Below are 71,799 nucleotides of genomic sequence, written 5' to 3'. Positions count from 1 at the left end.
GAACTGAGTGCATTTTCTTGAGTTGGCTCAAGGCAAATATGCAAGAAAAAGAAAGCCAATAAAGTAATTTTAACTACGTCTAAAGAGGTCAGCAGTGAGTACTGCTTGTTTATTTGAGCTCTAGCCATGTCTCTCATCAGTTGGACTTGTACTTCAATAGTTGCATATAAAGAAAAAAATAGACAACTTTATGGAAATTAATCCTCAGCTAATATTTAGTGATTCTGACAGGCATACATTGCTGTCATAACAAAACTTCATATTTGAAATGGTAACTTTATTTGACAACACATGGAACAAAATGTAATTTACTTTAATGCATTTTAATGTAACCAGATGTTCTTCCAAGTATTTTGTTGTTAGTTCTATTTGTCCTATCATCATGATGTGTTTGCACAATGTAAAGGGCAGCTGTTTTTTTCAAATGATGAAATATAAAGAAAGGCAAAATAAAAACTCAGCTTTTGATACAACAGCGAGCATGCATGACAAAGAGTATTTCAAATCATGCACTTCAGTTAGCTCGATCTATACTGCGTGTAAAAACTAAATATATATACCACAGCTGCATGGTAGTTCCATCTTTGTTCTTGGGTACAAAACTGCACACTTGCATAGTCTCTAATGCGGCCTGTAGCAGATTGCTCAAAAGGTTGCAAATGTGGTTTACGCAGTCCCCAAGTTTCACAAAGATCTCTACTCAATTCAAAACAGGCCCTATTTCTGTGTGTACTGCAGGAATAGCCAAGTAAATGTGGAAGAGAAGAGGAAAGACGTTCCAGACTAATGGTAAAGCCGCCTTTCTCACGAAAAGATTCTAATTATTGGCAGAAACCAGGCAAGGTCTAGACCTATTAATAAAATGTAATGTGATTTTACAAAATGGGCAAATTCCGCAATTGCCTTTATGCAAATCAGCTGGCTCATCCTGAAACTGCTTTGATCGTTCTGTTGCTTCCCTCACCTCACACTCTTCCACTGTGCTCCCTCGGTCCAGCAGTAACACTGTCACAGGACGACCTTGAGTGTGATCTACACATACCTGAACCACACACTAATGTTACACAGAAGTATGTGAGCTTGTCCCTTTCACAGCATTGCTCTTGCTTTATGTCTCTTTCGTTGCCATCTTTCTCTCAGAAAATGTGAAAAGGTAATTAGAAAATACAACACAAAAAGTTGCTGCTAGAAACAATCTGATGATTACATTAAATAGCTTTTCCCTTAGTAAAGGGAAGAACGCACTTCGCCTTCTTCAGCTGCACAGCGTCCTCTCGAGCACAACAACAGGGAGAGAAAGAGTAAGAGAGAGAGAGAGAGAGAGAGAGAGAGAGAGAGAGAGAGAGAGACATAGTGGAGGGTTCAGTCGAATGACTGCAGCCCTAACGTGTTTCAACACGACAGCCGTCTTTAATCAAATAACGCTAGGGAGCATGGACAGATCCAGCGTGCTCTACTGTGCCTGTGTGGACACACCGCCATCCTGCATATCACGGGAATAGAGATTTTCCTTTCCTCTCACACTCCGTCTTTTAATCTCTCCCTCTCTTTCCCTCTCTCTCTCCCTCTCCCGCTGTCAGCTCGTGTTGGCTGCTCTGGTTTTGTGAGCGCTCTGCTGGGGGATTCCTGCTAATTGCTTGCACATTCCCGTCTCCCTATATTAAAGCCAGGCCACTATTCTCCCCTACCATCTACAGTACTGCCACATGAGACGGACCGATAGAGAAAGACAGACATACAGAGAGAGAGACGTGTAGAGATAGGGAGAAAGGAGACAGAGAGAGAGACAGAGAGAGAGAGAGAGAGAGAGAGAGAGAGAGAGAGAGAGAGAGAGAGAGAGAGAGAGCGAGACATGTATCTCTAGTCACTGTATTCAATCTGAGAAGTGGATATTGGTGAGCATACGCTCTCTGTAAACCGCAGATGTGCACATACAGTACTATGCACTTGCAGTCAGGGAGTGAGTATGATGGTTTTAAATGAATATGGACAATCAGTTTACTCTGAAGGGATGAGCTTGTTCTGCATGACAGGGCTTGTCAAACACTGCTGCAGGTGTGAGTTTGATTACGTGAGCGTATGTACACTCACATATATGTGCATGCAGGTTGAGCACCCAGTGTGAGGTTTCCTTTTCAAGCGTACGGGCAGTCTCGCAATCGAAGGTTGGAATTCAACAACACTGGCATCCTTGGACATCTTGAAGCAATCACGACTTTGCTGGGGGCTTATATGCCTCAGAGTGTGTTTGCATGTATATTTGTATGTGTGTGCATATGTGTATGCATATGAAAGGAGTTCCTGACATGATATCAGAGAATGAGAATAAAATGCTGATAATTCAGGGAAGCATGGTCTATTTGGACCATGTGCTATATTTGTTCCATTACAAAGAGGCAGTGGCATGTTTATCTGCTTTATCTTCTATGACGGGTGAGATGCTGGTACATTCCACAGTGTGTCTTACTCCAGCATAAACAACCCCCCTCCTCACACACACACACACAACCTCTACCAAAACTACTAGGGATGCAGGGGTATTGATCCGCTAATGCCGATACATAAACATTTGTACCATGTAGAAAGTGGGACTAGGTCCACCTGGATTAGCATTGCAGAGAAATTTTACATTTCTTTCTGTGGATTTACACATACAGTAAAATTAATACGACGCATGAAATGCGGTCATTTTAACCCAGCAGTCCAGCATCAGCTAAACATTCTGCTATACCAGAGTCCTGAGTCTACCACTCTAGCAAATTACAAACACATTGATGCTTCCTTCTCTGTATCTTTCTCATATTTTTTGATTCACTCTTGAACAAACAACGCATATGATGATGCTTTTTCTCTATATATCTCCCATAATTCTAGCCTAACATTGTTTCATCTCCCGCTTTTGAAGAAAACATATCCAAAAAGCTTCCTCTCTGTCTCTCTCATGCTTTGAGCTGCAGAGACTTTCAATAAACCGCAGTGAGGAAGATGAGGCTTCGCGTGATCCAAACGTTTGCTTGCAGACACTCGTTTCCATATAAGTGGATGTCTGCATGGACAATTTACAGCCCACCATAAAAACAGAGCACACATAGTGGAATGCATGTTTCTAATTTGCCCCTTTAGTGTATTATCTACACCACTGGACACCCTGTGATTGCTTCTAATGTCATGACTTCGAGGTCATGGATTTTGGTAATGCAGTTTACTACTTGACTTCATCAACAATTCAGTAATCACACATTCACACACACACACACACACACACACACACACACACACACACACACACACACACACACAAAATGATTAAGCCCTCCAGAACGATGACAGCTATTTATATTGCACCATCTGCGGTTGTAAAAGCGATATAGAAGTTTAGAGGGGAAACAGTAAATAAAGGAATCCGCAGGAAAGAATGTCGACCTTTCATACGTGCATAATGAGCATCAGGCAGGCAATCATATTGCTCATCAAGAAAGACAGTCATAAAGACAGAGGACATTCCTCATTACATGAGCCTTCACGCACACTAAAACATTAATCTCACTAATCCCATTCTCCTCAGCCACAGTCCTACTCCAAAAACTCACTTCCATCAGGCATCCATCCGCCTGTTCTCTCACCCATTCATCTACAGGCAGCCAAGGACAAAATGAAACTTGATTTTCTATAGCTGGGCCTGGAAATCAAGAGTGTGTGCTCACGCACAGCATGCGACATATGTGTTTGGTGCGTTACAAAGCAGAGATGGAATGAGCTCAAATGGGTGGACTCCCAGACCACCAAACCTTTTAGTTGTTTTAGTTGTGAAGATGAAACCTCAGCAGTAATTTGCCACATTTCGGCAATGCATCACACTGTCCCTCAATCAGACACAGAACTTTGTTCTCTTGGTCATAAACATGCAAAGGAAAGCGAAGGAGACATCAGCTGTTTCTTCAGTTTAACCTGAGGGTGATTACATGCAAAGTATGCCTGGGCCAATCTGTATGTGTGTGCGAATGAGAAAGGGACACAACGAGTGTTTTCTGAAACAGTGTGCACTATGTGTGTTTGTTTCTACGTTTTCTTAAAAGATTTCAAAGAGAGCAGCTAGATATGAGCACATTTCCGAGAAAAGAAAAGGTGACAGTAGAGAGAGTGTGTGCATTTCTTAGAATTAGAGACTGTACGTATAAGTGTTGCAGGCTGCATAAGAGGTACTCCTCACAATGGAATGAAAGAGAACAGCAGCATCACACCTACAAATAACATCTACTGTCCCAGAGCACCCCCCTGCTCTGCTCTACAGGTATTTAATGTGCGCTCTCACTCTCTTTTTACCCTTTAGTCCTAGTCCTCTGTTTCTGTTCCTCTGTGTGTGTGTTCCTGTGCGTGTATCTGTGTGTGTGTGTGTGTGTGTGTGTGTGTGTGTGTGTGTGTGTGTGTGTGTGTGTGTGTGTGTGTGTGTGTGTGTGTGTGCGCGCGAATGCATGCACATATACTTATGCCTGTGTGTGTTTATGTGAAAAGGTCCGATACTGTTTTCCCTTTTTTTCCACTGTTTACTTGACAAAGATTAACGGAGTACGAAGCGTTTACGACACATTCCAGAAGACCAGCCCCAAAAAAGCCTGTCTGCATTCCAGCATAACACACGCACCCCCCAAAAAACAGCACCAGCTTCGGAGACAAACACTCCGCAGACCTGCAGGATTCAGCCAGGAGAAAACTTAAAGCAACACACGCTCACACTTACAGATAAGCACACGCATACTCGCATACGTCTTGTTCGCGGCACATGTTCGGGCACAAGCGATGAGGGGTCCCAGGGATTGTCGTGACAGTGCATGAATGCAATGCTTGTATGTCTGTCTGAGCGTGTGTGTGTGTGCGTGTGATAGCATATGTGTTTGAGGGTGTCGGGAGTGGGGCTTTCCTTACCGGACGGCACGAAATGAAGAACTTTGTTTGGTTCCATGATTCCCTCCTCAACCCATCATTTTCCTGTAGTCCAGAGACTAATGAGGGCGAGATCACCTCTGCTCTGCTCTCCTCCTGTCTCTCTTGCTTTCTCTCCTCCTTTCTCCGCTTCTACCTCTCCCTTTCTCTCTCTCTCTCTCTCTCTCTCTCTCTCTCTATTCCCCGTCACTCTCTCTCTCTCTCTCTCTCTCTCTCTCTCTCTCTCTCTCTCTCTCTCTCTCTCTCTCTCTCTCTCTCTCGCTGTCTCACAGACAGATTCAGTGAGTCAGCCTTGCTCTGCCTCCCCGGAGCTCTGACTCTGGGTCCTAAAGCCTGCCTTGCTGTCTCTGTCTTTGCCTACCTGCTGCCTGCCTGCAGTCATAATTCAAAACTAGCCTCAAGAACAATACAGCATATTAGTGTGTGTGTGTGTGTGTGTGTGTGTGGTGTGTGTGTGTGTGCGCGTGTGTGTGTGTAACAGGGCACAGAAAACAATGCCGCATATTAGTGTGTATGTGCTTGAGTAGGCGGGGGAATTGAGGCATGTTTGCTTTGATCGCAGTCACATTATGTATATTAGTGTAGTGTGGTTAGGGTGGTAAGTTTTGGGCAGGTCTCACACTCAGGAGAAGTACAGCACGTGGTGTGCTGTGCCAAAAACAAAATAAATAAATAAATAACAAAACAACCCAGTTTTCTGAAATTATTCAAAAAATGGACACTAACATATATACAAAGTTATTTTCAGGCCTGTCACAATCATGAAGCAGATGATAAATTGCCAGATAAATAATTGCAATTAACAATTTAACTGTCTTTTTTTTATTTACTGTATGCAGCTATTAAAATAATGACCTAAAGTAGCCAAATAGGCTGATTAACTGTCTTGCTTCCTAGCTATTCAAGCTCTGTTGCTCCAAACTGATGACAGAAACAGCTCAAGCTCAAATAACAAAACATTACCCAACACAGCCCTCTAAACGTCTTACAACATAAAGTCAGACATTTTTGCTCAAATAATTGTAATCAGGCAATTATGTAATAATTGTGACAGGCCTACTTAATTTGAATTTCTCATTGTGGAGTGTTTGCCTTTTGAAAGAATAATTGCCATTGCTTTAATATTGTATTATAGTTTACATATTAAAGTGCTGCAATTACAGATATCATGTTTTTCTTAAAGTGTTGTTCATTATCACTGGGACATAGGTGCTCTAGTAGATAGATTATCTACGTTATACGCCCAAAAGTACCTAGACATTCCTTCTAATACCTGAATTCAGCTACTCGAATCAGTGAAACCACCATTGACACAGATGATCAAAGCGCACACACAGTCTGTATAATCTCAATAGGAAAGCATCGCCAATAGAACAGGACGATCTGAAGCAGCCACACACAAACTAGTATTGGGCTGTGGAGCAGTGAAATATGCATTCTCTGGAGTGATGGAGCAGCATCACCATCACCATCCCTCTAGAGAGACTTGTGATCTAGAACCAGTCATCTAACTGAATCCTCACAGCAATGCTTACACTAACACTTAGCGTGAAGCCTTCCTAGAAGAGTAACAGCTGTTACTACAGGAAAATTGGGACAACTTTGGAGAAGCAAATGTCTACAAACTTTTGGAACTAAAAAGCATATCTGCAGTTCGAGCATTGCACATCAGCTAATCTCATACTGATAAGTGAACTGCTAATGATTTGTTGAATTGATATTTCACATTGGCTTTAGTAGTGCAAGCACTGGGCAATCTGATCACTGGACACTAGATTATTAACTGACGGTTAATTGGCTGACAGTAGTGCTTCTTGTACAATTTCTTCAAAGGCAGAAGCATTAATAATTTCAAGCATGTTTGTGTGTGCAGGAAAAGCGGTGGAAATGGATGGTCTGGTTTTTATTTTTGCCCACACTATGAGCCATATAAAACGAGTAGAACACTGCTCTGCTCTCTCCTCTTAGTTGGCATCAAAGGATTTTTCCATAACACACACCTGTTGGCAGCATGTAAAAGAGTTTTTAGAAGCATGAACACGGATGTGAGCGAGCGTGATGTATGTGTTCATTGTTGATTGTTTTACACATGGTGTAAATGTCTAAGTGTTATGTGTAAGAATCAGATTTGGATTAACAATTCTTTATGGGGAAGGTGTTTCCCATAGGCTACAACCCATATGTTGTTATGTGTAAAAAAAGGCAGTACACCTACACTATAATGTTTAATTAACAAAATCACTCAAGCTGTGATCCCTGTTATTAAACAGAGGCTATATTAAATCCCACAGTCAGCGAGAAGAAAAATCTCCAACTCAGCCACCAACACAGGAACACGCATCCACCGTGACACCTACACTGCACCACCCAGTCAACTCTGCATCAGCAAATATATAATGTTATATAATCCGTATACCTGTCCGCCCACAACAAGGACTCATTAGTCTCAATCTCAGTGACCACAGGTTAACTACAGTGATGTTTGGAAGCACTGTAAATCTCTAAGGAATGCAGCAAGAGTGGAATCCATCTGGTTAAAGGAAACTCCTCCAATGTAAAATACTGACAAAACTCTGTCCTAATGTCCATCTTGACTTTAGTGTCATGACTGTAAATTCTCCATGAAGATCTCCCCAACCTTGTAGCATCCTACTAAGGCAACTCTCATGTTGTTGCAGTTATAATAAAATCTAGTATCTGCAAAATGGTACCACAAAAAAGTAAATTACAATCTAAACTAGATCTGTTATAATGATTACATAATCACCCGATCGCAGTTATCTGAGGTGATCACAATCATTTAAGCTTACCACAATTATTGTTAGCTTTCACATGAAAATGTTTACATTGCAAAACAAGTTTACATTCACGCAAATGTCATTTCATTGCCTGGGTTGAAGGAAAAGCTTACAAAAAAAAAACAGAAACCACATTCATTGAGATTGTCATACCAAACATTTAAAAAAAAATATTGTGTTAACTCAATATTAGGAGGACAATACTAAATCATTCTAATAAGAACAATGAAGAACTTCTGACTGGGGCTATAACATCTTTAGAGAGTAGTGGTGTCCAGTGTTTGTTTATTTGAGCTCGAGCTATTTCTGTTATTTGATTGTCCTTCAAAAAAGACAATCAAGTTGTTCATCACAATTTTATATATATATACATATGTATATATATACATATGTATATATATATATATATATATATATACATATACATATATACCAAAATCCATCGATCATAACCAATGAGTTATGAGTTATGAGTTTCTTGAGAAGGGTTGTTACAGTATGACTATAGATCATGCTGTCTAGATCACTGTCCAACCTAAACTGATACACATTTAGTTTGCATTCAAAATACATTCAGTGCTGTTTTAGAGCACATAAATGTGCTGTGTGTCCTGTGGTGTGGGCACAGGATACAGTTGGCACTTCACCCTCACTTCTGACCTCTCCATTGTCCTTTAGTCATACACAATTGTTCAGAGATGTCCAAAACACAGACATTTCACAAAGAAGCTAACACACACACAAATGTTTGTGCCAGATGAGCAGCGCTATGTGTAAAAAGTCCCCACACTCAGATAGGATAAGGATGATGCACTGCCCCCTAGTGATGTTTTCAGTACTCAGCAAGCCCATCAGCTCCAACAAGCAATACTGTTAAAGGGTTTTGACACAGCTATTTATTATTATTTATTACCCCTCACATAAAAACACACCACCACACATACACATGCACTGGTGTGTGTCACTTGTGTGTCCTCTGACCTCACTTCCTGCTGGTGTTAGACAGTGATAGTCCAATCGCAAGCTTAAGAGGAAATGTTTGTTGTCTTTCTATTCGCTCAGTGGATTTATGGCTAATGGATGCTGACTGTGGCACTTTGAGCCAAGCTCAGAAACAATGTCAGTCGCTCATCTACTTTCTCTTTTACTCTATTTCCTACTCAAAAGCCATAATACATGAAAGATTCTTTCTCTGTCTCTTTTTTCCTCTCTATCTCTTTCACTCACACACACACACACACACACACACACGCACACAGACACACACACACACACCGGGTTGTGCTACAGCTGCAGGAAGAGCCAAGAGTCAGAATTACTGAACAACAGAGGGTGGACCTTCCTTCCCCTGGACGCTCACCTCCAAGTTATATATCTGTGTGTCTTTACATGCAAGAGAGAGAAATGAGAGGGAGACAGAGCAACAGAGCAGAGAGCTCGCTTTGCTGTCTAAATAACTGAAAGTCTTACATGTCTGAAAGTCACACTGATGTTGCCATGAAGGAAAACATTTCATAAAAGAACTGTGGTACATGGTAATCAACAACATTTACAGACTGATTGAATATCAAAGCAGAATTTTGAGTGAATACATGCCGATTGAATAGACTGGAAGCCGCAGGCCAAACTTCAGCCCTGTTTATTGTGTTACATCACCCAGAGATCATCTAAAATCCTTTATCTAAAACTGCCCGCCACAACAAATCTCTAAAACTCCATCAAGGCCAGGACAGTGTGTGGGAGCAAAAGCAGCTCCTTTTATAGGACTTCCATGTTGTGTCTAGGTGCATATTTGGGGAATTTTCCACTTGGTACAAGAACGGTTTTGAGAATTGCACAGGTACATTGCAGCATTTATAAATGTATAATTACCTTGTTGTACGTGCCATGAAGGATTCCTAATTGAACAAGCCTAGAATGTTGACTTTAATCTATGTGTGTGTGTGAGATGTGGCTCAAACTCAGGGATTAGACTTTAGATGCTTCAGCACCCTGACAGCTGAGAGACGGATCAATTGAAAGATAGGATAGTCATCCTCCAGTCTCTCTTTCATTCCCCTTAAAACATGAGCCTGGGCAGCTTAAGCTCACCTCTTTTGTATAGCCCAGTGAGGTGAGAAGGATGCTCATCCTTTCCCTATTCACTCTGGTGGGTAATACAAATAGGGATTCCCAGCTGTGGCAAAGTGGGGCGTATTTCTTTCAAATCTAATTTAAGGTAACATTCAATCTACTGCAGGGCAATATGCAGTATATACACTGTATTTTTCTGTTTTAGTGCTGCTGATCAAGAGCATCATATTCCAAATAACTGCTGTTTCCTTACAATCAACCCAGTGCCCAATTTCCCAAAAGCTTTGTAATATTAAGCCTAACCCTGTGTAGTTTCTAGATTTTTATTTAAAACTAAAGAAAGCCTTTTTTTCTGTCAGGGTAATGTTTGCTATACTGTGTAAGCACCCATTGTGTGCAACTGTAATATAGAGGGAAAAACACAAAACAGTCCAATTAAACAGTACTGCTGAAAAAAGGCCATTAGAACCACTGGGCTAAAATCTGGTGTCGCTTTCAAACGGAAATTGGCTTAACGGTTACCATAAGAGACCACACGTTTCCTGTAGGACACCTTTAGACCCCATTAGGAAACCATCAAATGCATCTGCAATCAGTCTCAGAACACCTAGCTAATAAACCATTAGTCTATTACACTAAAATGTCAATTTATTAAGAAAACACAATATTACCCAATAACAAATACACCACCAGGAACCAATATAAACTTTTAACGGTTTCTATGATTTTTTCAAATGGGAAGCTACCGTTAGCACAGAGCACCAGCACTCAGAAAATAGGAGGTCATTAACGATACAACTGCAAATCCAAATCTTATTTAACCGCGATACCGTGGTTCACTTACAAAATATCGTGATACTGATTTGTAGTAATACCGTCCAGGACCAAAATCGGTTTATTATGAAAAATGCCTGCTAATGGAGAGCAGTTCATCTTGTTCGACTGTGACTACTACAGCGTTTGGCCTCCACACAGAAAGTTAACTGACTAGCCAATTTCACGGTTTAGCCTATATGACGGCGTTTATAAGCTCTCATAAAGCAAAAAAAATGCTACGTTACTTATCTTCATTCTCTTGAGTTCGCCAACTTTACCGTTTATAACAACGAACCGTTTTAACTCTCGTTAACTCACGTTACCTCGTCAGAACATGTGCTTACCTTCGGCGAAGCTGTTCACAGTCACTCCCCTCATGTCTCCAACGTCCCTGTCCGTTTTCATATTTTTCCAAAGTTTGGATTTGTTGAAGAAGAAAATTTAGGGACCCTTTTCCTCAAAATTCTCCTCACAACATCCTCCTTGTGGGTGTTTTCAGTCGAAACAGACGTGTCCACACGCAAAGTTCAGCGGAGAAAAGTCATTCAGCTTTTACGCAGCGCGTGAGCTGAAGGAGCGCGCGGGTGTTCCGCAGGTGCGCATGACAGCTCAGTGCTTCAGCCAATCCCACTGTGCTCAGCTCAGAGAGGAAAGGAAGGAGAGAGCGACAGACATGAAGAGAGCGAGAGAGAGAGAGAGAGAGAGAGAGAGAGAGAGAGAGAGAGAGAGATGAAGAGAGAGAGAGAGAGAAAGAGAGATGAAGAGAGAGAGAGAGAGAGAGAGATGAAGAGAGAGAGAGAGAGACAGAGAGCGAGAGAGATAGAGAGAGAGAGATGAAGAGAGAGAGAGCGATGAAGAGAGAGAGGGATGAAGAGAGAGAGAGAGAGAGAGAGAGAGATGAAGAGAGAGCGAGAGAGAGAGATATGAAGAGAGAGAGAGATGAAGAGAGAGAGTGACAGAGAGAGATATACAGAGAGAGAGACAGAGAGAGAGAGAGATGAAGAGAGAGAGGGATGAAGAAAGAGCGTGAGAGAGAGAGAGCTAACCTGCTACAGTGACAAATCATACATAGTGTTTAAAGCAACACTACGTAGGATTTGGGGCTTCGGAGACCTCTCTGGTGAAAATATGTAATTTCACATGTGCAACATGCAGAAGAATATTTTGGCATGTCTGAGTCTGACTTGAAAAATTATTGAAAATGAACTCATAACCTGGTGAAGAATAAGTCTTCTGAGGATGTGAGTGTCTTCTGTCATCATGATACCTTTGTCAATATTATGTTGATTTTGCACTTAGGATCTAAATATCAAGTTGGACTTTTTTTCTGAGCCTGAGAACATTACAGTATGACGTGGTCCACAAAACTCCCACCAAATTCATCACAGTACCTTTGACATTTAAATGATTACTTCAGGCTTTACAGAATGACTTGCAGCAGTACACAAATTCTAGTGTGTTTTTCCTCCATGTTCAGTAATGCTACTTCTTTTAGTTATAACAAAAATATTACAGTGCTGCTTTAAAAGAACAATCCTCCCTCTGGAAATAAAAGCTGTCTTGTACACTTATAAGAGTATGCTCTTCCAAAGACTCGCAGCATGCTGGTAACCAAAGAAATAGCTGACCTGCAGTGGACAACAGGGCAATTAGGCATTGAACTAGGTGTTGAACATTGAGCATCCTCCACAGCATCCTTGCCTGATACTGCTAGAGATCTCCAATGTGACTCAGTGGCTGTAGCCTCCCCTACACCGCCAGTGCATGTGCCTAGGTGTCCCTAGGGGGTTATGATGACATTAGGAACTGGCCGTCTCACCTGCAGCAGTTAGAGATAGTTGTGCCAGCAGCAAGGTGAGCAGACCAGCACTGGAAGTGCCAGCGCCCTGCAGGTAGTGTTTAGATCTCCCTGCCGAAGTCACGTAACTTGACACAACCTCACAGCCAGCCTAGGGAGGCAGTTTGGTGAGCAAGTGTGGCTGAGGCACATGAGATCCGAAGGGAATGCCTGCACTGAGAAAAGCTGGGTCCACTTGCTGCAGACCTAGAGAATATGCTTGGGCTCACCTGTGGGAAATTTGCAGCAGCAGCCCATGATAGCTTGGCTTGGATGCATTCCAAGGGGCAGTAAGGCCATTAAGACTCCAGCAACAGTTGCAGCTGGCCAAGCAAATTTGCCTGGGGAAAGCTTTACAATGGGCAAAATAAATGGAGACAATTTTAGGAAAGTATGCAGACTTCAGCAAGGTTTGAGGTCGGGGAAGACAGCGGTGACAATGAAAGTATGGGAAAAGAGGCCATGTCTGTAAGCAGCAGGGGAACCTGAAGACTCAGTGCCTGCAGACGTGGTGGTCAGCAGGCACCCAAGCTTCATGAAAATGGCAGCAGATGGGCATAGAAGAGGGTATGGCCGCCAGGAAGAGTTTCCACCAGTACCAGACAAGTTGGGCGAATGGGGCACACCCAACAGCTTATACTGCTATGCCAGCTGGTTTACAAGAAGTTAAAGGCCCTAGTTAACACCAGCTTCACAATCATCATAATCAAGACAGGGCCTCTGCCATGCAGTCTGTGGTCCTGGTACCCAACAAAGGTGAGAAAGGTGACCGTAACGGGGCATGACAAGCAATGGGTGACACTTAAGACTGGGGTCCCAGTGGGGCCAGAGAGCTGTGGCAGGTGGTGGCCCCTGCTTCTTGTCATCAGGAGCCATATGGCAGGCCACTTCAGCATCACTAAAACACAGAGGCTGGCAGTCCAGTTCTGCTGGGTGTGTATAGAGTGATTCTGCAAGAGATGTGACATCTGCACAGGTAAAAAGGGCTCACTGGGGCAGTCCCAAGTGCTCCTGCAGGAGAGGACAGAAGCAGTTCATCAGTCAGTCAGGGAGCACCTGGTCTAAGTGGGTGTTCCTGCAAAAGTGGAACTATTTCCTGGACTGTGAGTTAAATGCCAGGAGTTTTAGTCAGGGAAGAGAGTCTGGATGTTTAATCTGCACCACCAGAAAGGCAGCTCTCCCAAGCTGGACAGTGAATAGATGGGACCCTGCTTTGTGGTGGAAATGCTCCCAGATGTGGTGTATCGGGTGAGCACCAAAACCTGGTGCCACATGGTGTTGCACTGGGACTGCCTGGCTCCATATCTAAAGCATTGGGAGGGTCATCCTAGTCTTTGTGGCTCTTCAGAGCGATGCCCCAAAAGAAGCAACCAATGCTCCCCAGGCACACCAAGAGCCCCTCCAGGCTCTTTGACATCTCCAGAATGCCACCAATGCAACACAGCAGCCTTGAAGTCCCTTAATGCCAACAATTGATTTAAGAGGACCAAGACAACCTGATCGCGTCACCAGAGAACCCATAGGCTGATCCTGGGAGGATGCTAGGTACCTCTTCAGGCCAGGAACCTTTGAAGAGGGGGTGACAGACTCCTCGACAGTTTAAAGACTTTGTCTAGTGGGAGTGTTAAGCATGCCTCCTAATAATGCATATTGAAGGTGGAAGGGAGTTTTGAAAAAACTAGAACTGCTTTGGGGTGGATGTTTGAGAGCAGCATGTTTGAAAAAATCTGAATATCACTCTGTATTTATCAGCCTCTATATCAGTGGATATGCTAACAGTCAGGATTTCTTTATCACAGTGGGGTGAGGGTTCCCAGTGGTTGTATGACACATTTGTATTATGCATCCCAAATGTTGTAATGACAGAACATTGATGGTGGAAAACACAAAAACGACTATAAAAAATGTGAATTCTGTCAAACCATTGAGGCTACTACAAAATATTACATAATACTTAACATATTACATGCAATAGTTTGCTGTTTGTTCAAAGTGACATTTTGTCAAAAAAAAATCTACAGAAAGTCCCCTTGCTTTAAATCAGTCAAGACATATTTGGGGACTAAAGTTTGTTTCTGTAGTTTTCACTGAAGCGAAAATAGCTCACAAGTAATTGAAACTTGTGTACACCAAATGGCATTGTGCAAACTGCATGGTTAATCACACACTTGCTTGAGCTGTTAGGTAACCTCAAATACATTTTCTTTTTTCTTTCTGACACTGATGACATAACTGTTAACTATCAAATCAACATATGGACAAAATTCAGTGGCTGCTACTACTGTTTTTAGCTACACAACACACCGTATCTACAAAACGGATTAAAGTATGTCATGCAGTTAGAAACCAGCTGCAATGCCATTGATTTAAGGAACGCATTTTGCATGATGATAATTGCTTCTGTTGTTTTGATTTGCTGAATTATTGCTTGAAACATTGCTGTGAGGCAGTCAGGCTCAGTGGACATTTCAAAGGTATGTAGTCACTGCACAATTTTTGCATTTCACAGTAACTGCATTCCATTGAAGGGATCTCCTGAAGCTCCTGAGGTTTCAGAGAGGTGATTATGCAGGCCTATCACTAGAGAAAGCTCATTAAAAGAAAGAGATCTAAAGTTCTTAGCTGTTTAAAGATCATTATATGTTGGATACAAACATTACATTGTAACCTGTATGCTCTTGCACCTTCAATGAGCATAGTTTTAATGTTTCCAAAAAGGTGAATTGATACATTAACATGAAACATGAATATAAAACCCTGAAGGTTCCTAAGAAACATTAATTGTTAAGACCACATTTATAAATATGCAGATCCACACAGAGAGCTTCAAACCTGTCCAGCTGCCAAAAGGAGCACCACAAAGCACAAAAGTGCAGAAGGTGGTTCATATGAAACAGCAGGAGAGCCCAGCTTGTGTGTTTAATGCAAGCCAGAGGTGGGCGAACGCTGCGGCAAGAGTGGGAGGGGAAAGCTAAATAAATAAATACCTCACTGTGACTGGCCTTATGTTGGCAGGCAGCCGGTGGGTAATTGGTCAGTGGTAATTTGGGCTTTTAGAGTGTAGTATGTGAGAAGACCCTTGAGGACCCCAGGCAGGCTATCTGACACAGTGCCCGGGCCAATGAGGATGATTTTTGGGAGCAGGGGCTCTATGTATGGAAATAAGAGCTGCTGTGTTTTCTTGCACATAGCGACAGTATCCACCAAGGTCAGGACCATGTTTGCTAATTTATTTACAGAAGGACAGTAATCTGGAGAGTGGGGATAACTAGTTTAAGGCAGATCAGAAAACAATATGGCCCTAACAGTGTGTGTGCATTTATTCATGTACGTATATTTGCACTGTGCTTGGCGGCTTCTGTGCCTATATCCAGATATAATATATTGTGGTGCAAGACAAATACATACTGTGTTCATATGTTTGTATGGGGATTCTTCACACTCTTATCTGTAACCTCCCACCACTGTTGTCACCCTCTGTTCCAGCATCTACTCCCAACCCCCCTTTAGCTGATTGGTTGTCCAGTTGAGTCCAAATATATTTTTAGGCTGTTATCCCCTCTGAGGGGCGGATACGGCGAGTCAGAGAATAGATATATAAAGACCCCCACAATAGAAAACAAACGTCTCTTTCATATGTGCTCCTTGTCTATTTCTCTTATATTATCCTTCTGAAATGTTTAGCATTTGAGGACTGAAAGACCTGCCGACTAACCTGGGGACGGCCACTGTTTCAAAGTAAGATTTGTTTGGGAGTAATTGATCCATGTGTTTGTGTTGATGTGCATGTTTCTAAACAGCTTTGCATCATACAACATATTAAGTAAGGTTTTGTCCAGATGAGTACTTGTGCTTAGCTTAACTGACTTCAGGAACCGTGTCTTTGTACATGGAATCAGCAGGATGGCGGATGCCATGGTTCAGAAGTTCTCCTTCCCTTTTACCTGCTTGCCATGTGACGCCCAGCCCGATGAACAACCAATCATAGAGGAGAATCATCACCATGGCAACCAACTACAGGAGCCAGGAACTCAGGACCCAAGTGACAAACCAAACCAAGAAATGAAGACCAAGTCTGCACTCAAGGACAAAAAAGAGAACAAGAGCGCCATTAAAGCCTATCTGACGACTGACAAAGAGGGAGGGGCCTTACAGAAGAGGGGACAGTGTCATTCTAAGCCCCGCCCTACTGATTCAGCACTAAGGAATGTGTTTGAGAAATGGGCAAACCTGCAGAGTGAGGAGCAGCGGCCAAGCACAAAGCGCCAGCTCTCTGCAGAGAGCGAGGCTAAGTGTGTGAGCGTGAGGAAGAGGAGCATAGCAACGGGTGGCAGAGGAGAGCCGGTGAAGCCTCTCACCCACGCTGATCCTGGCACGCAGCCCAGGAAAGCCTGTCTGCCCATAAGCTCCTCCTCTCAGAGGAAGCCAAGAGGACAGCTGTTCAGCAGCACTGGGGTCTTCCACAAAGTGGACACACATGCAGTTAGTGCAGGGAAAGAGGTAACACTCAGTCAAGCATTCAAATACACACAGATGCAGAAGAACATCCCCAAAAACATGTTAAGATACCAGAAAACAATATCTAGCAGCAAACTGCCTTTAGCAAGGCTGCTGTATAAATGGTGAATCAATGCTGAACTGTAATGTTTTAAATGGAATCCTGACTGTAAAAGGGGAATTCCACTGATCTTTCAAAATTTCTGCAGGTTCAATTGCTGAGATGTAAGCAAAGCCATTCAGAGTGGTTTGACATAAAATGATACACTGTGGAGAAATTCACAGGCTTTGATTTCTTTATAATGGCGGTAAAAGGAACCAGGGGTCGCATTGTCTGTTCCACAAATGTAGCCATTATATTTACCTATCCAAAAAAAAGTCCACCTACGTGAGTCTTTTGAGTTTTTATGTGTTGATACTGGTAAAATAGTAGTACATCTGAAAAGAATGAAACAAGCCTGTTTCTAAAAAAGTTTGGATGCTATGCGAAAGCATACACTCACTGGCCACTTTATTAGGTACAACCTAACTTGTTAGTAAAAGGTTTGACCCCCTTTCCCCTTCAGAACTGCATTAATTCTTTGTGGCATACTTTCAACAAGGTGTTGGAAACATACTGGCATACTTTCAACTTTTGCCTTTCTATCATCTCAAACCAGTCTGCCCTTCTCCTCTGACCTCTCACATCAAGGCATTTTCTCCACACAACTGCCGCTCACTGGATATTTTCTCTTTTTCGGACCGTTCTCTGTAAACCCTAGAGATTGTTGTGCATGAAAATCCCAGTAGATCAGCAGTTTCTGAAATACTCAGACCAGCCCGTCTGGCACCAACAACCATGCCACGTTCAAAGTCACTTAAATCCCCTTTCTTCCCCATTCTGATGCTCGGTCTGCACTTCAGTTGTCTTGACCACCTCTACATGCCTAAATGCATTGAGTTGCGGCCATGTGATTGGCTGATTAGCTATTTGTGTTAACATGCCACTGTACCTAATAAAGTGGCTGGTGAGTGTATATGATTATTATTAATTTGATGCTAGCAATATGTTTCAAAAAAGTTGAGACAGGTATATGTTTACCACTGTGTTGTGTCACCTCTTCTTTTAACGACACTTTGTAAGCATTTAGGAACTGAAGAGACCAATTGCTGTAGTTTTGGAAGTGAAATGTTTTCCCATTCTTGTTTGATATAGGATTTTTTTTTCAGCTGCTCAATAGTTCAGGGTCATAGTTTTCATTTGATAATTTGCCAAATATTTTAAATAGGTGACTGCAAGCAGGCTAGCATGGCACCTGAGGTCTGTTACTATGGATCCATGTAAAACATGCAGAATGTGGTTTGGCATTGTTTTTCTGAAATAAGCATGGCCTTCCTTGAAAAAGACATAATTTGTATGGCACCATATGTTGCTCCAAAACATATTTATATCATTCAGCATCAAAGGTGCCTTCACAGATGTGCATGACACCCATACCATATGCACTAGTGCAGCCCCATACCATCATGGATGCTGGCTTTGGAACCATGTGATGATGACAATCCAGATGGTCATTCTCCTTTGTAGCCTGGAGGATGTGGCATTCATGATTTCTGAAAAGAATTTCAAATGTTGATTTGTTGGAACACAGGACAATTCTCCACTTCGTTCAGTGCATCTTAAATGAGCTCAGGCCAAGAGAAGGCGGCAGTGTTTCTGGATCTGGTCAATATGTAATTTCTTTGTTGCATGAAGTTGAAACATGCATTTATGAAAACAGTGAGTTACTGTCTTTACAGACAATTGTTTTCAGAAGTGTTTCTGAGCCCATGCCTTGATTTCCACTGCAGCATCATGGCCAGCCAACATTGTTTTTTAGCCTTGTTCTTTGCATACAAAATTTCCCTGAATTCTCTGGATCTTTTCATGATATTATGTATCTTCAATGATGAAATCTCCATGTTCCCAGGAGAAGCTGTTTGCCCACAGAGTCTTTCACAGAGTGGTGAACCCGTCCTCATCTTTACATCTGAAAGACTCATCCTCTCAGAGATGCGCTTTTTCATGATGAGATGTTCCACTAGGTGTTTTTAGTATACCACAACTTTGCCAGTGTTTTGTTGTCCCCGTCCCAACTTTTTTGAAATGCATTGCTGGTATCAAATTAATATGTTTGCCATATATTTTCCAAAAACAATAATATTTCAATATTTGATATGTTGACTTTGCATTATTTTCATTTAAATATAGGGTTATCATGATTTGCATATCATTACATTCTATTTTTATTTACACTCCCATCGTTTTGGAAACAGGGTTGCACGTATTTGGGAACTATGTTGCCTTACAACAACCTGCATGAATCTCTTGACCATATATGTATCATTCTCTTGAATATATGTAAATAATCAGCGTGGGTTTCCTCCGGGTTCTCCGGTTTCCTCCCACAGTCCAAAGACATGCAGTCAGGCCAATTGGACATGCTAAAATTGCCCCTAGGTGTGAGTGTGTGAGTGACTGTCTGTGTCTGTCTGTCTGCCCTGCGATGGACTGGCGACCTGTCCAGGGTGTATCCTGCCTTCCGCCCGAAGACTGCTGGGATAGGCTCCAGCACCCCCCCGCGACCCTGACGGAGAAGCGGCTTAGAAAATGGATGGATGGATGGATGGATATGTAAATAATGTCTTAGACCAAAACCATGTATAATAACTATTGTTAAACAATGTTTCAAGCATCAGGCAGCATATATGTAGAACCATTTCATGGAATAGTTTTGTGTGATGTAGCATTAAGGGGCATTAAACTCTTAGACTTCTAGTTTCTGTCACCACCACTATGAACAATTCTTAGTTGCTAAGCTTCTCTAGAACGGAGCATTTCATACCAAATCACTCTGAATGACTTTGTTTACGTTGCAGTTTTTTAAAGGGTTTTTAAAGGTAAATTTCACTTTAAGACTTATGCCTTACATAGTGTACATGTCAAATCCTTTTAAAGTAAAATCTCGAATAATATGTCGGCGTTGTCACACTGATGTCATGCGGTTATGGTGGAGTCAGAAAATAGGACAATCAAAAGTTTTTTCTCTGAATGATTTATTTGAGTTAAATCAGATCTTGCTGGATGAGAGAGAGCAATCATAACATAAACACAACATAAACCCCCAAACTATTACTAGAGGAATTTTGCCTATTTTACTTAGTTTATAGAACATATTTCAACAGTACTGGACATGTACACCATATTGAGGTATCCATGCCTCAGCAGTAAAGGTTCTCTCTGAAGCTATGACTTCATCATGAGTTCATCAAAAGCTGATTCATATAAACACACAACATCTGACAGAATTCATCTGCCACATTACATTTACTTTTTCTCTGTTTTTATGTTCAAATCTAGGCACATATTTTATACAGCGTAATCTATTGTTGGATACTGCTCATGGCCCATATGTGTGTGTTTCAGCTGAAGGAACAGGGAGTGTTCTCAGCTCAAAGCATTGCTCGCACAATCACACAAGGGGCTAGAAATGAGCTGGAGAAACTCAGGGCCATATGGGTTTGGCTCTGCCATAATATCGGTGAGCATATGCACACACATACATCTGTGAATCTGCGCCAAAGGGACAGTCCAACTGCTCAAATGATAAATCTTACATATCGTATGTAAAATTAATTACTGTTTACAATGATTAAATAGTGCAGTACCATAGTGACTAAAGTGAAATGTACATACATGTGTTATTTTAAGTTGATAGTTTTCTTTAGAGCAGGCATATCAAACTGGGTTCATTCCAGGCCACAGCTCTGCGGAGATTAGCATTCTCCTTTATTTAATGCTCTGAATTCAATTCTCGAAGCCCTTGCACGTGAGCTGACAAGTTGAATCAGGTGTAGTTAATGAAGGAATACACTGGAGTACTGGATACTCTAGAGTACAGTTATATGAAAAAGCTTTTTTTTTTTCTTAGTGAAAATAAGTACAAATCCTCTACAGAGAACACACTTCTGCACATTTCACAGCACAATTACTGCATATTTACTGATTTTAACATATTGGGGGGAAAATGTGAAATAGGGCCTGTGCAAAAGTTATGGCACATTTTATATTTAATTTTTTGCAATATATTAAACTATATTAAAAATAATACAAATTATACATTAAAATTAGCAGAAAATTCCATATTTAAATGTGTTGTTTATAGAGTCGACAAAAGATCAACAAAACATTATTTGGGTGGCCTTTTAATGTTGTAATGTTGTTATTGTATGTAACAAGCACACAAGTGTGTAGCAGGTAAATATTTACAGCACTGTGCTAATGTATGCGGCACCTGAGCACATTGCTTAAATCCATTAAACCAGGCAATAAATATGTTTTTGCTTGTGTCATTAGAATAGATGCAAATAAACATAAATACAGTAAAAAGTCCTCAATGAGAGGTTTGAAAATCTGTAAAAGAACCTTTTCATGCATAAATCCACTACTTAAGTATTACAACCCCAATTCCAATGAAGTTGGGACACTGTGTAAAACATAAATAAAAACAGAATATGATGATTTGCAAATCCTTTTCAACCTATATTCAATTGAATTTATGAGTGAATATTTGCAAAAAACAAAGTTTATCCGTTTGAACATTAAATATCTTGTCTTTGTAGTGTAGTCAAATGAATATAGGTTGAAAAGGACTTGAAAATCATTGTATTCTGTTTTTATTTATGTTTTACACAATGTCCCAACTTCATTGAAATATTAATGATGTAAATATTAATGATGGATGTAATTACTGTAAGTGTTTATCAAGCAAATAAACAGTTACAGCCCAATTAAATAGCTTTTTATTTGTAATTTAAATGTTTAAACTGGCTGAAAATTGTCCCTCGTACAGTATAAACACAGGTATGACATGACACCACATTTTCATTCAATACCAATGTGGAAACCTTAAGTATCGGCCAATGCTAATCCTGATACAATATTTCTTCTTTAAAACTATGAAGCTTTAACACAGTATATTATAATACAATGTCAGTCTGTGCTGTTCCAGATTCACTTTTTTCATCCAATATTTTCTGCTGCTATTGGCCCAATACTAGCACTTCAAATGAAATCAAATTTATTTGTATAGCGCTTTTTACAGCTGATGTTGTCACAACGCTGCTTCACAGAATTCCAGAAAAGACAAAGTTTTAACAAGAATGTAAAAACCCCCAGGTGAGCAAGCCAGGGGCGACGGTGGCAAGGAAAATCTCCCTCAGAGCTGAGGAAGAAACCTTGGGAGGAACCAATGCTCACAAGGGGGTACCCGTCCTCCTCTGGTCAAACTACTAATGTTAATAGCAGTAGTATTAGTAGTAGTAATAGCTAGGAGTCTATGAAAATGTCAATGTAGATTTCCGGGCAGCTATTCCAAGGCAGATGGCGGTAGCTGGGGCGTGGGTAGCTGGTCTGAAGTGGGTAGCAGTCAGTCAGTCGTCCTTCAGTGTCCGACCGGACATGTGGGCAGTCATGTACTCTGAAAAAAGGCAGGGAGATGGAATTGGTTTTATTCTGTCTGTTTTGAGTGTGGCTAATGACTCCGGCAGATCTGACTATGACAGCTTAACTAAAAGGAGAGAACCAGAAGGACACACAGACAGGAGAGCACTCTGAAACAGTTTGGCATCCCTCTGCTCCACTGTCCACAAACTTGAGTGACAGTGTACGAGCAGCGGGATGACAGCACCAGCATCTCAGTTTACTATAATTCCCTGTGTCCATAGACCCCTGGATCTGCTGCCTTTATCTAAGTGGTAACATTACCTACAAAAAGCTAAACTGAAGACGTGAGTTTTCAGCCTAGTTTTAAAGATCTGAGTCCTAAACATTTTCTGGAAGATCATTCCAGAGTTTGGGGGCTTTATAAGAAAAGGCTCTTCCCCTACAGCCTTATTAATTATAGGAACTATTAATAAGCCAGCAATCTGTGATCTGAGTAGTCATGATGGCTTGTAATAGGAAATAAGGTCTTGCAGGTACTCAGGAGCGAGCCCATGTAGGGCTTTATATGTCAATAAAAGAATTTTATAATCAACACAGAATTTAACAGGCAGCCAATGAAGTGATGATAGCACTGGTCTGATATGCTCAAATTTTCTGGTTTTAGTGACGACCCTGGCTGCAGCATTTTGGACTAGTTGAAGTTTGCTTAGATTCCTGCTCGTACGTCCTGACAGTAGTGCATTACAATAGTCTAGCCTAGAAGTAATAAAAGCATGTACTAGTGTTTCCGCAGGGATAGGGCATTTCTTATCTTGGCAATATTGTGAAGATGTAAGAAAGCTGTCCTAGTGATGCTGCCTATGTGTTGATCGAATGATAAATCTGAATCAATTATGATGCAAAGATTTTTTGCTGCTGAGCCAGGTGTAACTGTAAAGTCAGTGAGATTTAAAATTAAATCTAGTCAATTTTAGACCCAGAAGGAGAACCTCTGTTTTGTTACTGTTTAGTAGGAGGAAGTTACGTAACATCCAGCATTTCACATCTGTTTTTTTCTGATCAGAGACAAGAAGAAGATCATTAGTTATCTTAACTAGAGCTGTCTCAGTGCTGTGATGTGGCCTGAATCCAGATTGGAATTTTTCACATATATGGCTCTTATGTAGTAATGAACTAAGTTGTTGGGCCACAACTTTTTCAAAGATCTTGGATATAAATGGTAAGTTAGAAATAGGCCTGTAATTTGACAATACACTAACATCAAGATTTGGTTTCTTGATCAGAAGTTTGATAACTGCTAGTTTAAAAGCTTTGGGCACATAGCCCAGGCTAAGGGACAAGTTTACTATAGTTAAAAGAGGGTTTATAATAACTGGCAGTACTTCTTTGAGTAATTTTGAGGGAATTGCATCGAGCATGCAGGTTGTACAATTTGCAGAGGAGATAATCTTCTCTAGTTCTAGCAGTGGGAGTGGGTAAAAAGTTTCCAGCCTTTTTTCTACAACTGTGAAACTGAATCATTGCCATCTTTATTTAATACACATAAAACTGTGTAATCAATATGTGTTTGTGTGTATGTAGCATATGATTTGGAGGGGTACCTGGGTCTTTCTCCAAAGCTCTGCACACCTGAAGAAGTCATCATGGAGGGACGAGGAGTATGCAGTGGCTTTTCCAGTATATGTCTAGAGATGTGCAGGTGACAAAAAGCAAAAAAAAAACCCAACCCACAATACATATATACACATCACACAGTGTTTGCACAAGCATACAGAGCTTCTAGCAATGATCATGAACCACTTTTCACAACTCCATTGATCCTTCAGCTTTAGTTCCACTGAGAGTAATAAAATATACTGTATATTTGTTTCATACTCTGTAAATCATTCAGGGACCTCTTGTGCCCCATGGATGGGAGTGGGGGGGATCATTCTGTATTCAATCCCTTACTTTGACATTGTAACTCTAAAGTTATTTGAGTACTAACATTGTTTTAGTGGTTAGCTGCAGTGTGTTCTGACCTGACCTTGCTTCCTGTTTGTGCTCTGTAGGGAGGTTGGTATTCAGTGTGAGGAGGTGAGTGGCTATAGTAAAGGCATTGGGCACTGTCCTGGACGCAGCCTGTCGCAAAAGCCCTCGGACCACATGTGGAATGCTGTGTGGGTGAGGGAGCAGTGGGGGCTCTTGGATGCCTGTTGGGGGGCTGGCACAGTCAACATGGAAACCAAAACATTCGTCAAGAGGTTTGAATCCTGGCAGTTTTAATAATAGTCACACCAATACATATGCCTGTGATGAAGTACATGAGAAAAGCACAAACACAGTTGTTTTGTAATCAGTTTCCATCTAAAATTTAGATTTATAATCTATAGTTTTTAAATATCAAAGATCAGTTTGGTGTAAAGCATAACTCCATATCCATCTCTTAGGTTTGATGATTTCTACTTCCTGACTGATCCAAGTGAATTCATAAACTCCCACTTCCCTGACGACCAGCACTGGCAACTGCTGGACACTCCGATCTCAATGGAGCAGTTTGAGTTGAGGCCCCTAAAGACCTCAGCTTTCTACACTCTGGGATTAACCCTTCTACAGCCCATACAATACAAAATAACCACAGGTAACACCTGTGCAGGAGACAGTATTTCAGATAAAGTATTAGTAAATGTATATAATGTACATACATACAATTACAGATTGCAGTCAGTGAGGAACCCTCACAGCTGTGTAGTCCTTGAGCCAAGCTAGCTTCAGAGAAGGCCTCATTAATGTTTTCTGTGAAATCAAATGTGTGTGTAGTATTTTAAATAGCTTTTAGTTATTACAGTCATCATGTTTGTTGTATTTAAAGACCATGTACATGTCATCTACACTCATTTCTGTACATTTTAATTGAAAATACTGGAGAAAAAATATAACATAAAATGTGGCCTATGTTATGGCACATTTTATACATGGAAACTTCTTTACAATATGTTAAACTCAGATATACAAAAAATCTGTGCAGTATTTAAGTGTTAACTTATTTTCAACTTAGAAAAAAAACTAAATTTGACTGGGGATCTTTTGCATACAACTGCATATGCACAGTTGTGAGCATATATATGTACTTGCAGACGTGCCATGAAAACACAGAAGAACTGCCCAGTTGCACATGCAGGTCTGAAAAACACAGGCACACACACATACATTCTAGACTGAGGTAATATTTGGCTCCTGCCATTAGCTCATGCTCCATGGCTCTGGGACAACAGATCAGAAAGGCTCAAAATAACTTATTCTTATTCACTGTTTATGAAGTTATTGTGTGCTTGAGAGATTAGAGTGTCTCAGGGGAAAGAGGGGCCAGTGTGTTATTGTTACTGAGATTTCCTGAAACTGAGCAAGGGAATACCTTCTGCAGACAGCACTGCAGCTAACGGATATAAACACACAAACATGGAAAAGGAAAGATTAAAAGTGAAAACAGACAGTTCCCTAACAACACAATACAAAGCTGTAATTGCCCTGTAACTTTTTGTCAAATCTTTATGTAGAGGATGGGGAGGCGACCGTGTCCATGACCTCATCCAAACCATTGACCTTTACCTATGAGCTGAGGCAGCGGGACATCCAGACGGGAGTTCCAGGCCAGAGGGAGGTTGACAGTTCCTGTGGCCTGCTGTCAATGACCCGTCAGGGGATGAGTCTGCGCCTGCTGCCCCCGGACCCAGGAGACTTCGAACTAAAGCTGTTCGCGCGGGCAGAGGGCGACTCCGGGGCACTACGATGGGTCTGCTCTCTAGAGCTGGAGTGTCCAGCCATCCGGCAGAGCCAGCCGTTACCTGCCAACCCCTATGTGAGCTGGGGTTTAGGGACCAGGGCAGGGGAGCTGGGTGTGAAGGGCTGCAGCGTGCTGAATGAAGAGCCTGTAGAGGTGGGTGAGGGAGGCGAGTGCGAGGTGATTCTGCATACCTCTCGACCACTGATGATGGTCTGTGAGCTCACACACCCTGTGCTTGACCCTGCTCTAACCAAGCGTTGCCTAGCATTGCAAATAACATCAGAACGGCTGGTATGTCACGTGCTATGCCCTTACAAAGGCTTCTACCGTCTCTCCATGTTTGTGCGGGATTATAGCGACAGAAGTGGGTCTTTTCAGAATGCAGGTAACTTCTTGCTGCGCTGTAGGGGTCAAGGAGCTGATCTAAACCAGTTGTACCCCTCTGACCTTGGCCTGTGGTGTGGCCCAGGCATGCGCACCGAAGCAGCTGGATTGTCTCGCTTCAGCCACACAGGGGCGTTAGTGAACGCACCCCAGGGACGCTGCAATATCACCTTTCATTGTGCCTCAACAGAGCTGCAAATACATGTAGTCCTCAGTGCAGAGATGAACCAAGCTAATTCAAAACAGGCCCTCAGTGCAGAGCAGCACCAGAAGAACAAAGTTGATTCTAAGCATGGCCCCGGCTCAGAGATGAGTCAAAAGAATCAAGACAAGTCTAAGCAGGGCCTCAGTGCAGAGCTGCACAGAGAGGCCCTCTTCCCACTTTCACGGTACGTCCTGATCACATCCATGGACAGCAAGGTGACCGTGAGCGTTTCTGCTCCCAGGTTGGGAGTGTATCGCCTAGGCTTGTATGGACGCACACCACCTCAGCAAGATTACACCCCATTGTGTGACTACGTGCTGCGGAGCACTTGTGAGAGATGTGGAGATCCGTTCCCATGTGTATATTCGGCATGGGGGAAAGGGTGTGTGCTGCTAGAGCCGCGGTCAGGCCTGCTGGCCCCACGGAGTTGGGTGAGTTTCCGTGTGCGGGTGCCGGTGGCACGGAGAGTGAGCGTTCTGGCAGAGGACCGAGCAGAGCTGAAGATGAATAAGAGCAGGGTGTGGGAGGGCGATGCCTTCACAGGAGGTGCCACACAAGTGAAACTGATCGCTGCCATGTCAGAGGCCAGCGACATGGCTGTCCTCATGACCTTCAATGTCCTTGACCTGAAAAGTGAGCTGTGACAAGGAAGAGAAGCTGCACTGACAATCGTAAATGGCTATTGGACATATAAGCTGTGTCCCAATTCAGAGGCTGCCCCCTTCGAAGGACGTGGTCTACGGTGGCCTGTCCTTCAAAGGCTGTGTTAACGTTCTTTAAAGACAGAGGATGAAACTTTGATTTTTTTTAACATTTATTAGAGCTGAAGATGCTTCTCTCTGTCAAAAACGTAACATTGCATAAGTTTTGCTTTAGACCACCTTGTTTACTTATATTTAAAATGGTCTCTTCAGGTACCAGTTGCTCCTCTGCTGACGCCACCATGTTCATGAATCTTTGCTGGCATGCAATGAACCTCAGGATATGAAGGCTGGTGAAGGATCCGCCCATTGGATCCTTCGCTGGGAAAGAATGACAAACTTCTCAGCCTCATATGAATGGTCTTCGCAATAGGGCAGCCTAGTCGCGCTGCTGTGATGCAATCGGCCATCAAATGCAGCCTCTGAAGGAAGTAGCCCCTGAATTGGGACACAAGCATAGACTCCGTTTACACCAGGTCAGATCATGTGCCTTGAGTGTGTTTTTACACTTGGTAGTCAAATTTGTTAGTCCGACTGAAACATTGATTGCTTTATGACACGTAATATGCAAATCAGCTTAAATACAACGTGTCCCTTGTTCTCTGCATTCAAAAGATGGTTGTTGCCTTAAAAATCTGAATTTTATAGGGCATTATTAATTTCATTGCACCAGCTTATACACTTACATAGTAATGTAAAGAGCAAGGAGATGGATATTTATAATAATTAGCCACCTGTATTAATACAAAGAGGGAACAACAATGAGACAAAGTGAAGATTAACCAAACTAGTGCTTTATCTTAACTATCTTGATGGCTGCTAAACCAAACTCAGACCTGAGGGGTATAAGGAGGGGTGTTGGGCATTGATCATGGCTTGGAGAGACAGATGCATTTGCACTGGTATCTGGCTAAACTGCCTTTCAGGCAGCCTCCTTAAATGGTTTAAGCAATCAAATTGAATTATTTTATGTGTTCTGGGTAAATTTTCACATGCATTATTATGTAGATAAGCTCAATCCAAATATGATTCTGATATTCAAGATATGAATTGACCAGGTGTAAATGGAATCAGAGTGCATTAGAATATAGAAGCCATTATTTCATGAACTACATAGTGCACTACAAAGGTAATAGCAGGCCATTTGGGATTCAGACAGTTTAATGAAATATGGTCAAAACTGGATAAAAGAAGCTACATATAATTATTAGGTTTTTTTGGTTGTTGTTTTTTGTTTTGTGCATTGGATGTATATTTGCTAAATATTTTGTCTTGTTTTGCACTGGGTGAATATTATCAAGTAATGACAATGATAATGCAAGCACTTCTTAAATACAGCAACCTTTTAACATACTTGTCTAGGTCTCTATGTTTGCCTGGGTATCAGCTACGTGAGATGTGCATCATGTTCTTTGTGGCTGTAAAAAAAAAAAAAAAAGCTTATATAGATGTATAGTGTGCACAAAGCAGGACCGTAAAGGGCAGATGGGCCCTTAAGACTGGAAAGCAGCTGCAGGTCCAGAACACAGTTGAGTGAAGAATTACATATTACTTCAAAACTGTCAAAATGAAAATGTAGGTGTTGAATCTTAAAATGACAAATTACTGAACATCAATGATCAATTATATCCATCCATCCATCCATCCATTTTCTAGGCCGCTTCTCCGTCAGGGTCGCGCTTGGGGGGTGGGGGTAGGGGGAGGGGGTGCTGGAGCCTATCCCAGCAATCAATTATATCAATTAGCCCCAATTTTTGTTAACGACTAGTGTCATCCTGGCTTAATTAGACCTCAAATAAAAATTAGGTATTCAAACATCGCCTTTAAAAACATTTACAAAATGGGTATCGCTCAAGATTAATTTTTCTGAGTAGATGTAACTCAAGGACAGTGAGCAAGCCCTATTATTTTTTTCCAAATCAGAATCAGGCCTGGTATCCAACTGGCACTGAGCTGTACTGTAGAAAGCCAGAGGGGACACACAGAACAGAGTACGTTCACATGCTGCAGTCAAAACAAATAGGGCCTCGGAATGAGCTTGGACTGCAGCTCCCTGCTCAGCGAGGAGGAAACAATGGCTGCTATGTGTGTGTATGTTGGGTTGCTGCCTCTAGGGAGAGGTGAAGTGCTGCTAATATAAGGTGACGGTAATGCAGGGTGTTGTATCTGTGAGCAAAGAAGTGTTTTGGATTTGCGCATGAGGTGCTGATACTGTGTAATAATGTCTAGAGAATTGTTTGGCACGTGTGCATGGCTGTACACAAGGGGACGTCAAGTCTGCTTGCCTTTACATAAAAACAAGAAAAGCTTGGTTTGTGCACGTTTGGATGGAGCCCAAAAGTGCGGGCCAGGAAAAGGATGTGTACAGCAGGGTGAGTGAATATCAGATAAACACACAGCTCTATTACAGCCTACACACACGCAGTAATAAATAGCCTCAGTAATGGCAAGCTCTTGAGGTTCGTGTTGATGCAGGGTTTGGCATTTTCAAAGATGTTATCACCATGTGACAAATCCACTGCTGAGTGTATAAACACAAACATCACCCACACCAACAAACACCACTCACAGCGGTGCTCCTAATGGCAAGACTCTGCACAGAATGTTGGAAAACCGCATCAACCAACATCAGAAATCAAGGAGACACATTAGCAGAGAATGCTTATAAATAGTTTAATGAATTATTCCATCTCATAAATACAACGTATAGATTAGAAAAAGCATCAGTCACAGGAGAAAACGAGAGTTACAGTAGTTTTGTGCAAATACAATCAATTACTTGAATTTTCAAACGCTTTAGTGAACCCCTTAAAATAAGGAAAAAAAAACATTTTGGCACTTTTCAAGTAGAACTTTCTGAAATCATTTTCAGTTTAACATTGGATGTTTTAATTCTGAGGTAAAGTCTTGGGAATTCCTCACTTCTAACACATTATTCCCCTCTGGAACTAAAAGTTTTAGTGATACTCCACTCTCTCAAGAACTAGGACAGCTTTGTGCAAACAATACCATGTTGCGTATTTCTATTTTAGTCTTGGAATTCTTTACCTCATTCTTGTTCCCTACCAAACATCAGCAGCAATTAAAATCTATTAGCCCTTTAGCTTCTTTTTCCAAATGAGACCTCTCTCAGCGGCTACTGTACCCTGATTAGCCTAAAAAGCACGATCAGTATCTGGTGAGCGTTTTAATCAAAAAGTAGTTATAAAAACAGTAAGCAGGAGTAGCCTCTGAAAGACCCTTCAGGCTTTAATAATAAGCAACAGACTTTAAGGGGTAGTTAATGGACACGGGTGAGATGCTTTGGTTGGGAACAAGTTTTCAGTATCTACAGCAAGTTTGAGATATTGCTGTATATTATTATTATTATTATTATTCTATTTGAGGCCAAAGTGGAGACATTTCTGATTACAGTCTCAAAAGTGCTTCGGTTTGAAGGAATGGCCTTAGAACTCTGCTGCCAATCTTCAGCTTACAAAATAAAATAAAAGTCAACTTCAAAATATCCCTTTAATTCAAACAACAATGCAACCTCTAATCTAAGATTATTTTTCACATATAAAGGCAAATTCTTTCTTGACACGAAACTCTGTTTTAGTCCTCTAACCTCAGCTCCACAGGTACAATGGCCAGGGATGTATCCAGCAGGCAGAAATGGGGACAGCCTGGAGGGCCTCATTGAGGTCCTCTTTGCAATAAAGAGAACAAGGAGGACCCCATGGCCAAATCTGCATTCATCCATCTAAGTGTTAGATAAGTTTGACATGGTGCTGTCTTTTAAAGAACGCCTACCATGGCCACTTAATCCAAGCCCAGGCTTTGCCTTGACACTTCAATGTCTTTGTTTAAGGTTTTGCTCTGCTGCCCTCCAATGCCCTCCTGCCAGCCTGCACCCCCTGACCCTTCACATATAAGACAAAGACTGCTTATCCTTTCACCAACACTGGCGCTCGACTCTGCCTGGCGAAACGCCTGTTCCTCTCGGCCAAGGCACTGCTGTGGCAGCTTTCCCTGAAGCCTCTGACAAAACTTCTGTTCTTCATAGAGGAGCAGCAAACCCCCTTCATTTCATGTATTTTTTAAATTTTAAATTCAAAGCCTTATAAAAATACATTTTTTTCCATCTCAAGCTAATTCAATTCTCTTCAGATATGCAAAATAGACTGATTTTTCTCTTTGTAGTACCAGCTTGGTGAAAGGCATTTGTGTTGGTATAAATAGACCTTAGTAAGACATCTTAACACATGCAGATAGTATGTGCTAAAAATTACTGCTACTTTCAACTACAGATTATATAAGTGTTACATAGCCCTATACCCTTTAAGGACAGCTGCTGTGTTGAGCCTGTCTCTGACAATGATACCGCTCTGATAATGTGTGTCTGAGGTGCAACAGGGATTGTGTAACTCCACTCTGAGCAACTGTTCGGCATAAGGGCTCTGTCAGTCAACAGTGCGCGAGCTGGCTCGGCTTTGCCTTTTACTTTAGAGCAGACACACATCCTCACAGTGCATTGTCCTTTCAGAGTTCACCATAACAGGGCCTGTGCTATCTTGGGGCAAACTGCATTTGCTTGCTAAAAAGGTACAAAGTCACAAGTCTCCATGGTGATGGCAGCAAGTTTACCATATAGTGAATCTCCATAGCAACAGTGACAAGTGTGGACAGCGACAGCAACACATCTCTCTAGCATATCAATGACCACAGCAACTTTGACATACTCCTATACTGCATATGGCTTGGTGAGAGAGATGCTAGCCCACACATCGTGCTCACACGTGTATAGAATTCCATTACTATACTTTCAGCACAGAGAAGAGCAGCAGTGTCTGTTTCTTTGGAAGTGCAACCCTCCCTCCTTTTCATATCAAACACTTTAGCAGTGCGGTAAGCACTTTAGAAGCGTTAAATTTCGAGCTTCTTAATACTCATCTTACAGATGCAAGGTCAAATACAAAAGTGTACATGAGAGTGACACTGCTGCTCCCCTGCTATCTGTATTTAGTTAGAGTAAACATGCATAGAGAACAGAGACCCCAGGTAAAGAGCTAAATCTGCCTGCAAACAGCATGACACAGATTAGATCCACTCCTACAGGCTCTAATAAACACATATTAATCCCACTTCAGCGAGAGCTGGTTATTATATGACCCGCCCCAACCCATCAAAGCCTCAGCTAACCCAAGTCATAGCCTCAGGTAACAGAGGCTTCAACAACACACATTTCAAGCCACGTTTATGTAAGTTAGAAGATAAGCCAATCCATTCCTACCCTCACATGCCACCTCTACGATCACAGAGACTCGGTTTAAGCAATAACAAGGGGAAAACAACAAATCTGTTCTATCCCATTTACAACCCAGCCTCGCATTCAAACCCAGATTCCTGTAACACCGTGAGACTACCGTCCCTTACCCCAACCCCTGCCCCCGCCCCCCCATTCCCCACCCTGCATGGAATGACTTCTGTGCTTGTGGTCAAATCACCTGCTTTAATGATCACTTCAGAGTGACTTGATGTCACTGGATGACTCAGTGCTGCAGTAGATGAGAGATGATCACCTCAACTCCACAGCTGGAGTCTACAGATTGACAGAGTATCACATCTGTGCGCCCATCTGTACTCCTCTGGTTGTGGACTTCAGAGCCTTCTCCTGTTAAAGTAGTTTCAGCCCTGTTGACAAATTCCATTAGCATCCAGCTATGATCGTAGCAATAATTCTTTGGGTACATGGTACTGGAATTAGAGTGAAATGACTGCTGTCATCTCTCTAGTAGTAATAAAGACCATATGGCTTGCTGCAGGAACTCCTCAAGATTACATTAACACTATACACTGTAGTGAGAGACCATCTGAACCTACAACAAGAATGTTAAATAATCTTACTTTTTAAAAGCCAGTGCAAAGTTAATAAATGCAGCATGATGCTTTTTTTAAAGCCTCAGGAGACAAATGCAGGTGCTTTACACACAAGCTCCCGGATGCACTATTTACAGGTGGACTGTTTCTCAGGACTTATCTGCAGAGAGACAGTGCAAGTGAGCTGGGTGAAGATCTCATCATCTAGACTGCAGTGGTTGTCCCTGATTTCATGACGAAATGGCTAACCCTTCCCTCTCTTAGTGCTTTGATTTCTTTTTGTTTTTTTGACATCACTGCCAATCAAGTGAACAGCTGATTGGATGGCAGGTGTTAATGGTCTTAGAATGAACCCCCTCCCTTCCCGAACTGGACAGTGGAAGAATTTTATTCGAAGAGATCTGTGTGTGCATATAGGTCCACCTCTCTGTTGAAGCGATCTATCTCTTTATTGGCCTCCTGAATATACTCCTCTATGAACTGGTCCATCACTGAATATATACATGTAAGGAAACTACACATACCATTCAATTCTACAAACACAATATGTAGGTGAAAACAGAATAAACAGTGATACTTGTGGTGAAGGATACAAGGGTGGAAATTCTGTTTCTCTCCAAAGAAACTGACAAATTGATGGCCATTATAGAAGTAACCAGGAGGGAGTGGTTCCAGGTGCTTCTTCACCTATAAACAAAATAGGGCATAATATTACGAGAACATTTCTGTTGAACGAGAACGGAACATTTCTGTTTTCTGTTCCTTTTTTCATGTACATGTGTTTGTGTTACTCACATGAATGTTTCTGATCTCCTGTGGTGTAAGAGTTCTTTTGGTCTTCTTAACTTTCTTTGTCACTTTCTGTTAGAAAATGTGAAAAGGCAAATCCAGAAACTGGCATGTGTCTCAACCATAAGAGTGTCTGAACATACAGCATAGTTCCTAAGTAATGTGGCAGAGGCATTTTTTTTGTCTTGGCTGCATATTAGAGCACACTGGAGTTTATATAAAAAATTAACATGACATTAAAGAGCACAATGTGAGCTGGGTAAAGCATAAAGAAATCACAGCCCATTTTATACACAGTGTATACAAGAGTGTCTGCGAGAGTGACAGTGTTGCTCCCGTGCTGTCTGTATTTGGTTCAAGTAAACATGCATAAAGAACACAGACCCCAGTATAATATAAAATTGTCAAGTATAGCATTGCAAATAACTGACTGACTCCCTGAAATCTGTGACCCACACATCACCAGACAGTGCAATTATTTTCTAGTGATGCTCTGCTGCAAAGTGACCTGCTGTCCGAAGAGTTCTGAGGCACTTGGTTGGACCTGACCTTTGTTTTTGTACAGTTTAGCATTCATCAAATCATCAATAAAAAGCAGTTCTGCTGGCAACCATACATGCCCATTTCACCATGATGCCAGGGTATACTTTGATCATTATGGGCACATTTCTTTTTTCTCGCCACTCTTTTCATCACTCTGATACAGAGTAATATTTACATGTCTATTTGATTTGAACTGCCGTTTCCTTTATGTAATTTTCAGTCAAAATAGAAAAACTTTTTTTTTTCAGATCCGAAGAAAGAGTTGTGCTCTATTTTGTCTTCTCTCTCAAAGATGAAAGCTTTAAGTATTGTTTATCTGCTGGTCACAGTTTTGGTGGTCTACTAGGTATTACATGGTTGTTATGCATCATGGTTTATCTCTTAATTATTTTTGAACTTCTGATTCCTCTTTTTCTTTTGACTTTCCCCCTTCTGATGCAAGTGTTATACCTAATACCTTTATACCTAATCTCCTCTGAAATATCTCCTTTAGCCAGTTTAGACAAACCTGAGAAAGAAAACAGCTATACAGTTAAGATGTGCACAGGTAATTGCGTTTAGGTAGTTACTTGTATGAATGTTAGTTGTCTCTTTGAAGGGGAAGATGATGTTGGTGACACTTTTGGAAACAGCTTTTTTGAGCTGCTAGTTTCCAGATTGGAAGGAGGGAAGACAAAGTCATGGTAGAGTGCATACAATTAGGTTATATTTACTGTGTTGCAAATTTTGTGTAATTTTCTACTAAATATATGTTTTCTGCTTTTTTTCCTGACACTGAACAATGAATAACTTAATGGCCACTTTGACTGGACTTTCAGCTTCCTAATGCCATGCTTTAAACCACTGACACATCTTTGGTCTTCATGTTAAGGTATGACAGAAAAAGAGTCTATGTGCAAGTGAATCAACTCTAGACCTTTTGCTATCTTTTTCTGCATATACTGAAGATGTAAGAACACATAGCTGGCCAAGAAAAACATCATCCAATTGGTCAACTACTTATGGACCACTGAAATCTGGGAATCCATGTAATTGCTACACAGTTCCCCAAATACACAGGTTTACTTTTGAATTAAAACTGGAAGTCTGCACTTTAACATCCTAGTATTCATTCAAGTTTAAATCCAATGTGCTAAGGGATAAAGCCAAAGCAACTAACACTGTTACTGCCAACTTGTGCATGAATGAATGAAAATACCTGTTTAGCACACTGCCTGAGCCAGTCCTTTAGGCCTTCCTGGGTGATTCCCACTCCATGGAACAACAGGTAGCAGCTGTCTGTGGTCTTTCTACTATAAGTGGACCCCTGATCAGGGGAAAGATTCACACTGCCACTGACAGAGTTACAGCTCACCTCCATCAACCTGTTACTGTCTGCTTACAAGAATGTACACACCACACCCACACACACACACACACACACACACACACATACACAAATCACATTTATGCACTAAATTTGTATGTAACACAGTGACAATTTTTTAGAATCATCAAACAGGGACGTGCTGCACTGCCCAGCGTGCTTACAACCACACATTCCACTCTCACTACTCCTCTCGTTACAAAACGAACTCCCAACAGCACTGTACACACAAGCAGGAATTAAAACTAGGATCAAAATAACCAAAACAATGCATTATAATATAAATGAAATCATCACAGGGATCTGACAGACACTACAGTAAATCAAGAGATACCAAAAATCATAAGTGCTTAATACAAAACACAGATGATTTATGGTGATAACTGAGCATTACAGATGGCATTAGGATCTTATGAACTCCTGCCAGGTGGAAAAAATAAATGGACTACACTATCCAGAGTGCTTTTCATGGTGCTGAAACTCAAACAAACTACTAAAATCAACTCATAGTAAATCAACTTATCCCAACCACTCTAAACAGCCGTTCAAACCTCTGCATTCTACTCACTCTCTCCATGCAACTACACCACAGAAGGTCACAAGGACAAATAAAGGACAGGCTCGAAGAGCCTTCCAAAAACAACTGAGAAAAATGAGTGGAAACAGAGGAGAACTGAGATGAGTGGAGCAGGCCACACCACTGAGGATTTAGACGTGAAAGTCCTACCGTTCAGAAGTAGCCCAGAGGGCTCCTGTCTACCACTTCCCAAAGGCAAGTCTCATATTTACCACACACATAGATTTAAAACAGACAAAGCCATTGGAGGAGAAATCCTGCTGTTCGGTGATATATGTTAAGAAATGTCTGAAAGTTATATATAATTAATGTCTAAAGCACAGAATTAAAAGACAATTTAGGAGTAAAGAGAGAAGGAACTGTAGAACTTTACCAGAAAACAGCACTTTCCCACTGATGTGATAGATGTTTCCAGTGAAAGGGCTGCATCTGAGAGAAGACTTTAGTCCTGAGGATGGAGAGGAGGAAGGGGAGGAAAGGGAAAGCAGGGGTAGAGAGAGAGAGACAGAGATATAGAGAGTTACACCACATAGCAGGATCAGCTTTCATCACTCTACTTGGTATCTTCAGTGGATCTCTGAGCAGCATGTTCACACAGAACTCTGACATGCTGCTAACACCTTCAATTCGGATTACACCATCTTTATTTTCTATTACCAACCTAGATGAAAGAATTTCTCTCTCTTTCGCTCTCTCTTTCTCACTGACACACACACACACACACACACACACTCACCTTTGCAGTGTTGTAGGAACAAGGTTTTCTCTAGTGGACGGCTGAACTGCAAATAGTGTTGAGACATGGAGACAGATCCACAACCAGACACAAATCTGCCCTCCCACCTACACCACAATATGCATTACAATGTTATTGTAGCACATGTAGTTATACATTCATATACAGTCTCTCTCTCTCACACACACACACCCACACACACGCTCACCAGCCAGGGTACAGCAGGTATCGGGATCTGATCATCTGTGGCTGAGAGAAACCCCTATCGCTCAGAATCAGCCGCATATCTTCAGTTCTGTAATAGAGTAAAAGAAACATCATAAAGCATGGGTCACTACAACACATCTGCTGCTGTTCTGATGCTGGGGCCATATTACAGAAACTTCCTATCTTTAGTCCTAAGTTAACATTTGATAAGACCAAGACATGATTTTTCACAAACACAAACACACAAACACACACACACACATATTACAGAAGCAAATCTTATTAACTTGGGAATTGACATGAAAAAAGAAAACATGGAGGTCTGGAGAATACATTTGCTGCTTTTTTTGCTGTGTTAAAAAGCATAGATTTAATAGCAAGTCAGGTATATAATTTCACCTTCACTGCAAGTTCAGCCCTTTTCACTTGTGCAAAAAGTTAAATGTCATGTTATGTCACATCTCGTAAACTCATGTATCATCTAGAATAATGTTTCATTGTCAGTTCATAGTAAAAAGATCACAGAAAATGTAGATAAAAGTTAGAAGAAAACAAACATGCAATAAACTGAAAGTGAGAAACACTAATGTTATTCCTCTGGATAAACAAGCCACACATTCAATTCAGTCACCTTGTTATTTACTGCCATTGCTGCAATAATATATCTGGCAAGTTTTCATTGACATCAACATATATTGGTTATGATAAGGAATGAAGGATAATGTGACTGCAATATTTTGATATTGGGCTGATATTAGCAGAAAATGCTAAAAAGCTGTATTTCTTCCTATGAGCATGTAAGTAGTTTGTGCATAATAGCCTACTTTTGGCAGCCCATCTTAAGTTAAGTTCTTCAATAAAAAATGGATCATTTTAAGGCTATAGAGAAATATAGAATGGTTGCAAAATCATTATTTGTATCAGAAAAGATAAAATGATACTGCATTGTCTTTAGTTTCATGTGTACAAATGGACTTGCTGACCTGGTCACAGCTCCTCTCTCAGCTAGGATGAACGCTGCTTTGGGGTTGGCTGAACGGATCAGCTGCTGCATGTGTTTTAGCAGAGGGTGCTTCTGGTCCGTGGTCAAACCCGTAAATACCACATTATTCACCACCCCTGTACCACATAGAGAATTCAATACAAATGCTGCACAAAACTCTACACTTATACATGCGTGCACAACAAAAATGAAAATCCCTACCCTGACTGCACTGCTCCAAAAGTTTGGGGAAAAGAAGCCTGGGGACAAAGGGAAGGTTTGAAAGAAACTCAACCAGACATTTATTACTGTATGTAGCATTAAGAAGATGACAACAGTGCACAGCTTAGGGACAAAGTGATCATCTTACCTGTGTTCCATGAAGGAAGCTAGGGGGTTGACACAGGCTGTGACTGTACCCACACTTACTCTGCTCTGAACCCGTGGATCTGCATGAGACACGATAGCTTGGACCACATCCAACACATCAGTGCACCTATAATATACACATACATACATACTTTACAGAGCCTTGCAAAATTATTTAACTTCCTTAAATGTCATCAGATTCATGTGGATTACAAACATTTTATATTTTTGACTCTTGACTCACTTGACACTTTGATATTTCATGCTGTCACTTTCTTTTAAAACACTGACCCTCAAAAAGAAATCAACTTAAAGTGACATTGGTTTTATGTAAGCAAAAATGTAGCTTGTGTAATTATTCAACCCCTGTGCTACAGAAGCTCCACGTTTACACGGATGAAAGATATTCCTGTGGAATCATTAAAGAAGTTACCTTTTCTGGATAAAAAAACCTCCTTAGTTCAAGTACCATTGGTCATACTGTGAATCTGAAGGAACGCTATAAAAATGACCACAGAGCACTAATGCAATCAGAGATAAAATTACAGACATGCACAAGACATGAAAAAGCTATAAACTAATATCCAAGTATTTGAATACCCAGTGAGCAGTGCTAGATGAACTGTAAGGAAAGAGATGCTGCATCATACCACCCAGGCACGGACTAGACAATGCTATCTCTCCAAACTCAGCATCAGATTTAGAAGTGGACATGCGAGGGGAGCTGTCACTTTGAAGGAGCTACAGAGTTCAGTAGCTGAGACCGGAGTGAAGATGCACCAGTCAACAATATCAAAAGCTGGGCATAGAGCCAGCCTGTATGGGACAGTGGCTAGAAAGAAGCCACTACTGAAGAAAAAAACACATCAAAGCATGTCTGGAGTATGCCAGAAAGCAGAGCGACTCAGCTAAAACATGGAATTTGTTTTTGTGTTCAGATCAGACAAAAAGCTTTTTGCCTTATATTTAAAGCGTTGTGTGTGGCACAAACCCAACACTGCTCATTTTTCAACAAACGCTATCCTCACAGTGAAGTATGGGGGTGGCAGTATCATGCTGTGGTGATGTTTTTCCTTGGTGTGGACTGGGCTTCTGGTTAAAACTGAAGGACGAACAGATGGTGCAAAATACAGGGAGATACTGCAAGGCGTTCTCTGATGTTGGCCTCTTGGCAGTGCTTGCATTTAAATGTTCCAATTTTGAAGGCAGATCTTTTAGAGTTATGGCACCTATATTACAGAATGCTCTACCTTTATCTTTCTGCAACTGCTCTACCCTGTCCTCCTCCAAAAGACTTGCATGTTTGCAATATTAGTTTGCAATAAAAATATTGGAAAGCACAATCTGCATACATATCCAGATGAATCTCACGACTTAAGGAAGTTGAATATTTTTGCAGGGCTATGTATGAACATCAGTACCACATGACTGTATAAAAAAAAATAAATAAAACCTTCACACATCTTACCCTGGTGTGAGTAGTAACACTCTTGGAGTATTAAAATGCATCTCACTCTGTGTGTCAACAAGGCTGCTCAGGAATCGCTGGAGATGTGGTACACAGAGATCTTCCATGTCCATGGCAGGGGAGTATACTTCCCATCTGTCAATAAATCAACATACAGTTGAAAGTGGACATATATGTTTTGAATCATTTACTGTATATGCTGCCATGATAGCTAATGAACATTTGCACCCACCTGCCACATTCTTGATTTACATCCACCAAGAAATCACAGAGACTCTCTTTATAACTGCCTGGTAAGCCTGAAATGATGGAAAGGACCACCTACGAACAAACAAATACAAAAATTAATCAAAAACATAATGCTACCATGACCTTTAATATGCCTGCAAGAGTATGCATATCAGTGCATGTGATTTAGCTGGCTGACCTTTTGCTCTGACTCAGAAGGAGCTGGTTTATGATGGGCATTCGGGAAAAGAGCTGTTAGGTGGTCACTGCAAACAGACTCCTCACAAACACTACTGCTAACAGCAAAATGCTTCAGGAACCTGGAGATCACAACACAAACCCTCATCAATACTGACTGTTGAGATAAAAACTACCTCAACAGTGAACCCTGCAATTGGCCACTGAATAAACATGTGCTACCTGTCCAACTCCGGCAGCTCTGGATAAGCGGTCCTTTGAGCTGCTCTGGAGCTTGCTGTGGATGTACCATGTGGCTCATGGAGCTTCACTAATCTAGAGTACCTGACAGGATCAGCAGGTTAAAAAAAAAAAACACACACACACACACACACACACACACACACACACACACACACACACACACACACACACACACACACACAGAAAACTCTGTCAAAGCAATCAAAAGATAAGGATATAATGCAAAAATAAGGATATGATGCAGAGCTATTGCATTGTATTTCTGTATGTGGATGGCAGTCTCACATGTTTTTCTGGCCCAGACTCAGCTGGTCTTGGGCCACATGCTGCATCCGAAGCCCAGAATCAGGCTTGTTCCAAACCTGCAGGACCTGAAATGCACACACATTTAATTTAAAAACAAAAGCACAAGCCCAGAATGGTTAAGCCAAAGCCACTGCTGGGAAAAATAAATCAGGGTGATCATGTCTGTGTGTATATACCAGCGAGTAGAAGCTTTTATATCCCTTTGTTTTGGGCATCAGAGTGATGGCCAAGCAGTGATCAGGGCTGTGCAGATGAAAAGGAAGGTGTGGCAGCAGAGAGCTCTCATAATCTATGAACAGCACTGCTGCAGTAGAGAGAGAGTCCTGCAAAACATTCACATTCACATAGCATTTCTGATTACGACTCAGCAGCAATGAATACTTAATCCAACAGACAATGTCAAACTTTGGGGTTTGCAATGCTTTTTAGAAGAGTGTAGCTTTGTAAAAAATAACATAATTGCTCTGAAATTGAGTGTCTAATAAAGTAGTTTCATAATGATGATGGACACTGACCCCATCATAGACTTTGATGGTCTTGATGTGGTTTTTGGAGATGGTGATGGTGCCATAATGTGAACTTATGAACAGTAATCCCTCTGAGAAAAACACCAGCTTCCCTAGAACACAAAATCCCAAAACATAAGAACAAATCTTAAAAAAAGCACTGTACAAATGTAAACATATGGAAGGAAGCAATGAATACCTTCTTCAGGTGTGGAAAGCAGACTGCTGGAGAACACTTGGGATGAGTCTTTTGTTGTTAGAGGGGTGCCCAAACATGTCCCATTCTCCTCCTATTCCCTCACACACACGCACGCACAAGGTGGAAGAAAATAAAAGCCAGAGAGCACAGGATGAGTGTGTCAAGCATGTCTATTAATCAAGCAAAAACTTTGTGTTAAAATAAGTACTACAACATATTTCACCTTCAGCAAGTGCAGAGCCTGCTCAAATAATCTGACATCAGACTCCTCCACCTAAAACCCACAGAGCAGAAGCCAGCAGTCAGTAAAAAGAACAAATTCATCAGTGCTAAGTAGTGCACACTGTAAAGAAACAAACACACCTAGTTTAACTGTTAAACATGCAATTGCTATGTCTTTTTGTTGTTTTTACCACTGCTAATCGTCCCGAGCCGCACAGAAGTCTGAGGAAGGTCATACAACCCTTCGTCACACAACAGTAAAACTAGCATAATACAAAAACACAGCGTAGATAACAAGCACATGCAATATCAGAGAAATACTAAAAGTGGGTGTGCTTGAGTAGAAGAAACTCTCCTTCCCTGCTTTAGAGAGTGAGATTGTCATTCCTGGTCAAATATGTTCACTTAATAGAAAAACATAGCAAGGATGGTACTTTGGGGGTAACTGAAGGACTGAACACTAACATTTTCAGAAGGTTTTACAGATGCACTATTGATAGTATAGTAACTAGAGTTGTTACAGTTTGGCAATAACTGAACTAAAGCACTGCAGAGAATGTAACAAGCTTGTTACCATAACGCATTTTAGCAGATGATTAACTATCATTAAATTATTGAGAATAACTACTAAACTGTTTTTTTGTTCATTGTATGTAAGTAATAAAATACATGTTTAAATTGACCAAATTGATACATCAGCCATCTTGTTTTCTCAATTCTTAATAGCTCCCAACTGACCACTGACATTTAGAGAGTTCACCACTCTCTAAATGTGTTACAGCACCTATGATAAAAATGCACCCAATTCACATTCTGTCTGTTGTGACATAAACCTTTGACTGTAAATCTAAGGACCACAGAAAACAACTGCAATCAGCTTAAATAACTCAGGTCAAATAATTGCTTTTTGCAGATTATGTAGGCCTAGTGATAGACAAAAAATTCTCTTTAATAGAAGATATTTAGCATGCAGAAATCCACTGTTTTAAAGTTTTTTATATTTCCTTTTCTATCTGAGATCTCCACATTTGTATTCCAATGTAGGTATTTAAAACAATAAATGGCAATAAAGTACTTGAGCTTGGACTTCACACAAAACTAGGTTTCAAATACAGGGGGCCAGTGTATTGCAATATGGGTAACATAAGCAGTGTGATTTTACTATGCAAATGTTTATAATCAAGAAGAAAATGTGATAACAGTTTATCTGTCAATGGTCATATCACACATAAGCAATGTATGAGAGAAAAAAAACACCATACCAGCCAGCACATATGGCGTGGGACTGAAGAGGTAAGCACAGTGAAGCAGCTGTCTGTGGAAAGGGCGCCATCTGCAGAGCAAGATAAATATTACACATTTGACTTCATACTATGCAGCACATTTTTACTCTTCCCATGACTACTTTCACTCCGTTAGCTCACTTTGCTGTGCTTTAGCCTGGCCATTCCTGTTTCAGCATAAGGTCATCAATGTGATTATTATTTTCAAGTAGCCAAACATTGTTGCATGTTTCCAGCCTAGGGACATCTTTGTGTTTCATGGTCTAATCACATAACCTTATGTAAATAATAACCTTCACTGTTCTATCCACAAAACACATTTACAGGGACAGTAAAATGTAATCTCTCTGAACTTATGCTGAAACAAAACAGTACTCTGTTACTCCAAAATAACAATTATAGCAGTATTGTCTGGCAGAATACAGAGGGCAGAAGTATGTACATGAAAAACCACAGCACAAAATTTGGCTTGATGATGCCACAATATGTGCTTGCAATGGGTCTGAAATTAAGGCTGTAGCTAATCACAAACTGTCTGCATTGGACCGCCTACTACATGCACTGAAATAGTGGAACAGCACAATTTAGGAAACAATCTTACGCAAAGTCAATAACATACGAGACACCAGATGAACTCTGGCAGAGCAATGAGATCTGAAATAAGGCTATTACATTGTTAAATATTCTATCAGCACATCTTTGCTGTGAATTGAAGCTTGTGCCTCCATCTAACCATTATAACTAAAAAACAGAAAAGCAAGAGATGTGGTTGCAATAGACAAATTTCACCCCTATCTTCAATGTAGATGCTGGACTCCAGAAAGGACTCAGAGAACACTACAGATCCAAGGTCGTCTCCCCCCCACTGGAGATCTGGAATATCATGTACCACCATAGACGCCTGAGGAAGGTCATACAACACCATTACACAGTGATACAGGCACAATTCGAAAACAGTCTATATAACATATACATGCAATATCAGAGAAAAACTGGAAAAAATCTGAGGATGTGACAAACAGCAATACTTACAGTTTTCACCAGAAAGCGACTGTGCTCATCACTGAGAGGCATGACTCTACAGTAGTAAAAAAGAGGTACCACAACACTAATATGTAATTTCACCTGTCAAACAAGGTGACAAGGTGAACAAACATACATATTTTTGTGCTGTGCATGAGTGTGTAAACTCACCTGCCCTCATTGTTCACAGCTTGAATGCTGAATACAGCTTTGGACCTGAATTACAACACAAAGCAAGTAAGCAAATATCATATACAACTAATTACCTGAAAACACACTGGAATTTAAGAAAGGAAACAAGTAATTTAAGTGTATGTGAGAGAGTAAGCGAGATTGAGAGTGAGACCTGAGAGCACTCCTGTACTGAAGCAAGCCAAGCGCATCCAAAGCCAGCTGAAACGTTTGCTCCGCGACATCTTTTGCCTGGGAAAACACAGTGCTGTGTAAGAAAAGCTCAGTGTATAACATTTTGTGCAGTTATTACTTAGCTTTCATAACATGCACTACTGTAAAACCCTGTAAAACTGGAGGTAATTTATTTTTTTATTTTTTGTTGTATTTTTTAAAATATTCTTTACATCCTGACAGCAATTGATAAATGCTCTGACAATAAAATATTTGCTATCTGTGAAGGCCACAGGTCTAAAAACCCTGTCCAATCAGACAGAAAGAAATGATTGGATGGTCTACCTGCCTGTTTACCTACCAACCTTTCAATCTCCAGCTCTTCTTTACATTTACTCTGATCTAAGAAATCGAAGTATACTGTTTACATGGCTATTTGAATAATCCGATAATTGCAGAAATATGACTGATCAGATCGTTGGGTGCATGTAAACGCACTTCTTGTACATATGTACACAGGCCATGTGCTGGCTATTATTGCGCTAATCACTGAATTCTGCTATTTACACAGGATTAAAAGTGCACCTTGCTAGCACTGGAATTGATGGAGAAGCATTTTATTCCTGCCAGCACAGCCTGAATTGCAGCTGAATAGATCTGTGACAGCAGCCTGCAAAAAAAAAAAAAATCAATCAGCTTTACTTCCAATGAAATCAGTGTAATTAAACTAAACTGCACATGCTAACATTGTCTAGCACTTACAGGAGTTCAGTCTTCATCTGCTGGGTGTTATCATGCGCTGGGGAAAGACAGTGAGAAAGAAGAGAAACATAGTCCACATATGTCCACAATACGTCACTCAAAACAATAAGACTAAGAAAAAGTCCTGTTTCACACATACCACCCCTACATGACATGAGCGACGCAGCAGCTATACATGCTACCATTTACACATACATTAGTTATTTTGCAGAACAGTGCAGCAAGCAAGTTCTACAGCCATCCTTCATCCAAATATACAGCCAAACCTGTTAGTATGCTCAATAAAAATCACCATTTGAAAACGAGCACAATGAATTTGTTTACCCTCTGTACCATTTTGACTTGGGAAATGGTTTCAAGCCTGGCTCAGTTTCAATACCCATGTCCTTAAATGTTAGTGGTTTCCAGCATGCTGCTATTTAAGAATCGTGTTTGTGCTAATTTGCTATCATGAAATGTTAACAAGTTTTTTTTTTTTTTTTTTTTTACATTTTTATAGTTTCTATGTTTACATTTACATTTATGGCATTTGGCTGACGCTCTTATCCAGAGCGACTTACAATTTGATTCTATATACTATCCTCACAAACGCATCTTGCGTGCTGTGTTTGTACTGCCATTTAAGAATCGCGTTTGAGCTAGGACGCATTTTTTTTTAGAAACGCAGCCCTAACTAACATAAGCACTGAAATGACAAGCAAGACGTTTAGCATCACTCATGCCACGCAGACGTAGTACATGTGCCCTGAGCCAAAAGCTTTACTGCAGAGATGGGGAACTCCAGTCCTGCAGTCTGGTGATTTTCCTGATTTAGCTCATAAGTTCACCGTGTGGCTTAGCATGTTAAAGCAGGAAAATCAACTAACTTTGCTCACCCCTGCTCTCTTTACTGATTACTGCTCATACCACAAACTTACCTAGGTATGGCACATGAGTGCTGCCAAAGAAATATGTTCTTGCACAGGCCAAGGGGCCCTTAGGTGCAACACACTGAAGGAGCTGAAAAGAAAGAATAGATATAAACAATACTTTTTATTTATGTAAGGTGCTTTTGCATTGTGCTTGACTGTTGACTTTGTACACTTCTTTCATCTTACCATGTGCTTGGCAGGGCCCCCATGAGGCCCTGTGTTACGAATCTGGTGGCCCTCAGAAGGGAAGGTAAAGCAGTGGCTGTCCAAATCCTCTTTAGAGGAGTGACTCCCAAACAACACGAATGGCTGTCGGCTTTTACTGACAGACACACATACATACAGGCCACATTTAATGTCTCTTTATACTTTTCACATATTATATATATATATATTTATATATATATATATATATATATATATATAATACAATACAATACAATATTGTAACAGAAAATGAGATCTAGTCCAATTATATTACCTGTTATCTGTGATGTTACTTGAAATGAGACCATGGGAGTAATATGTTCTGAATGGCTATGGGAAAAAGAAGAATATTACAACCGTTCCTTAGTTTAGAGATAATAATTGCATATTTCAGAATAAGAGCAACTGCGTACCTCTGCAGTCTGAGCCTCTGACAACTCTTGCATGGACAATGCACTTTCTATGCCCAAACTGGAGAACAAGCAGCTCCACTGCCTTTCAAACGACTCCAAATCCTGCAAGAGAGCATCACTTTTGTATCAGCTCTTGTTTGTTGGTATTTCTGTGCACTGGGTAATTAGGCAACACTGTCCATTTTACCTCATTGAGCAGACAGTCCAAAGACACTGGGTCCAGTCTTGCATATATCTGCCAAAGCTGTTCACTCACATCAATCAGCTAAAAAGAAATTACACTTTTAATTAGTAAAGACTGCAACAGGAAGGTTGTGTGTGTGTTTCTGTACAGATAGCAGTATTCAGCAATGTCCTCTTTATACTTTACCTTATATTTCATGGTGAAAAATCCTCCAGCGCCGATTCCCTCCAGAGCAAATGCTTGAACAATGGGCCACTTCTCCAACATGAACACATCAAACTTCTGCATATGGCCTGAAGACAACAGTATTCAAAACAACATCAATGGCAGAATGAGAAAAATAATCAGTTAATTTACATGCATGAGTTTTGGGCTTACTATGAGAGCTGTAGGGTATTCCAATACAAGTGCAGTCTTCAACCATGGACACAAAGCTGGAGATTTTGAACTCTTCTGCTGCTTCTTCATCCTCATACTGTGTGTGTGTGTGTGTGTGTGAGAGAGAGAGAGAGAGAGAGAGAGAGAGAGAGAAAGAGACAGAGAGAGGAATAAAAATGGTAAGAACATTTGTATAACTTGTGTATTGAATAAGAATCTTGTTGTTGTTTAAAGAAATTAACAGTACTACAAATAATAGTCAATTGGGGGTAATACAAGATTGTTGACTTCCCAAAACAGTGTACTATGTGGCAAATTGGCAACATGCTGAGAAACATTCTCAGTCTTTCCATAAGTTTGTAAAGAGCAATGTAGCAGATTATCACCTCTGTCTCAGTCATGCAGTGCAGGTGCAGATTCCTCCAGTGGGAAACATAGGGCAGCAGGTAGCTGTAATTCACTGGGTTACAGTACAGGTGCACACTCTCTGCCTTTATCAGAATGATCACATCTGCGGACAAACAAAGAGCGGTTCACGGTATAATAGCAGAGTATTAAAGCCACAACACAGCAGCTTTCCGGAGTCAAAGAAATAACTTCCTGAAGAGGGTCACTAAGAACTACCTGATAATCCTCTTCATATAATTACACATCCTTTATTTAAAGGAACATCAGCTATAAGTTTAAGGAATTTTGTTTGAATTTTTTTAAAGAACATCTTGGAGTGAATTATAGTGTCATTTATAGACTTTGCTGTAGTTTCAACAACAGCTCGGCAAATACTAAATTTATTAAAATACTGTGTCTAAATGTTTGCACAACATTTCCTCTAAAACCAAGGGTATCAATAAGTAGTCGGCCCCCCCACCGTTTGCTGCAGTAACAACCTCAACTTTCCTGGGAAAAGCTTTACACTTTGTTAATATTTAAATGTATTCATCAACAAGACATTAGTGAGGTCAGGCACTGATGTTAGATTATAAGATCTGGATCACAAATGTCACCCCGAGTCATTCCAAAGTCATTTAACGGTGCTCTATCACTCCAGAGAACACTATTCCACCGAGCTTTATACCCCTGTAGCATTCAGCATGGTAACCTTAGGCTCATGTGCAGCGTCTCCAGAGTGTCATATTCTATTGCCAATGCTTTTCTCAGGAAATGATATGAGCTGTTTCAGTACAAATTCACTGAAGGTTCACTGAACACAAGGGGTGTCCAGATACTTTAAGACATACACAAACTTATTAATAAACACATCCTCTACAGAGAAGACACTTCTGTATATTTAAGCACACAATTAATGTTTATTTGCTGAATTTAACATACTAGGAAAAAAACAAAAAAACTTGCCTGTGTAAAATTTATTTTATACCATTTTATATATTTTATTTTTTGGTTATTTTCCCCAACATTTTAAACTCAGCAAGTAAGTAGAAACTGTGTGTAGTATAAAGTCATATTTAAGTTTGCTGTCTGTACAGAATGTTACTGTATTTTTACTTAGAAAATCTACAAAACATGCAATTTGACCAGTGTTCAAACTTCTGCATTCATATAGTGTATGATGGATGTGCTTATGCATTTTTTTGTTGCGTATTTACCAACCATATTGTCTTTGCCTGACAATGTCAAAGACAGCTTCAACATGAGCACAATTAGTACAGTGAGGAAAAACAACGGGCTTTACACTCAGATGGTCACTGGAAAATAATAAAATATGAAACATATCTGTTTTAAACAAAAATAAACAAAGTCATACGGAAAAAATCATCCTATGTGTTTGTATATATGCTTATCAAACAATGAACTTAACTTGCAGAACATTAGCTGTTTATTTTTCTTAAGCAGGATGAGAAAAGTGATCCGCAGGGCCTATAATACTCTGGGGAAAACCCTGAAATGCATGAGTTCACTGACCAAACTGGAACATGTGATTATGCAAACTCAGAAACCTGGAAGAATCTCATGTCCTTTTGAGATTATTTTCTTTTTTCTCTTCTACAGCACACAATGGAACGGCTATTGGAAGAGAACACCAGAGCTGGGAATCATCATGTTCACATTTCAGTGGAGACAAGCAACCAGTGTTCACAACCCTGGGATTAAGCTAATAGTGGAGTGTGGCTCATTGAGTTGGGTCATACCATCCAGCACCTCCTCAGGGAAGTCTTCTGGGATCTGCTCCTGGTTATGCTTATATAAATCAAAGAAGAGGTAGCTGGCCAGCTCACTGCAGCCCTCATTATATCGGCTATCGATGCCTAAAAAATCCACAAAAAAACAAACATGAAACAAATGCAGGGTAATTAACTATAACTGGTTTTCTTGTACTAGCCGCCACAAAACATTCTGTACAAGGCAGATACCTGCCTGCAGTATTAGTAGCATGGTGAAACATAGGCATTAAAGACTTAATAAACATTCTCAGTCTGGCTAGTTAGAGATATTAAAGGGAATGGATGTCATCAGGTAAAAAGGACAAACTCACCTAGCGAGCAGAGGATGCCATCTGGAGCGGTGTTCCCTTCATCCCTCAGCAAAGCCTGGACTTGACGCAAGCGTAAGCAGCTGCAGGCACAGCATATTTTCATAATTCTTTCAAAACTTTTCTTTTACACTGTATAATACACAGACATAAACCAGTACACAACAGAGTCTAGCCTACTAAGTCTAGTAAGCAAAATCACCATCAGTCAAAGAAAAACACATTGAGAGTGGAGTAAAGGGTGCAGTGTAACTTGCATGTATATTTGCTTGCTGTAAATGTCCTGAACAGATTTCAGCTGTCAGTACTTTTTTTATTATGTATTTCTAACAAACTATTCAGAACGCTATGTATAGCAAGCTATTCAGAATGCTGCTGCAAGACTACTTACAAGGTCAAATTGAAGGTGCCACATAACCCCCTTACTAAAATCTCTTCATTGGCTTCCTGTTGCATATAGGATCCAGTTTAAAATTCTTACTCTCACTTACAAAGCACTGCATGGGCAAGCTCCTGCTTATGTGGCTGATTTACTCCACCCACATTTATCAGCTCGCTCTCTCAGGTCTAATAATCTAAGATAATTGTCTGTGCCACATACTCACTTAAAGACTTCTGTTGATTCTTTTAAAAAACAGCTGAAGACTTAACTTTTTAAACAGGCATTTGGGTAATTAGTCTGTATTAGGTTTCTATCCTATGTGTATGTTTTGTGTTTGTCTTTTGTTTAACATTATGTTTTTTGTTTTTGTAAAGCACTTTGTGACCTATGTCTGTGAAAAGTGCTGTATAAATAAATTTAACTTACTTACTTACTTAACATTTGCTGAAAGCTAGATTAAAGGTCTGAAATTAGGACACTCCCTAACTCCCTCAAAAGCCAAGCTGTTTTCATTACGTCAGTAAAGGTGTATGGCTTAAGAACATTTTAACTTATTTCTAAGTAGCCTGAAAATGCTGTAATCCTGTAGACTTGTTTCATCATTGTACCACTGGAATGAACAGCCATAATTGCACATCCCAAAAATGTATACTAAACAACAATTTCTTTTAGGGCAGCAGTTTCTAACTCTGCTCCAATAGTTGAGGCAGAGTTTGGCTCCAGCCTAATACACTATATCTCCTCCATTTACTGTCTTGCACAGGTCCTTGACTTGATGGATTGGATGGATCAGGTGTGTAAGAACTGGATATGAAATCTGCAGGAAGGGGGTTGATTTGAAAATGTCCCTCTTGGATAAATTCACTGAAAGAAGTGTTGCTTTGAATTTTCTTGATTCAAACGTGTACACCAGTTCCATATGAATAAAATACCCCACCACTCTTTCAAAGAGTAAGCAAAATGAACTACAGGTGATTGTGCTGAATCAAGTCAATTCAAAGCAACACATTTTTTCATTGTTTGTATTTTGGTTCTGCAATGTTAGCTACTAAATACTGATGAGATAATATTAATAAGCAAACAAATGGCTAAAATAAAAAAGACGTGTAATGAAAAAACTATCCAGAGGCAAAACCGGCCCCTTTCAGCAATGTTGAATAAATAACTTGCTAACGCTTACGGATGTTCACACCGTGCTAGCAGCTTAGCGGAATTAGCTGCCTCAGTATCTCGGTGATAAGCTCAGGTCATGTGGCCTAAATTATTCAGACTAGGTGCTCATCCATCAACAGTTCATTCAGGTAACGTAACGTAACCGAACATGGACATAAACGCGATGACGGTTACAGCCTGGTAGTTAACGTTTTACTCGACGCCCAACACACCCACACTGAGCATACTGAGATTTACGTAGGTTATTCCCGTTAGCCAATAGCTTAGATAAAACAGTGCAGCGTGTATTCACAAACAGACCCACAATTAATCTGAATAATTTTCGTATTAATGTCCAGTTAGCAGGCTGCTTAGCCAGCTAGGTTAAGTCGAAAGCTGGCCGTCCTTGGCTAACGTTTCAGCCGCGCTACCACAACAACCGTCACCTCACTCGAAACAAAACATGTCGCTCAAGTAAGAAGCAATTCAGACGAAGTAAAACGGCTTAATGTTGTAGTCACCTGACTGCCGGACCGAGAAAATAGGGCCTTCCGTTAGTTCTGTTTATACCAGCCATATTAACGATGCAGGCATTAAAAAGTCAGGTTTTGAACAGATACTATGCCGTTATTTTTCAGACGCACACGTCCTCATAGTCAACAGTCGCAGCTGGAGAAGACAAACGCAGCCAAGACAGCATAGTAACCGCCCGTACCATATCACCAAATAGGGGGATGTGTCGTTAACTATTGCAATTTTTGCTTTAAAAACACTTGTTTTATCTTGTAAGAAGGACAATACCATAATATTTCTACACGAGTTGATCATCCGAGAGGTGTTAAGAATGTGAATACATTCCTCTGGCAAAAATGAACTCGTAAGACTATCATTGCGTCCCCTCCACAGAGGTAGAAGTGAAATATTCTCTTACAGTGGCTAATGCAATACCCTAACAATGCCTCACTTCTCAGCTGTAACTGGAGACGTTTTCGTTTTTTGCAGCTATATGTCATTACATATGTCATTACATATCATTTTACAAATGTTCTTCATGGTGGCATATATGGTAATCACGTCCATAAAGATTTCGCGCTAAAATTTCAGAGGGTTTTGAAATTCAAAGCTAGCCTTACTGCCCCCATATCCCCACCCCCGTCCAGATTTATCCACATTCCACAGCTGCTGATGGCTTTCAGATACTTGCCGGCTTAAAAATGTTTCAAGAGATTCAAAGACAGTTCTGTCTTGATGAGCTCGGTTTTTTGTGAAGGATTCATCAACATCTACAGATTATGAAAAGAATCATGGTGTTTATTTTATGGAAAGGCTATTAATGTTTTAATATATCTTTAGAAACACAGTATGTAAATGGAGCTTCCCTAAATGTGAAGCTGGCCAGATGAGGAGATTTGTAGTTGTTTGGCGAAATTTGCTCAAACCAGTGTCAAAATCACACGCACAGCAAATCTGCAAAAGTTCCTGCACAGTTACTTTATTTGCTTAACTTAAAAGTTTAAGAAAACTGCAAGTCAAAGCAAGATTTCTGTTGATATTTTTCATAATAGTTTGCTTGCTTTATATTTATACACATTTTAAGATTATTCACAGAAGAGTCATCTCGCGCAGGACCCCCAAAAGTTCAGAAAGGCCACTGCTCAACTGCAGATTTCAGTATAAAATTGTTTACATTGAATAAAATGAAATTCATTTTGCTTGCTCATCATGGTGTCTCTATTATTAAGGCTGATTGTGGGACAGAGAGCCATCAAACAAGTGCTTTTTACCTGACAAACATTTTCTTAAAACCCCTGCTTTTTTCTTTGTGTTCTCCATAATTACAACCAGTAAAATACTGAAAAGCTGGTAAAATTGCTGGAGGAATACAGAAGAAAGGATCGAGAAAGGTTAGAGGTCAGAGTGGTTACAGCAAGAGTAAAGCCACAGCTGAGCTATTCTGAATTGTACTAAGTCCTATTCTTTATTTCTTTTTTGTCTTATCCTTTAAGCCCCTCACCAACACACCCATGCACACACACAGCCAGAGTTGGACAGTATAACAGTAAAGCTGCAGAACTAAATTGGTCACCAGCAGAACTTTGGCTGTACTGTCTGCCACAGTAGATACATAACTCATGTGGCAATGGATGCATTTTAATGTGAAAGTGACCAGGTTAACTCACTTTTTTAAAAGTCAGTGAGCCTCAGTGTACTCTTTAAAAAGAAAAGTAAAGAAAATCTTTCCATATGACGAAAGCCTATATACGTAGAACCTTTTGCATGATTAAAGTGTTCTTTGCATCTTGAAAGTGTTTTTCAGATTGGGAAAAAATGTACTATAGATTGTTCTATGTAGAACCTTTTTGAAAAGGGTTCTGTATAGCACTATTACCATGTCAAGCTTATACCAATAGCAGAATCCTTTTCTGTATGGAGCCATCTATAGCACATTCTCTGTCAATCTGAAGAACCTTTTATGAAGCAAAGGTTTCTTTGAGTGTTCATGGTTCTATATAGAACCATTTTCTTTTCTAAAGAACCCTTGAAGAACCATGTTTTTAAAGAATGTAGTTTGAATTCTTTTTTCAAACTTCATAACATCTGATCTTTGGAAATAACATTTTAAGCGCTTGAAGGCAGAAAAACATGGCATGGTTTCATGAGGTTTAACTATAGTATTTTAATGCTTATGATTTCCAGAAAACATACCAATACCACAGTAATGGTCACATTCCAAATGTTCTGAAAAATGTTTAAAATTCTGATGTTTACTAAGATTTATGAACAAGCCCATCTGAGTGTTTGAAATGTTTGTGTGTTTTAGTAATTAGATAAATTGTTTAGTTTTATGAAAATGCTTTCTTTTGTCACTATAGAAAATAGTGCCTTAAAAAATTCAGGTAACTTTTCAGTTAATATTTTTGCCCTAATGACCTATATACTAAAATACCTCACAAAGCATCTTTTTACTGACAGTAAGTGTAAAAAAACAGTAATAATGCCTGCCTCTCTGAGCTCTTCTGTTCAAATGTTCTTACTTTGTACCCTGTATGGATTCTCTCGCACCACCTTGAATCCACGAAAAAAGGGAGAATTCCACGAAATTTTCAAAATGTTTGTGCAGTTAAAACATTTAAATATAAACAAAGATATTCAGTGGGGTCTGATGTGAATGCTTTGAATTGCTCAGAATTGTTCAAGTGGTGGTGATAGGAACCAGACGTCTGAAGAGTTTAATGCCTCAAAAAACAGTAGTTTTTAAATACGGTTTTTAAATACCTAAAAACTTTACCCAGCATGCACCCATGATAGAGGGGTGCATGCTGGGTAAAAAAAAGAAAATTAAAAAAGAAATTAGTCGCCAAAGAATCTTTTTTTCAGGGTTTTTTTAATTGTATTACTATTCCCTGTAAACTTAAATTGCTTGACTTTACTAATAAAAATTGTGTCAACTTATTGCCTCAAAAGAATTTGTCACTTAACAGGTTGAAACTTAAATAACTTTATATTTAAGCTAAAGTTACTTCTTAACTTTTAGTGATTCACACTTCCTCAGCAAGTGAGGTTAAGCCCAGTCATTTTAAATTATTTCCATTGAGCTGCCTCTCCTTTTTTAAGTTCTACGTACTGTTGAATTTGTCAGGTTAACTTAGGTTAACATCCTTCCTTATGTAATGTATTGATATTAATTAAAGAACTACATTTACTTAATTTATTTCATACAATGAACAATTAACAGCTTAGTTCAGACTAGAATCAGCCATTTATAGGAGTCTAATAGCTTCAAGCATGTTGGCCATTCTGTTAGGATTCCCGGCTCCAGGCTGAACTGATAAACCTGAACACAAAACGTCATCATGGAGAGAGTCTCAAAACAATGTAAAATGCATCCAAACCTCACATTTAACGTGAGCGTACACTATATAAAAATAGCGTAAATAATAAAAAAAAAAAAAACAGAAATCAATAAAACTGCTAAGCATGCTGGGAAACATTTTGGGCCAAAGACTCTTCAGTCCAGATGAATTGATCTTAACTAAATTGACCTGAGGTTTGGATTATACAAGAAATAGAAAATGTTGGTAAAATGTACCAAGAGTACTTCTCTTATTAGAACCATCTCTTATTAAAGCACTCAGAATGACTGTTTACATCTTAAAAACCAAGTTATGCTGAATTTTTGAAAAAGCGGTGGAATTTCCCCTTAATACTCAACAATAGATTGATCAAGACTCACTAGCAAGTACGATCCTGTAGAGGGCAGTAGCTCAGTATCCTTGAAAGAGCCTTGTCTCTTCTGCAGCCCACATAGAGCTTTGGGAGGTGTTGTTCTGCAGAGCTCTGTTTAATAGTTTTTGCCAGACGTCAGAGCCAAAGGCAGATGCTGGTACTGTGCACTGATTATGGAATGTAAACAACACTAGCTACTCTGACTGATGTTAAGAGAGAAATATACAGTGCTAGAAAAGTAATAATGCTTGATTCAGACTGCACTGTTGAAGAGTTGTAGCTTCATTCATCAATAAATCTGTGGCCTGTGGAGCACATGTTGGTTGCATTGCACTGTAAATGGGCCCAAAATGTTAAGAGAACCAGACACCAGGAAAATGAAAGCTTTACTTGCCTCCCCAGCATACCCATTGGAGAAAATCTTTTTTTTTGTTTAGATAGCACTAATTTCTAAGAACGTATTTCAACTTGGAAGGGGTGTCTCAGTTCTGCAATAGTGCAAATGCACAAAAATCTACAGGCCGGACAAAAGGATAAAAATACAATTTGTCAAAGCAAGATCCAAACTGTCTAGCTAATCATATGAAATCCAAAACCTTTGATACTCTTAACTTTCCCCTTTTCATTCCACAATTATGTGTTTTTCCATTGTATCACATCACTGAATCATTAGCTAATTATAAAGCCTGTCATAAACAGAATCTGGTTTAAGAACATGAAACAGGTATGCTTGCATAGAAGTCACATCTGTAGTCTTGGATCTGTTCAACATCATTCATGACTCTCTGTTAAACTGGCAGACATAATATTTTATATGTTGCAACTCAAAGTGGAATGTCCTTAGAAAAGTGATTGCATGGAGAAGATATTGCACTCAGTATATCACTGGCACATGCACACATTTATTTGGATAGGAGCTGCATAGTGTTTCATAATTGCAAACATTAGGAAAACAAGAACAATTGCATAACACAGATTTGGCGAAATTCAGCAGTGAGACCATCTCTCATTATGACTGCATGAAGAAGATATGACACAATAAGGAACAGAATGTCTAAGCCAGGCATGATCTCTATGGCAATACATCAAGATCAATAAACAAGTACGATGCTAACAAAATTACTCGCTTTTTGATTCTGTGCTAGTTGGTCATAGTTTGGGTGATCCAGGCGTCGTAGCGAGATATGACAGTATAGAGCCCGGGTTTTTTGCTGTTGCCACAACTCTTTCCTCCATTTGAAGTTATCCCCACAGCAATGCCCTTGTAGAGCAGAGGACCACCAGAATCACCCTGGAAAACAAGGGGCAGGGAGGAATAGAGTAAATGTAATGTAAATCTGTGTACTATATGTACTTGTAACTTCTCTCTGTGAAGTTCTGCTGTAATCTTTGTGAGAAAAGACTGCAGTCATATCTCCATGGTCCTTGTTATGCCACATCTACATGCACAGGTTTTGAAATAAGGGATGTGGTTAGGAAGTACTGTAAACAACATGTGCGCTGATATATGATGGCATTAATTTGCTATGCATTTAAGGAACGTTTGTGCTTTTTTTACACTTATTCTCTACCTTAGACTTATCATACTGATGAACACAGTACAATATAATATTTTGGTAGAATTCTCTTTTAAGACGAAACTGCCACTTACATCACAGGTGTCCATGCGAGCTTTGGCAGCACAAACCATGTTGTCTGTGAAGGCTGCACCATAGGAGCTGCCACGGGAACAGATATATCTGGCCACAACAGGAACAGTCACCTCCTGCAGTTTGTCTAGTCGTTCGCCCAAATTGTTGGCGCCCCACCCAGCAGTGTCCACATTATCACCTGTAGAAAGGTCAGTGCCACCTGCCTTCTGGAACTTCACTGGTTTCACTGCAGCAGTCTCTCTGACTGGCTGACTTAGCTGTCAGTTATGGAAGAGATCAAGTGCCAATTGACATTTAACATAGTGTACAACATACAGTTTAAGAGACACCCTTTCCTCTCTTGCACACTTAGTTTGCATACCTTGATTAAAGCAATATCATTGTCATAGGTCTTGGACTTGAAGTCGGGGTGGGTATAGAAGGCAGCAATGCTGAAGGTCTGTTTTGTGTCCTCTGGCTGAGAAAGTGAATGAGCACCCAACACCATCTGAAAATCTGTGCTGTAGTAGCAAAGTAGATACACATACATGTACAAGTATTGACATGCAACTGGAGAGCGATTTATTGTTGCAAGTGAGGGACCCTTGAATAAAGGCCATATGAAGTTCAACCAGATAAAGCAGCTTAAAGGGGCATTCTGGCCTAAAACTATATTTTAATGTTTAATTATGCAATACAAATGATATTAAACATGCACATTTTACCCCTTCAGGAAATAGGAGCCAGATAGCCAGCTTCCTACAGCTACTTTACTAACTTTAACTTTTAGCCTGTCCTCCTCATCTGATGAGTTAGTGCTTCTATTTCAGTAATACATTATCTACACTGATAATGATCATTTGAAGGCTGTAACTACAGTTACATGACTGCAATAACATTCAGCTTCCTTCCTGCACCCATATCTAAATAAAGGTTTCTATTTTCCTAGTGGTTTGAACCAAAAAAACTCTCAGGGCCGTAGCTGTAGGATGTAAGTAAACATGTTTGTAGCAATGGTTAAACATTTAAACGTTTACATTTTAGCCAGAATGTCTCTTTAATAAAGTAAGGTGGACATGAGATCACAGCATGTAATCGGTTACAGTACATGTTTCACAATAGCAGAGTGCAACTATGACATATCAGGCAGTGAAAACAAAATTGGCACCTTATTGCACTGTAAGTTTGCAATACTTTACTGCAGTTTGCTCCTACTTTGATTCTTGCACTTACCTATCTTGGAAGCAGTGAGCAGCACTCATGACCCACTGACTGGAGATGAGAAATCCACCACACTGGTGTTTGCCTTGCAGCTGCAGCGAGACCATGTAGGGGCGAGAGTGTGGTGTAGCCTCGTTACCTCCTGTGATGCAGTCACCTGCTCAGAGGAATAAAGCAATATTAGTTCACATGTTAAACAAGAGAGAAATTAAATAAGTATAAAATATAAAGTGGGGTTCAGATAGAGAATTGTAACTATTATTTTGATGTATGTAGTTTGGAATCTGTTGAGGGAAAATACAGGAAAATGATTCTTGGGTCATATTATTTCATGAGTAAAGGACATATATATGGTGGATTCAATAAAAGAATTTGTTAATAGTAATAAGGATTCAGATGCCATACTGCACCACATGCATTACCGCAATACTGAGAAGGGAACATTTTTCTCTTGATTTTGCATATCATATTGGATGCTTATATGGTTGCATCACAGAATTGCATCCTTAACACGATTAAGCACTCAGCAAGTTACATGATTGGTAGTACTTAGTACTCTGCCATAGGAGGAATGTGCTTTCCTTGGCCATTCCAGATTGTTGGTAGAGTTGTGCAATAAACACAAAAAAACTGCTTAAGCATGATAGAAATATGTTTGGCCAGATTTTAAGTAGACATATAAATGTAAAAAAAGAAGTATGTCATATATTGTACTCACCAGGTAGCAGTGACGCACAGAAAAGAGCAGAGGCAAAGATCACTCGTAGATAATCCATGACGAACAGCTGATTTCTGTCTACTTTAGAAACCCAAGACGTTCGCTTTATACAGGCTGGGACTTGGGCTCGGCTGGGGCTGGACACGGAGGTCTGTACTTAGTAGGAATAGTTTATTTCTTGGAAATCATTCCTCTTCTCCACCCACATCGAGCAGCTGGTAAGCAGGAAGTTGCCACTTATCTCCCCTTCTATCAGCTTTCTCCTACCACTCCTACAGATGTTTTATTACTCTCAAGAACTGTTAGTTCATGCCAGTCAAAAGTTACAGCAAGTGTCCTATTAAGGAAATAAAAAGCCAAGAACTGATATGAACCCCTTGGATAATGATTCATATAACACATACACACATACACTCAAATGCACACATACATAAACAAACAGTCTTGTGAAAACTTTGGGGCCTGTATCAACATGTTCTTGTTGGGGCTGTGGAGAAAGACTTTGTTGACTGGATTAGCAAGTATTCTGGGGATTGGTTTCAACATGTTTATAACCTTTTGGCTTTTTTATACTCACTTTAATAATAACTGATGACTGAAACAGTGACAGTTACTGTTACTGGAAACCATGCATTGCATATGTAAGATCACCACATTCCAATGTTCCGAGGTGCAAACATTTGCTATATGAAAATTTTCCTGTGGTTTCTTTCTACTGACTGTCTAGTTTAATTCAAATAGAACTAACAGAATATCCTGGAATGGACTGATACTTGTATGCAGGGTGGGGTCTAATGGAATGCAAGTATTCAGAGTAAAAATTTAGCAGAGGGAACACACATCTGTAATTTTAAATTCATATCACTACTGAGTAAATTCATGCTTGTATTTAAGCGCCACAATTATTGCAGCACGTCTCTTGTTTCAGATTAGGTCAGGTCAGGTCAGGCTATGCCTGCCACTGGTAACCATGTAACCTGGTGCCACCTGCCTCATGCAGGGAAGGAAAACCTCCGCTGCCTTGCAGCCACATCTCTTTTAGGGAAAGGCTTCAGGAGTAAACCTTGAGGAAAAATCTGGAGCTGGAGTCCCATAGGCAGTTCGTTGACAACTGACAACTGGACTTGAAGATCCCCAGAACATTAGTGACGCAAGAAAGATGGTGGTCATCAACAATGAGCTACTGAGACTGAAGGTAGACATAGCCGCTCTGCAAGAAACACGCTTAGCTGAATCGGGATCTTTGAAGGAGAAAGACTACACCTTCGTCTGGCAAGGAAAGAGCACTGAGGACCGCAGAGAGCACGGAGTAGTCCGAATTGCAGTCAGAAACACATTGCTGAAGATGGTTGAACAAGATGACAAGGGATTAGATTGACTCTCCGACTCCATACCTCTGAGGGAGCAGTTACACTCATTAGTGCCTATGCCCCAACCTTGACCTCTACACCTGAGGCAAAAGACAAGTTCTACACCAACGTGAATGATGTAATCAGGAACATCCACAGCAGTGAACACCTCATCCTCCTTGGCGACCTCAATGCCAGAGTTGGTGGAGACCATGACTCTTGGCCTTCCTGCTTGGGTTCCTTTGGAGTTGGCAAGATCATTGAGAATGGTCAGCGCCTGTTGGAGCTCTGCTCTTATCATGGCCTCTGCTTGACCAATTCCTATTTCCAGACGAAGCCACAACACAGAGTGTCATGGCACCACCCTCGATCCAAGCACTGGCACCAGCTTGACATGGTCATTGTCAAACGTACAAGCCTTAAACACGTGCTTCTCACCTGCTCATACCACAGTGCCGACTGTGACTCTGACCACTCACTGGTATGCTGCAAGATCAAGCTGCTACCAAAGAAACTTCATCGCTCCAAACAAGAAGGGAAGCCATGCCCTTGACACAACCAAGATGCAACATCCAGGGAAGCTTGAGGAATTCACAAAGTCCTTTGAGGATGCTCTGACTACAGGCTACCCATGCAACACCACTTCCAAGTCATGGAACTAACTGTGTGAGGCAATTCAGAAATCAGCTCTTGCTACATTTGGGAGAAAGACCTCCAAGAACTGCGACTGGTTTGGTGCCAAGTCTGCGGAGTTCACCCCTGTTATTGAAACAAAGCGTGCTGCCCTTTCTGAATATAAGCTATCACCAAGTGAGAAGACCCTCCAAGCACTCATATCAGCCAGGAGAAAAGTACAGCAGATAGGAAGAAGATGCAACAACGAGTACTGGCAGGAGCTTAGTCACGACATCGAGAATGCAGCAGCAACAGGCAACATCAGGGGCATGTATGAGGGCATAAAGAAAGCTCTCAGACCAATGCAGAGCAAAACAGCACCCCCAAAAACCAGCAGCGGAAAAGTTATCACAGACAAAGCCAAGATGGAGAGATGGGTGGAACACTATTCAGAGCTCTACTCCAGAGAGAACATCATTGTCACTTCAGCACTGGACACCATCGATCCCCTGCCCATCATGGAAGAGCTAAATGCTGAACCAACACAGGAAGAACTCAGCAAGGCTATCAACAACTTAGCCTGCGGCAAAGCCCCTGGGAATGATGGCATCCCCCGAGACCTGATCAGACATTGCAAGACCACTCTTCTGCACATTTTTTGCCAGTGTTGGAGTGAAGGAGGTGTTCCACAAGACATGAGAGATGCCACAAACGTCACCTTGTACAAGAATAAAGGCGACAGGAATGACTGAAACAACTACAGAGGCATCTCCCTCTTGAGCATTGTGGGCAAACTGTATGCCCGACTCTTGTTAATGCATCTTCAACAGCTAGCAGAACGCATCTACCCATGTTGATGTAAGTCCCAAAGTGGCTTTCACGCAGAACGTTCTACCATGGAAATGATCTTCTCCCTTCGCCAACTACAGGAGAAGTGCAGGGAACAGCAGAAGCCCCTCTACGTCGCCTTCATAGACTTGACCAAGGCCTTCGATCTGGTTAGCCGGGATGGGGTCTTCAACATCCTCTTGAAGATTGGATGCCCCCGGAAGTTTTACAGCATGATCAGATCTTTTCATGACAGTATGAAGGCAACCATCCAGTACAAGGGCAGCATGCCTGAGCCATTTGATATTAAAAGCAGTGTGAAGCAAGGCTGCATCCTTGCTCCAACCCTCTTCAACATCTTCTTCTCTCTTCTTCTGAAACATGCTTTTGGGAATTCAACCGAAGGGGTGTACATGCACACAAGATCAGACAGCAGACTCTTCAACACTGCAAGACTCAGAGCAAAAACCAAGGTGGTGAGACCTTCATTAGAGACATGCTCTTTGCTGATGACGCAGCAGTCACCTCTCACACTGAACAAGATCTACAGTGTCTGATGGGCAGATTTTCCAAGGCCTGCAAAGACTTCGTTCTAACCATCAGCCTGAAGAAGACCAACATGCTGGGCCATCACCATCGCCAAATACAAACTTGAAGTGGTACACCAGTTCACTTACGTTCGCTCCACCATCAGCGACAACCTGTCCTTAGATGCCGAAATCAACAAATGCATAGGCAAGGCTGCAACCCTAGGACGACTGACCACGAGAACCCCAAGCTGACCACTCCAACCAAGATGGCAGTGTACAATGCCTGCATAGTCAGCACCCTCCTGTATAGGAGTGAATCCTGGACAGCCTATGCCAAACAAGAGCAGAAGCTGGTTTTCACATGCGATGTCTTCGCTGCATCCTTGGCATCAGTTGGAATGACAAAGTGCCCAGTGCTCAGGTTCTTGCCTGTGCTGACCTCCCCACCATGTACGCACTGCTCAGATAACACACACTGCGCTGGCTTGGCCACGTGCACCATATAGAAGACGGTTGGATCCCCAAGGACATCTTCTATTGTGAAAGAATCTTATCTGGCGAAAGACCCGAAGGTTTCCCCCAGCTGAGACATAAAGATGTCTGCAAGTGCGACATGAAAGCTCTGATCATCAAGACAGAGATCTGGGAGGACACCGCTGCAAACCACAGCAGCTGGCAATTCTTGCTCAAGAAACAGGTAAAGACAGGAGAAGATCTTGAACCTGGCAGAAGAGAGGAGAGCCAGGCGGAAGGCCCGCGCACACAGACACTCCTCTACAATCAACTACATTTGCATCTTGTGCAGCAGAGACTGCCACTCCCACATTGGACTTATCAGCCACTGAAGATGCTGTTCTAGTCGTAACACTACAAACTCTTAGGGTGTAGTATCCATGGTCGACTGAAGGAGGCCTACTACTTTTCTTGTTTCAGTGCTAAGTTTAGAATGGAAACAATAGGTTTAGATTCTTGAAATGGCCTCTGGAAAATTGGCAAATTTTTTTCTCAATGGTTTTTGTTGATTCAGCTAAGATTTAGATATTTATTAAGACTTCAAGAGCTGAGGAGAAAGCTTGTGGAGATAATTTTTTGTGCCAAAGGTTTCAAATAAAATATCAAAATCAACAAACAAAATGTTAAGTTTAAAATATCCATGTTACAAATATAAATACTGAAAGTTAAATCAATCTTACTTTTAAAAAATGTATTCCTGCTTATTCACTCACTGTGATACAAATGTGTCACTCATTTTGCCAGTTGTTGCATTCTTTTTTTTCCTTTGACAAACTACAAAGAGAAACACCCACCATCAAGCGGTCCTACTGACCATGCACACATTAGTACAGTGTAGTAACACGTTGTGTTTTTAATGTTAATTCAGTACTGACTCAGCTTAATGTTATACTTAAACTTTATCAAAAGCTGATTTCAAACTTCTGTGAAGCTGCTTTGTGACAACATTGTTGTAAAAAGCGCTATACAAATAAACTTGACTTGACTTGACTGATTTGGCTATTCAAATGTCCTAATTATTCTGATAATAATTGTAACATTTTCGAGGGCATTTGCCAGCTTCTTGTTCAAATTTTCCCTTTCCACATTAAATGAGCATGTTCAAATAAGAAAATTCAAATAAGAAGCTGGCAAATAAAAAGCTTCTTCAAAAAGCCCATGTTGGCCTCATGTTTAGCTTAGACCCAGAGTTCCAAACATGGGCATAATGCCAACTAAGGAACGATGCACTGAAGTCAGTGTTGTTATGACATGTCAACTCACTACAGCAGTAACTTGTAGCTGGCACTAATTAGTGGTGTTTTCCACTCTTTACTATATTTATTCCAATGCTATGTTATCCTTTAACCCACAGCACAGCAGATTCAGTGATTTCCTGGACCAACACGCCATCAGCTCATGAAGGAAGGGCTTAATATTCAGTTGATGAGCTGCTGTTTTAAGATAAGAAAAGGTTGAAACCATGCAGAGCTAAATTCCAGAAGACTAAGAAACAACTGGTTTAAATAGCTGCAAATGTCTAGTTAGCCTTTGTGGACACCACAAGGCTAGTCAGCACTAGCAGCCACAATCCCAAAGGGTGTTACAGGTTTATTCATCAGCTAAGTTTACCTAATATACTTACATTTCCAAAACATATGTTTTCCACAGTTGACACAGTACCCTGAGCATTACATTATTCAATATGACAAACATTGCTCATAATGTTGGACATGTCAGTGCAATCCTCTCTGGCAGTTCTACACTGCATATGTGCTTCAACATGTTTGAGGCAGATCACGGCACTCAGAGCTGGTGTGGCTACATGTTCAGAAGACCTGTGATTCCAAATCAGTTTACCGATCGAGAAAGCAGGTGAATGCCTTTTAGACCTTGGATTAACTATTAGCATAATTATAAACTGACCTAGGCCAGATCATGTTTTTTTATTTCAATGGGTGGGACTAATTTTGTGAGAAAAAGGTCTGCAGCTGAAGGGCAAGAAGTGATTTTCTTGCTACAAATCATTATCACAAGCTCTCAAAATGCCTATGGTTTGTGTTAACTGAAAAAAATGGGTTGCAAACCATTATCTGCAGTCAGACAGAGTATTTCATTTTGCACATTTCATCTCTGAGTGTTTACTGGTGATGGATTTAAAACAATAACTACAAGCAGCACCACTAACATTTAAATTAGGGTTAACAGTTACACAAAAGACAGGTGAACATAAATAATGTAGTAGCGTATATATTGGTACAGGGTCTGAGAGACTGTGGAGGCATGGCTATGCAGGCTGGTGGTGACTGCACTCACTCAAGCAATGAAGAGCACTCACTCAAGCAAAAGCATGGCCTAGTCTTTTATATCTTCTTCTGCTGCTGACTCTAAAGTGGTGTCAGAAGTGGGACAACACCCCTCCCAACTACCCCCACCCATATGGAAGATGGAGTTCAGCGACGAGGCCAGCACAGAGGGCCTGAAGGCCAGAGCAATGGCAGGAAGACCCAACAATGGTGGCCTGCATGAGGAGGCCTGACAGCAAGGCTGGAAGCTGGGGCCGGCTCAACATGGCTTTGAGACGGGTCTGGCGTGGGATGACTAGAAGCTGGCTGTGGCACAGCAAGGCACAACAGTAGTTATGTTCTTTAATGCTTTTTGGTTAATGTGGTTTGTTGTTGTGTGGATATTTGTGTTGGGGGTGTGTCACTACCAGGATAAAACCAGTGGCTGGTAGTGCCCCCTCCCCCCAGCTTCAGTGATCTGTATGTGCCTTTTTGCTGGAGTGGTAAATAAAAAGCACTTACTTGCAGCAGAAGCATGGCCTCCCCTGTGTTTCTTCTTCTGTTGATGCTACCTTATAATGCCAGCTTCTTGTTTGAGGTTACGTATTCCACTTTAAATGGTGCTGCAGTTACAGTTTAGTATAGAGGTCTGCACAAGGCATGTTCACCTGTGGGTCCTGCTAAATGTGATCTGGTAAATAATTTGTGGGCACAATTCATTTGGAAGCACCGCGGTCATTACAGTAAACAGCTAACAGGTTTTAGATGCGGGTGGATGTTATGCCAGGCTGAGTGGGGCAGACTTGGATAATTATTGGCTGCCTGTAGAAGTGAACAGGCAAGCAACAAATGAGCTGCAAGTGTGCTTCAGAGAAATATACATGTAGCTATAAATAACTTATGCATTGAATCTAAAAACTGTATTTTAATTTCTCTAATTTAATATTGGTTTAGGCTGACAGACATCTTACATAGAAATTAACTAATAATATAATGCTGATGCAGATGTTAAATGTAGTGAATCCAAGCTGCTGCACTGCTTTTTTTTTGTTATTTTTTTGGATGTGGTGATGGATACCGATGTTAGGGGATGTGATGTTCAATGGGTGTCGTCCACCACCTGTTTTAAGCAATTTCTTCTTAAAACTGAAGATTCTGACATTCACCAATGTTTTCTTATTTGGGATTCGTTCTTAGGTAAGAACATAATCTACTGATAATCAAGAGCACAAAGGTGCAAAAAATTCTGAAATATAAGAACACGTGACGAATCCGACGCAAGTTTTTCCTTGGACCTTTCCCAAGAACAAATTCAAGAAATACCTTATGAAAACATTAGTGAACGATGCCCATTGTTTTCTGTCATGTGCAAGTTCACATGAGTTGAATTAGCCTAAAAATACGCAAAGCATTTACTTTTATTGTGCAACACTTAAATGTATTTTTTGGTGCTGGGTATGTAGAGGTGCAATGGGTCTAGAGGCTATTCCATGTCATGAGTTTTGGCTGGATACATCCTACAATAGAGCAGTGAATTATAGCAAACACAGACAGGAACTGATGAGTTTAGCCAAAAGTAATGAGGTGTGGGTGGGCATGGTGTTTGCTTAAATCGGGTGGGTGCGGGTAAAAGTGGTGTTAGATTTTGCTTACTGGAGTGGGAAAAAAAATAACACTAGATTTTGCAGGCGCAGGCACACATGATTAGTGGTTAAGTTGGGTGTGGGTATTAAGAATCAGGCCCATGCAGACCTCTAGTGTGGGATCAGGCTGTAATGCGGAGTGAGGAGGCGGATGCACATTCTGAGATAAGTGACTTTTATTGAGGGCAAATCCAGGGTCATGGTCATGACAGTCCAGGTTCAGGTAGCCAATACGAAGTGCAGGAGGGACAGACATGACAAAGCATGCAGAAATCCAAATACTGAATGGAACAAGCAGAACAAACACATCAAACAAACAAAGATCAACACAGACCAGGGCAAACACATGGCTTATATATATCAGAGGCAAGACGAGGGACAGGTGGGAAACAGGTGATAACAATCAGGGGTGGTGTCAGACAACAAGGGGGCTGGACTGAACCAAAACAAATGCACATAGAAGATCAAAAGTAAACAAAAAGCATTTTGAGGAGTGCGAGGAGGCCAATGTAACCAATGGTTGTATAACGCCATGACACAGGCGTTATACAACCCCAATTCCAATGAAGTTGGGATGTTGTGTAAAACATAAATAAAAATCCTTTTCAACCTATATTCAGTTGAATACACTACAAAGCCAAGATATTTAATGTTCAAATGTATAAACTTTATTGTTTTTTGCAAATATTCACTCATTTTGAATTTGATGCCTGCAACACTGTGTTACATCACCTTTCCTTTTAACAACACTCAATAAGCTTTTGGGAACTGAGGACATTAATTGTTGAAGCTTTGTAGGTGGGATTCTTTCCCATTCTTGCTTGATCTCCACTGTTGTATTTTGCGCTTCATAATGCGCCACACATTTTCAATGGGAGACAGGTCTGGACTGCAGGCAGGCCAGTCTTGTACCCACACTCTTTTACTACGACGCCACGCCATTGTAACATGCAGAATGTGGCTTGGCATTGTCTTGCTGAAATAAGCAGGGGCGTCCCTGAAAAAGACGTTGCTTGGATGGCAGCATATGTTGCTCCAAAACCTGTATGTACCTTTCAGCATTATTGGTGCCTTCACAGATGAGCAAGTTACCCATGCTATGGGCACTAACACACCCCCATACCATCAGAGATGCTGGGTTTTGAATTTTCCACTGATAACAATCTGGACAGTGCTTTTCCTCTTAAATATCTCGTCTTTGTAGTGTATTCAATTGAATATAGGTTGAAAAGGATTTGCAAATTGTTGTATTCTGTTTTTATTTATGTTTTACACAACGTCCCAAATTCATTGGAATTGGGGTTGTAATAATAAGTGCTGCATCATTTAAGGTGGAACGGGAAAATTAGAATAAGAAGCCAACTTCAGCCTTATATGCATTCATTTGTTTTCTTGAGTAGAAGGATGTCTAAAGGACAAGGTAGTTGCTTGTATCTATTGCCTTGATTGCAGGCAAGTCTTTCAATTCAGTTGAAAAATCACTCCTCTTCATAACATAAGGATCATGTCCAACAAATGTTGTGATATCTTTTCTCTCGTTATTTCATCTAAACTAGCACGCAGGCTGTGCTTGGCTTCATCTAGACTGGTAAACTTCAACAAGGTCAAATATAATGCTTTTATGCCAGTCACAAGCTTCAACTGAAAAACCGAATGTCCTTTAGAAGCTTTAGATGTTTGATCTAGAAGTGCTAAAATAGTGCACAGCATACAGGAAACATGCTCAACAAGTTCCTGAATAGACTGATAAATCAATGTTATCGGTCAGTTATTCATCTCAATGTTATTAAACTCTATTGAGGGGATGTACGAACTGAACAGTCTCCTCAATAGTGGACATGTTTGTGAGTAATGAGCTGAGCTGTGTTACTGGACATCATGGTATGATTTTGCATACATGTCATTAACAAAACACTGTAAAGCTACTCAGTTTAAAGTCAGATTCTCCAGATTATGTTATTGGGATATGGTGAAATATTTGTTTATTTATTTATTCATTTTCATTTTAGATTTTGGAGAGTTTAGCAAAAAATGGGACATCAATGCAAAAATAAGCAAGACTGATGTGATTCAATTAGTTCTTGTCTTCAGAGAGTCTTCAAAAAAGATGACACGCCCCTACCCGCATCTTTCAGGGTTTTAGACAGTGGTGGACAGTAACTAAGTAAATTCATTACTGTACTTAAGTCATTTTTTGTGTATCTGTACTTTCCATTCTGGACCACTTTTTACTTTCACTCCACTACATTATGTGAAATCTGTCGTTGCTTTTGGTTTATGTATGTACAAAAATGTAACATGTCAAAACATAGGAAGCATGAAGCAAGAACACCAATCAGGGCACAGGGCGCACTTTGTTTTGAGCTTGTTTTGACCTGTTGAACATACTGACCCAGTGCAAACATACAGTTCAACATCAGTGCAGCAGCATAACATTTTGGGAGTGTCTATTCAACATAAATGATGGAACTAACCTAACTTTGTGTAAATAGAGCACAATATAGAACTATATAGATACATGCAGTCGTGACTGATGTGTCTTTTTCTGAATTTATACACATTTTCGTTTTATAGTAAATTAGTTTTTTCTAGTTTATGTTTATGACCTGAGACCTACAGATGCAATATAGTAAAGGAAAATTCATTTGTGAACCTTAAAGCAAGTTTTTTATTAAACTTAAAAGTTGCATTAACTTAATTAATCTTTTAGTACTTTTACTTTCAATACATAAGTACATTTGAAGGCAACATGGTTTGTGTACTTCATCCACCGCTGGTTTTATAAAATCCCAATTATTGTTTTACTTCCTGTCTTAGACCAGGCTGCTGTGAGGAAAACTACAGGGTATCCTGTGATCATGTTTGGATTATCTATGCTCCAGGAAGCAGAATTCTGCAAATAAAGGCTGGCACTCAAACTGGTTCAAGAGGTGGGGACAAAAACTAGCTCCAGAAAATGAGGCTTCGCCCAGCACACTTCATTCAGATCTCTTCCAAAGAATACATTCAGGGTTTTTCAAATGAAGTGTTGCAACCATGTAATCATACCTGGAGTTTGGAACCTCCTTGCTTGGATGAACAAAATCTCCTTTTCAGGTTTTGAAATCACGAGCATGAGAACCATGTGAAGTACTTTCAGAACCTGCATATAATTTGGAGAAAGTGTGTCCACAACTTTGGGGCAAACCTTCCCTAAGTGATATGTACATTAGACACTGAGCGTACTAGTAGAATAAAGTCACTGTTGAGGGAAAAAATACACAGGAAAAGTGTTATATAAGAGAGAGGGAGAAATAGTCTTACAGAGCCATTCTTGCTTTTACAACCAAACAATAGAAGTTTCTATTCCTGAACCCTTACTGAAACAGAAGTATAAACTAAAATCCAATGTTGTGAGTGATATAGTCTCAACAAGTCCCAGCCATGAGCTCTACAGTGAGGTCTGGATTCAGTACAGTTTCACTGAGAGCTAAGGACAGTTGGTCTGTTTGGTTTCAAACAGGAGAAAGAAGCCAATAAACTGTTAATCATCACATCACTGTGGTTATTTATCTTGCTAAAAGGAAATTATAAACTAACTAGCTAATCAGATGCTCAGTAGATCATGTGGGCAGAATCATGTAATAATTGCAATATAAAATGTTTAATGGTTCTATGACCTGTGTCCAAAGCCACATACTACTGAACACTATACTGTGTGTACCTTAATAATGAATGTACTGCACTGCTGTATGTTGGGTGCTTGGTGTTTGACGTTATTTAGTATGCAGTGTTGAATAGTCCCTGGTGTTGGAAGCAAAAAAAGAGGTTTCCGTGTCTCGTTCACAGATCAACATCACAGATCAAACTTCACCTTCCAAGGCTTCTGTTGCGCAACTGTCATATCGTTACTCCACCCAAAAATGCATTCTTGAACAGTTGCAAGGTAGGAAAACAGAATGTTGGCAAAAATCCAATTCAGCCTGATGGGAATTTAGCAGACAACTCAGTTTTGCCAAAAAACTGGTCAGATTAAACAGCGCTGTACAGTGCTCACATATCGCTGCTGTCAGAAGGCATTTTGATGTTTTTCAGTTTTTGACATAATTTGAAAATGCTTGTTACCCTTTACATTATGTGCAAATTTCATATGAGTGGACTAATAGAAATGACCTCAAATAACTTGGAAAAAAGTCTGCTTCCATTGACTTACATTGAAAACCTTCTCTTGTAAAGTTGCCAATTTGGAGATACAAGATTTTCTTCCAACAACAGCGATGTGAAATAAAAAACATTATGTATGAAGACACATTCTTATGCATACACACAAGTGTGCCATCCCCTGCAGTAGGGGAGAGCAGGGCACATCCTAACACATTTTGGTTTTAGCAAAATCATTTTAAACTTATTTAAGTTGAAATAATCATGTGTTTACACAAGCAACATATACATCTGTGCTACAAATAAACAACTGAG

The 71,799-nt window shown here is 40.5% G+C and overlaps 4 protein-coding genes across 11 annotated transcripts in view; 1 reads left to right on the top strand and 3 right to left on the bottom strand.

Annotated features, from left to right (window-relative positions):
- Positions 1-11,167, bottom strand: part of slc4a11 (solute carrier family 4 member 11) — a 72,282-nt gene extending 61,115 nt beyond the window's left edge. For 3 of the 6 annotated variants that reach the window (XM_017690434.2, XM_017690436.2, XM_017690437.2), the window contains exon 1: positions 10,973-11,166. In XM_017690434.2, coding sequence (XP_017545923.1) covers positions 10,973-11,033 — 61 coding nt within the window. In that variant the 5' untranslated portion in view covers positions 11,034-11,166. Of the gene's footprint in view, positions 1-4,923; positions 5,086-10,972 lie in introns of those variants that run through there. The other 3 variants (XM_017690431.2, XM_017690432.2, XM_037538656.1) reach the window with 2 other exon arrangements.
- Positions 11,168-16,097: 4,930 nt separating this feature from the next.
- On the top strand, positions 16,098-28,760 carry ky (kyphoscoliosis peptidase). Of its 2 annotated transcripts, none has more exons than XM_017690397.2 (7): positions 16,098-16,203; positions 16,368-16,965; positions 20,408-20,522; positions 24,008-24,125; positions 24,478-24,669; positions 24,856-25,046; positions 25,963-28,760. In XM_017690397.2, exons 2-7 carry the CDS (start codon positions 16,369-16,371, stop codon positions 27,420-27,422), a joined length of 2,673 nt encoding a protein of 890 aa, XP_017545886.1. In that variant the 5' UTR covers positions 16,098-16,203; position 16,368; the 3' UTR covers positions 27,423-28,760. The 2 variants fall into 2 exon arrangements, with proteins under 2 accessions (XP_017545886.1, XP_017545884.1); XM_017690395.2 differs by having other exon boundaries at positions 16,365-16,965.
- A 1,378-nt stretch (positions 28,761-30,138) lies between these two features.
- c5h20orf194 (chromosome 5 C20orf194 homolog) lies at positions 30,139-52,497 on the bottom strand. 2 transcript variants are annotated; one of them, XM_017690438.2, is made up of 37 exons: positions 52,327-52,497; positions 50,275-50,354; positions 49,931-50,047; positions 48,170-48,294; positions 47,784-47,880; positions 47,592-47,698; positions 47,409-47,486; positions 47,222-47,323; positions 47,083-47,138; positions 46,788-46,923; positions 46,608-46,689; positions 45,691-45,727; positions 45,514-45,598; positions 44,930-45,006; positions 44,755-44,799; positions 44,593-44,638; positions 44,350-44,461; positions 43,540-43,610; positions 42,279-42,329; positions 42,056-42,146; positions 41,866-41,969; positions 41,527-41,673; positions 41,330-41,415; positions 41,024-41,125; positions 40,803-40,923; positions 40,608-40,696; positions 40,376-40,510; positions 38,909-39,034; positions 38,761-38,798; positions 38,540-38,675; positions 37,558-37,644; positions 37,350-37,456; positions 36,987-37,061; positions 35,869-36,044; positions 34,134-34,199; positions 33,932-34,025; positions 30,139-33,829 (listed from the first exon to the last, which is right to left on the bottom strand). In XM_017690438.2, exons 1-37 carry the CDS (start codon positions 52,380-52,382, stop codon positions 33,726-33,728), a joined length of 3,444 nt encoding a protein of 1,147 aa, XP_017545927.1. In that variant the 5' UTR covers positions 52,383-52,497; the 3' UTR covers positions 30,139-33,725. The 2 variants fall into 2 exon arrangements, with proteins under 2 accessions (XP_017545927.1, XP_017545929.1); XM_017690440.2 differs by having other exon boundaries at positions 41,024-41,116.
- A 4,417-nt stretch (positions 52,498-56,914) lies between these two features.
- Positions 56,915-59,757, bottom strand: cfd (complement factor D (adipsin)). The gene is made up of 5 exons (XM_017690441.2): positions 59,603-59,757; positions 58,897-59,041; positions 58,046-58,184; positions 57,684-57,941; positions 56,915-57,323 (listed from the first exon to the last, which is right to left on the bottom strand). The coding sequence occupies exons 1-5, from the start codon at positions 59,658-59,660 to the stop codon at positions 57,174-57,176; spliced, it is 750 nt and encodes a 249-aa protein (XP_017545930.1). The 5' UTR covers positions 59,661-59,757; the 3' UTR covers positions 56,915-57,173.
- Between the last annotated feature and the right edge of the window lie 12,042 nt (positions 59,758-71,799).

This window comes from Pygocentrus nattereri, chromosome 5 (assembly GCF_015220715.1).
Source record: "Pygocentrus nattereri isolate fPygNat1 chromosome 5, fPygNat1.pri, whole genome shotgun sequence".
NCBI classification, from domain to species: domain Eukaryota; kingdom Metazoa; phylum Chordata; class Actinopteri; order Characiformes; family Serrasalmidae; genus Pygocentrus; species Pygocentrus nattereri.
The sequence above is the reverse complement of the archived record's forward strand: the minus strand, read 5'-3'. Positions and strand labels throughout refer to the sequence as shown.

Bases quoted from the DNA above. Each gene is read 5' to 3' on its own strand.
- ky (XM_017690397.2), top strand. From the start codon at position 16,369: ATGGCGGATGCCATGGTTCAGAAGTTCTCCTTCCCTTTTACCTGCTTG. The intron at 24,126-24,477 runs GTGACAAAAAGC...TGTGCTCTGTAG, and splicing joins ATATGTCTAGAGATGTGCAG to GGAGGTTGGTATTCAGTGTG. The intron at 25,047-25,962 runs GTAACACCTGTG...ATCTTTATGTAG, and splicing joins ACAATACAAAATAACCACAG to AGGATGGGGAGGCGACCGTG.
- c5h20orf194 (XM_017690438.2), bottom strand. From the start codon at position 52,382: ATGGCTGGTATAAACAGAACTAACGGAAGGCCCTATTTTCTCGGTCCG. The intron at 47,139-47,221 runs GTACGCAGTTGC...TTTTTCCCATAG, and splicing joins CAGAGGCTCAGACTGCAGAG to CCATTCAGAACATATTACTC. The intron at 34,026-34,133 runs GTGAGTAACACA...TTTTGTTTATAG, and splicing joins AGGAGATCAGAAACATTCAT to GTGAAGAAGCACCTGGAACC.
- cfd (XM_017690441.2), bottom strand. From the start codon at position 59,660: ATGGATTATCTACGAGTGATCTTTGCCTCTGCTCTTTTCTGTGCGTCA. The intron at 58,185-58,896 runs GTAAGTGCAAGA...TTGCTACTACAG, and splicing joins GCTCACTGCTTCCAAGATAG to CACAGATTTTCAGATGGTGT. The intron at 57,324-57,683 runs GTAAGTGGCAGT...CTTGTTTTCCAG, and splicing joins CTCGCATGGACACCTGTGAT to GGTGATTCTGGTGGTCCTCT.